This window comes from Pinus tabuliformis, chromosome X (assembly GCF_031772625.1).
Source record: "Pinus tabuliformis cultivar Carrire ecotype Pingquan chromosome X, CPIR1, whole genome shotgun sequence".
Classification (NCBI taxonomy): Eukaryota; Viridiplantae; Streptophyta; class Pinopsida; order Pinales; family Pinaceae; genus Pinus; species Pinus tabuliformis.
The window spans coordinates 1,080,934,595-1,081,006,683 of NC_142308.1; the positions used below are offsets into that span (position 1 = coordinate 1,080,934,595).

The 72,089-nt window shown below is 36.4% G+C and overlaps 1 pseudogene; it reads left to right on the forward strand.

Annotated features, from left to right (window-relative positions):
* Positions 1-25,979: 25,979 nt before the first annotated feature.
* On the forward strand, positions 25,980-28,242 carry LOC149143574 (trans-cinnamate:CoA ligase, peroxisomal pseudogene; annotated as a pseudogene).
* Positions 28,243-72,089: the final 43,847 nt, after the last annotated feature.

Consider the following 72,089-nt stretch of genomic DNA (forward strand, 5'->3'; position numbering starts at 1 on the left):
AATGCAAAGTAGAGGGCAGCTACTCTAGCTCAGTTTCTGGGCATGTTTATGATTTGAAGAGCTGATCCACAAGGACTCTGAACAGCTCTTAGTGATATCTTTTCATCCTCCTTTGAGCTTTGAAACATCCTTTAGTGTGTACTTGATTGGTAGCTTTGATTTGGCCAAAAACTGTTGATTTTTTAGCAATCTGTAACCCGGAAACCAAGAGAAACGAGAGTTTCTCTCTTCATTGCAGGCACTGTGAAGGCAATCTGCATTTCATCGCAGGTCCCGAAGGGGCTACCTGCGCTGAATGTCAAACTAACAGTGTTCTACCTGCGCTGAACCAGTTTTGCCTTGTGCAGCTGGGGTTCTCTGCTTTCTGTTGCCCTGTTTTCATCCTTGTTTTTGCTGCCTGTTATCAGTCAATGTACCTATCTGAAACCACCTTTCTTTGACACTATTCCGCCTCGGTTGTATGAAGAAACTGTATTTGTTCTTGTGTGTTTCTTACATCATTTGCAGTTTCCCATAACGAAAGTGAACTAGTCTTGCTGTGGCCTCTTAGATCTAGACCTGTGATAAGTGTCGTTCTGATCTTAAGAGTTAGTTTGTTTGCTGTTCATAGCTAATTGAGCTTTTGCTTTCGTTATATGGTTTGAATTTGTGTATTTCTAGTGTTAAAACAAGTAAATCTTAAGGTGTCTTTTGATTTTGGACAAAAAGCTTGTTTTCACTTGAAATTGAATTCAAAGTTATACAACAGCTTTCTTTTTGTAGTACACCAACATTAAGAAAGAGAAAAGAAATACCTGCATTGTGCATGTGCATTTTGACAGCTTGCATGTTGATTTAGGAAAAAGTGCATTAGTGTGTGCTCTATGATCTGTGTGAAAAGATGATGTCTTTCTTTTCCCTTAGTAGTTAAGATTTTCATAAGTTGAAAAGATTGAAAAAGCTTGCGTCTCATCTTTAGACTGCATTTAGGAGTTGTACCATACATCTCGTGGTGATCCATAAAGGCAAACTGCTAAACAAGATCAACCTAAAATAAATTGAATTTACATAACAACGCTTTGAAACATAACGCAAACACATAGAGGTCTAAGCTAGAGACGTGTTCCGGCGTCGTTAAACGTGATATCTTACCGTTGAGTGGTTGGGTGATTCCTCCACGGTGAAGCGATAAGTATCAATACGAACTTGTGCTCCCACGTACCGTCGCGTATATATTGGGATACCCCTATAGGAATAAAGCCTTTATCCATAGGAAGCCGTGTCGGCCGCCCTACTGATCGCAATGCAGTGAACACAGCATTCACGAAGATCGACCACCCGTACCGTAAAACGTATTTTGTGGTTTTGCGAAAAGTTTGGCACACCCTCTGCCTAGAACTCCAGAGCAGTTTCTTTTGCCCTTTTTCAGACTCTATAACAGAAAAAGTCCATCCGAGCATTTGTCACTTCGGGCTCGTTAAAACATCGAAGGAGACTAGAGTCATCTTTAGCTTTTTCTCGACTCTTTAAAAGTGAAAAAGCAAGTTGTGTCTAAGTGTCGTTAAAATTTATTTTAAACGGGATAATCATCACCATTCCCTCGTTGATCTTCGAAGTTAGTCTTTTGGCATCGTAAGTTCTTGTAGAATCGCTAAGAAATCTTTTGGATAGACTAGATATGTCTGAACAACCGTCGACATCTAGGACTGTGTCGTCCGACACAGCAGCAGCAGAGCCTCCTGCTACTACTCCAACGATGTTCGCTGGTATACCATCTGTCCCGACAAATTGTCAACAACAAGCCGGAGTCCAATCAGGGACGACGACATGGTTAGTTCCTATTTCTTCATCCGGATTATCATCTGGTATTTCTTATGTTGAAACTCAACAAATTGATCCAATGTGTCTTCAAAGGCCAATTTACCCTTTAAGTACTGGATTTCCACCATATGGAGGGCAGTATGCTCTTTCATTGTTCCCTCCCAGAGAACAACCATATGGGAGTTTACAACAAAGTTCAGGTCAAACTGGAATTACATCCAACGGTTGGGAACCAATACTGCCTCAACAACCAGGGGTTGTATATTCAATGCAACCAGTACACCCTGTGTCGAATATTCCCACCATACCTGCTATAGTGAATGTGTCGCAAGTACAAGCTCCACCTGTTGTATGTCAACCCCAAGTTTCTCAGGTTGCAATACAACAACATCTTGTCTCAACGACTCAATCACAATCTCAGGGTAGTGCCTCCTTATCTGGAGCGACTCAGGCTCAAACAAGTACTGTGACTCCTCATCCTGGTCAATCATCCAGTATTGGTCAACAGCAAATGGTCCAACAACCAGAGCTGGTTCAATCTCAACAACCGCCATTCCAGCAATCATATCAAGGACCTGAGCAACAAGTCTTTGTAAGTAATGGGCAACCATACTATAATGGTTATGCCCATCAACCTTGTCAAAGTTGCCAGCATTATGCTGGTTTGCAAAGACCCATTGCTCAGGCGATCCCATCTTATCCTGGGTATGCTTCGCCTAACCTGAATCAACAGTTTCCCTTTGTAGCAACTCTAGAATTACCAGATCTAAACTAGCTGACGAATGATCCAATTGCTTATGCCCCTTGGTGGCCAGCGATTCCACATAAACTTCCGTCAGATATTCCTAAATTTAATGGAAATCCGGGTGAAGACCCGTCGAATCATGTGATGACATTCCATCTATGGTGTTCATCGAACACCCTGAATGATGATTCGATAAGACTTCGCCTCTTTCAGAGGACGTTAACGGGTCCAGCGGAAAAATGGTACATTGAATTGCCTAGAGCTTCGTTCGAAAACTTCAGTACCTTAGCCACAACCTTTTTAACCCATTTTCAATTACCAATAAGGTATGAAACGGGAACAGAACTCCTTACCAACTTCAAACAGACGACTGCCACCCACATATCTGATCATATACATGAGTGGCGACGTCGTCGTAGGATGGTAAAAACGTACGTTCCCGATCAGCTATTAGCTGAATGGTTTATCAAGTCATTACTTCCTGCCATCACGGAAGATGTGGCAAAGGGGGGAGTCGTAACAGAAGAGCAGGTTATCGCTCGTGCGCAATATCTGGACTTGGTCTATACTCAGTCCGGCACGCTCTACGACAAAATACCTGACGCCCCTAGACCGGAATTCTCAATTCCTCCTCCTCCTAAATCAAACAATGACTCTCACGCCGGCGATGGCGTGATTAGAAAACACAAAATTTCTAGTCAAAATGCAAATGAAGAACTTCTTGCCTCAGAAGTAAATGCCATGTCGACCGACAAAGGCAAACAACTGAAGCAACCAGGGGGCAAGAAGAAAAAGAAAGGGAGAAAAAGGAAACCCCCGGCAGGGTGTCATATATGCGATGAGGATCATTGGACGAAAGATTGTCCACATATAGCTGAAGTTAAGAAACTCTTTAAGAGTTCAAAAACCCCAGCAGTATTGACTGATCCGTTTCCCAACCCAGGTCAAAATTTGGTTGCTAATCAAAATGCTTCCCGATCCCAAGTGCTTATGTTGTCTGTCTCGAAGCAGCAAAATGATGCTTTCACAAGCAATAAAGATTACGGGAATCCACGGCTGTCGAATAACAAGGCTAATGAACAACCTAGTAGTTCGACGACAACTTTAACCAAAGTTGTGCCACCCAACATTCCTGAACCAATGATAAAGTCGCCAAAGGGAGTAGTACACAAATCGACATTTAATCCTCGTGCCAAAATAGCACAGAATTATAATATAATAGAGGACCTGGCTCAATCGTCGTCCGCTATGTCGACACTTGAGGTACCACAAAATTGCCCCTCCCAAGAGCAAGCTTTATTATCAGCAATAGGTGGGATTGGCCCAATGGATTCCAATCTTGTGGCCTTTGATCATAAAGGATATGACCCTCAGTTACCGGCTCAACTAGCTTTCCTTATTCAAGTGAAAGCCCTCAACAAAACTGTTCATCGAACAATTATTGATGAGGGGGCATCTACATGTCTTATGTCGATGAGTTGCTGGAAAAATTTAGGCTCACCACCCTTGTCGAAATCATCAACTACGTTAAAAGCATTTGATGGACGATCATACACTCCATACGGGATTTTAAGTAACTTGCAAGTTGAACTGGGGGGTAAAACAGTAGGAATTGATGTTGAAGTAATTGATGGAAACCTCGATTACAACATCCTACTGGGAAGGCCCTGGATATATGCCATGGCCGCAGTTGTGTCGACCTACTTCAGGAAGATTGCATTTCCATTTCAAGGAAGAATTACAGTCGTCGACCAACAAACTTTCCTCCCCGACAGTTCACAAGTTACGGGAAACATTCCAATGATCCATGGAAGCGATCATTCGCTTCAAAATATTGGGGTAGGCCTCCTAAAAGACCCTGCCTTAATGGGTACTTTCGCCCTACCGCCTCCAAGTAATCTGGTGGGAGTGGCCACGGTGGAAACCTACAAAATGAAATCTTCTGTATCTAATGGATTCGGAAGATTCCTAAATATTTTGTCGGCATGGATCATCGCCCTAATAGAAATACTGTAAATACAGTGGGCTCCGAGGACGGTTCTTATCTCGTGTCAACCTCATTAAAAAATGAAACAAGGAGTCATGAGGATAGTTCTTTTACTGTGTCAACCTCATTAAAAAATGAAACAAACCCCCTTTCCAAATCTCAAAGGTAAACCTTCATTCCAACCACCGAGTTGAATGCAATGAAGCTTGGGGGGCATGCACCTCGATTTGCGTTATTATGCTGGGGGCATGCAAACTTATCAACGAGCAGTTTTAGCAAAGTTCATGCTCGTTAAAAAATAAACGCACAATTGAGCAGTTTTAGCAAGAGTTCATGCTCGTTAAAAAATAAATGCACCTGTGAGCAAGCTTCCCCCAGAGTTCAAGCTCATCCAGAAAAAAATGAACCGGTAAATAACCATTTGAGACCGTAAATTCATCAGCCATAAAAGCCTTGGTCGTGTTTGCACCGTCACCTCCACTTTTCATTTGGCCGATCATTCACCTCCACTTGATTGTTTACCTATTTTGAGGAACAACTGCGAAGAGTGATTTCACCTAGCCATCCTTGTGACACTGCCGTGATTGGAAAATTCCAACCTGTACCTGGAATCTGCTGCTATCCCTGTTTATCACTCGTTCCTCAAAAGACGAGTCTTCTTTGAGCTCTTTTCAACTGACTCGTAAAATATGAAAAGATTGCCGAGTTTTGGCCTTCCAGCTCGTTAAAGGACCTGAAGAGCTATCCCTCCTCTAGATTTTAATCTTTTTGGACCTGGGGGATTATTGCACAAAAAGATCGAGCGCTTGTTTTGTTCGGCTCGTTAAAGATATCGAAGACTCATCCCTTCTGTATTGTTTTATACTTTTTCAGACTTAAGGGATTAGATGACGAAAAAGGAATTGTGGAGTTAACTTTATGTACCTTTTCAGACTCTCTAAAAATGAAAAGGACCGAGTTTTCTTTGTCGTTAGACTCGTTAAAATGATTAAATAGCGACAAACTTGTCTTTAGACGAGAACGAGTTTCCCTATCGCTAGGCTCGTTAAAACATAGCGATGGGCTTGCCCGAAGGGCAGGTTATAGAACAAGCATATGTTATCCTCCTCAAGCTTGATAAAAATAAAGAGGTACTGGTCAGAAATGACTGGGGAAAAATTGGGAGAACCTCAAAGCTTTAATGGTAGCAAGTCGCTCTTGAACATGACACTTTTCCTCCGTACCACATCGGGTTGGGTGTTTCATTCACCGGTCTCATCACCATGGTCTCGCCAAACCATCCACATTTGGGGTAATGCTACCGATCCATCGCATCAGTGTCGTTATATGTTCAAGAGATGTTGTTCAGAAAGAGTCAACCGTGTCCCATCCACTACCATACATCATCTTTCATCCTTTCATGACCGCCACCCTGAATCATATTTCACAGATCGTTTTCACCTCTATCACAATCATTAGCTCCGTTCTGTGTCACTGATGTGGGATTCATTAAGGCCCTCCTTTGACGGATCGCTCCTTGTCGACATCAGCTCATTATCCAAGGAGTTGATCTAGGAACAACCCCTTCAGTACTTTGAAGCTTGCATGCCTCAATGGCAAGTTTCTCACTTCTGGCGACAGGTATACATCAATGACCTTCGACCAGAAGATTTTGCGTGGTGTTCGACGCCAAGTCCTTTATTCACACCACGTGAATTGTACTGCAGTACCTTGAGGGTCATTATCATTATCGGTGATTCCTCTCGCGCTTGTTAACGGTTTACATCATTGGCCGGTATTCAAGCGATGTCTTTCCATGTTCGACTTCAGCGCAATTCTCACATGGATCGACTTGTACTTAGAGTGAAGATCGAACGAGTTTGAAGACCTCGGATCTAGTTTCATCCATCCGGGCTGCGATATATATTCAGGAAATATAAAGACATTTGACATGTACATCATTGCAGCAGATGATCATCCTACCCAAAGGATGATAATTTTCACCAAAATTATTAGTCTACCATCAGACGATCGTCTGTTCTATGTACCAAAATGAATTTATAAAGCTGAGCATGGGAATGCCCGCCTCAGCTAGATCATGAAAGCAGTATGAAAAATAATGTATTGTATTGTATCTTATTACAGGTCACCTCTCAGCGATTGAATGAACTTCGGATCCTCCTGATAAAGCATTTCACCCGATAAACGACCTCATACTTTAGGGGGCAACTGTTATAGACATTTTTGTGCCTTACAGCATGAAGCATGAAATGTCCATAATCTAAGGGATCCAAAGTCCCTAAACATGTTGTTCCTACCCCTAGAGGAACAAGGTCAGCAAACCACAGCACTAAATAAAAGTTCTCCACCTGAAAACACTCAAAAACAAGGCAATTCTGGATCATGTCAACTGCTCCACTGAGCATCTGCGCTGAATGTCAACTGCTCCACTGTCTACCTGCGTTGAATGTCAATTGCAAAGAAGGCTACCTGCGCTGGGCGAGTTTGGACATGTGGCACAGTCATTCCTCAAGGTGTCAATGCCCAGGAAGCTTCCAAAATGACACTTGGATCAAGGAATTCGACTGGTGATGAGTAAGAGGTTCTAGATCTCCAAGTGGAAGCAAGAACCTCCAAGTGGACTCAAGAACTGAAGAATAACTGAAGTGAGAGAGGACACTAGTCAGCTTCATGCCAGCCTCAAGCTGACTCATCCTTTCTCCAAAACTCTTATATATAGATCTCTCTCATGAGGTCTAGGCAGGCTGGAATCTTGTGAATGTAAGGAAGTGCTGTTGGTTTGAGTTTAGAACTATTGGGTGATTTGCTTTGAAGGAGGTGAAGAGGAGATTTCTTTCTGCTGGGAAGGTGATGCTGGATTGGGCCTTTTATGGTTGTATCACTTCCTGAACCTTACTTCTTCCATTAATAAAGCATTTGAGGTTCTTCTATATACATATGTCTCAATGATGTGTTGTTATACTTGTGTATTTGATTTATTCTAATCCTTGAATCAATTATGAATGTATGCTTCTTGTAGTTTCCCTCTCTTGCCATTTTGCAGGATCTTGGTGTAGCTGGGTCAGTGAAAGAGCAAGGAACTGAGGGCAAGCAGCAAAGAGAGAAGATTGGATCAATCATTAGCGGAAGACATCGGTTAGTGGATCTCTTTCTCCCCTCTCTTACATCTCATAAAGAAGTAATCTCAGATAGCTTTGCTTTGATTGTTGCTAAGGAACTATCACCCTTAGAGTGGGATAGGGTCATTCCGTATTGGATACTTTTCCCAACAACAGAAGTGTCTCACTTTGAAAAAACTACTCTCATATGTTTGTGTCTTGAAAAAACTAGTGTCCTATGCATTGACGATGGTGTTATCCTTCTCTTTAACGCTCGGGCGCCCCTCGGGGTCTCGCGAGTAGGGCATGCCAGGATGTTCACCCAGTAGGGGTGCTCGTGCGATGAGTTAGTGGGTTGACCCGACTTGGAAAGGGGTGCCTACATAAAAGAAGTAAGTTCAACCCATGACTGTCCATGAATAGAGTTCCCACCAAGGGGTCTCATAATGATTTTTAGAAAATTGACAAAGTAATGTTTTGGTGTTCAAAGTCGGTTTATAATTGATTGATTATGCAACACGGTACTAACAAATTTTAATATTGTGTTGGCATTGATGAGCAAATTAAATAGGGGTGCCTAGACACCCATGGGGGCATCACGTGCTGGGCACGATAGGGCGCTCGCCCGGCAGGGGCACCCATGTGATGAGTTGGTCGATCGGACCGACTTAGCAAGGGGCACCTACACAAGAGAAGTAATGTCGGACCATGACTGCCCATGAACAGAGTTCCCACAAGGGGATCTCATAATGATTTTTAGAAAATTAAGTAAATTAATGTTTATCTGTTAAATTCCAGTTTATAATTGAATATTGATTATGCAGCATGGAAATAACAAATGATAATATTTTGTTTTCATTTATGAGCTAATGATTTGTTTTCACTGATTTGCAAAGTAGGGCGGATGCTTGTACCATGGGCATGCTCACATGAAGACGGGCACCCGGGTGCCCATGGGGATGTCGCATGTTGGGCACTCCAGGTTGTCTATGCGATGATTTGGTGGGTCGACCCGAATTGGCATGAAATTCCCACACAAAAGAAGTAATATCGACTCATGATTGCCCATTACTTGAGAATGGGGCCAACGTTGAAATTTTATCAGTTTGTGCTTTTATGCATTGAAATTTGACATGGTTATGGTAAATTCATGCATTTACAATATGGGAGGGTTTTGAGACTCAAATATGACTCACAGAAAGAATTCAACAAACAAATGACAAAGTTATAACATATATAAATATCAAAGAGATGAAATTATTTATTACTATTTACCAGTTGTGGGATTCTTAGCACTAATTATCCTTTCTTCTCATATGGCAAGTCATGAAGCTAGTCCATCCTGATCCAATGGAAGTCTTGGTTTGATAGGAAATGCTTTAAGGAAAGGCTTCGAGCTATGACTGACAAGCTTTTTCAGTCTCCTCAAGTCCAATCACAATATCCAGTAGCAAGGCTCCTCAAGCTAGGACAGCTAGATTGGGATTAATATATCATTATAGAACATTCCTATAATGTCTTTTTTTTCAATTCGGCATAGATTCTCTCCTAGGAATCTTCTTATAACTGACACATAGAACTATATCTATGCATTTGTCCCTTCAATATATCCATAAGATGTATTTCAAACATGCCTTACGATGGAATGCTATTTCCCTTCTAATAATAATGATATCTTCTTTCACAAGCTTGATACTTCCTATAATAATGTTTGCAGTAAAAGCTTCCAAGGTGCTAAGTCAAGAAGTTCTACTCAAGGTGATAGACTGAGCCTCTTCTTGAGTTTAGGTCACAATTCTCTAGTTTCTCAACAATTACATATAATTTCTCCTTTTGCTACCTTTAACAATAGGTCTAGTCCCTTTAGATATCCGTAACATTCTGTTGTAATTTTGTCCCTTTAGGGATTTCAATAGTCCCAAAAGGATGTGAAATTGATCTTCCTTCAAAGTGTCACAACTCAATGGAGTGAGAGGTTTCTATTTGTCAAGACTTGTATAAATCTCAGAATTTTTGAAGATACTTGTGGTCCTTTAGGGTGACTGAGATTTGGGTCGGACCTTCCAAATGAGCCTACAATGCCTCTATATCATTCGGTCTTGGTCCTTCTTAAAAGTAGTTTCCTTGCTACCTATTAGGACTACCTGTAGTCCACAAAAGATGAGTTTAACTAGTAACTTGATCACCTTCATAGAACCGCACAAAAACTTATGATTTTCGAATATTTGAAAAGTGTTACAAGAATTTTGAATTTGAGCATAGGTCTTCGATATTTCCCCTAGTATTCTCAGCCTCGCGATGATTCAAACTCTTCAAGTTTGTATTTCTTATAAGTTTTATTGAGTGCCTTATCAAATTTGAAGATGACAGATCTCTTGTGTGTTTGTTGTAGTCATCAAGCCATCTAGTCTACTCAATGAATATTATTATTGAGAAATTGTAATCTTTGTAAATTACAATAGATTTTGCATATAATTATTTCATATACATCATAGATAATAGAGTGTATCTTTGACATTCACAATCAACCAAAAAGAAATGTCATAAGAAAGTGCTTGAAGCTTCATATATTGTCCACTAACCAACCTTGTTTTTCTTTTATTTGTCAAGTGGTTTAAGTTCTCCAAAGGTTACATCAGGCTTGACCTATGGCTTGAGAAACATCAACCTAGGGGCATCTAGGCCATCAAAATCATGTGGGGATCGCACTCGGCCTATGCCACACCAACCCTTAACATGATTGGATTTTTTCCCAGAGAGTTTTGAACCGGTGACCCTCACATCACAGAGTGACTTAAAAATACAAAACATCACCATCTATTATATGCCCCATGGGCAACCAACCTTGTGATTGAATGGGAAGTGCTCATCCAGGGGAATTTCAAGGAGCTTTAGGGTGATTGGAAAATGCATTGTAGGGCTCAACTACAAGATATGTTTGATTTCTACTATATTGATCTTTGCAAGCCAATGTAGAGGTTGCTAGATCAAATCGCAAGACAATACATGAAGATTACCATATTATGAGTCATGGATGCTTATGGTTAACTAACGCCTTCTATTAAGTATTGTTAGCCATGAATTGAAATTATTTGTTTCAAGATGCTCATATACTCACCAAAAGAATGAATGTGTATTAATGATAGTGATTTAAGACATCCTATAACAATTGATAAAATCATCAACTAAAGTCTACCTCTATTAATTCAAAGTGCATGGTTTTTTTTAAATGTAACCGTTAGTGTAAATTGACTGTTAATTAATAAAATTAATCATTATTTTCTATCGCATAGTCGTTGATTTTATTTTTTAAATTAACAATTACATTATAAATTATATTATTAAATCAAAAACATATTATATTATTAAATCAAAACCATATTATATTAATTATTATATTATTAAATCAAAACAATATCATATTAGTCCTCTCATGGAAATGGGGTCTAAATTTTCACTCTTTTTCATACTTCTCAAAATCCAAAACAGATGACACCACTGCATTCATATCGTGAAGATGATTTCGATGATATAAAATTTTACCTCAATCAAGTTCTATAATCAAAATTTATGGCTTCACAAAGTTTTAATTAATAAATATTGAAGCCTCATCTTCACCTACCACGTGGCACCCATGTGGCCCCCATGTGGTGCCCATGTGGCATGCCTCCCATGTCCACTGCCATCGTAGTGGAACTTACAGCCTAGTTGCATGCCACAATGCCACCTCACCACCATGGACAAAACCACAACATGATATATATATATATATATATATATACAAATAGGGTCCACCATACCCACATAATGCCAACAGACCCCTAATCAACATTCCTGACTTGCTTTTCCATCTAACGGGTCTTGGCCAACAAAGAGATCAATGGAAGACATTAAATGAGGAACCCCCCCGCCCGCTCTACCACATCATAAGGGGGGTCTATGTTCCTTGTCTCATAGCGTGATCCTAGCATTTTCATCCAACGACCTTCATCATTGTGACATAACCCCAACTGATCCATCAACAAAGGTTTAGTGTGGACCCCCCTCCTCCCTGCTGACATCACGGCGGGGCTTGTGTTTCATTATATCCATCTACATTAGAGAAATTTTGAGGTATAAAATGAGCCTCCTAAGGAATATTTTAAAATAATGGTGGAAATCATAAAATAAAATTAGATTACATCATGAAATTTTAGAGGGAAAAAAGAAAAAACTATTTTTGCAACTCGTTTTTTCAACTTGTCCCCCTACGTTGTTACTCAAATTTCAATCAGAAGCACTAATTGGATGCAAAATTTATTTCCTCTTCCAAGGAGTACCCATGTTTCATACTTTTCATGGACCTTATTACACGAAAAACGAGAATTACATGAAAAATATGACTATAATCACATTTTTCATGTATTTCTCATTTTTCATGTAGTAGGGTCCATCAAAAGTATGCAACATGGGTAATCCTTAGATGAGGAATTAAATTTTGCATCCAACGAGTGCCCTCACTCGAAATTTGAGTAAGACCATAGAGAGATAAGCTGAAAAAGTAGTTTTTTATTTATTTTTGTTTTTGTTTTTTGATCTTTTTACTTTTTTACTCCAAAAATGGTAAATCATCCCCCATGGTTGACATCGTCATCATATTGGTTCTCATAAAATTGGTTTTGGTTGTATATTTTTGTTTTAACACCCATTTTAGACCTCACAATTTCTCTAATGATTATCGACTCATTGCATTTGTTGATTCTACCATACTCAGGTTTCCAGCTACCTTCACTCTCATGGAAGCACCAACCCTCTGGGTGCCCACCTCGACATGATGCCACCATGGCACTGTTATCACCCCAAGAAACTCTCCTAGGTTGTATCTCAGAGATGCTCATGAACATTACAAACTCAACAAAATGTTGGAAATGGATGAATGGAAGGAATGATGCATATCCAAGCCAAATAACTACTTCTACTATGCTTAACTCCAGACATGGGTGAACACCCCTAGACTACAAGGCTTTAGACCACCAATTACTCACAGTTTGAGGATTAGGTGAACATGGAGAATACTGACCACACCAACAGATGCACAAGACCATGTGATGGCCGACTGCAACCAGTAAAGAGGTGTGCAAATCTATTTCCTAATGCACAGACAGGATGACAACTCTTTGGCACTAAGTAAACAGAAACCTGCATAACACATTCAATGATACATACTAGACTTCAACACAGAGGTGGGATGACAGCCCCTCTAATGCTAATTATCAAGAGAACATGAATAAATGCATAACAGGCATAGCCTAGAACAGAGTAGAAATGGAAAGTGAGCAATTAACAACAAAAGAAGCTTGTATTAGCTGAAAATGAAGACCAGACACTGCAAGTATCAAAGTAGTTACAGTCTCCAGAAGTTGAACCTTACATCAAAACAACAACCATCAACCCTCATTACATCTGTGTTCTGGGTATATATAGAGTTTGATTACAAAGGTATTTTGCTATTCTAGGCATGGAGGGGTCATAATTGACCACCAACCGCTTTAACTGTCTAATGGAGTCTTTAGTAAAATTTGCCTGCTACAATGAATGAATTTGATCTTTTCGGATGCTCTGTTGTCCTTCTCGAGCAGGTGGAGTGCCATATGGAAGAAGTTCCATAGCTGGTAAATGTGTTTATCTGCTCGAGGCTGTCCTTTTCTTCTCGTCATTCTATCTCTTGAATGCAGTGGTTGAAGATGGAATGCTCCGGGTACTGGTAGGTGATCGTCTTCGTCCTTTGGGAGCACAAAACAATCAAAGGTGGCATACTGCATGGCGGATGGAAGATCTGGTTAGCGGAGCAAGATCGGCCGTCGGATCGCGCAAATCGACGGTGGAGATGATTTTGCAGGAGGAATCGGGCGGAAGCGGGAGCGGGCGGTCGTGAGTCGTTGGATCTGGACGCGACGGATTCGACGGTCATCGGGCGGGAAAGGTGCGTGGGGGTTAACGCGCGGGGAAGGCAGTTTCGGTGGCTGGCAGTATTCCCCGCACAACGTTTGGAAGATGGTAGTAAACGTACAACGGGCGCGCGATCACAATCATCGCACAACACGTGGCGGATGTGACGAGGCCAAAATCGCTTTCCCCGTGGGTTAATGCATGGTTAAGTTATGACAGCGGGGGAAGCAGACGTCGTTGGATCATGTGGCAGATGATTGAACGACGAGAACAAGCGAGCGGGTTATTCGGTGAGAAACTGTTGGAGAAGGCGCGCGGTCATGTTATCGTGGTTACATGACGTTTAAACTCGACGCCCGGGGCTAAGGAAATACAAGTTTATGGTGAAATATAGGTTCATGCTGATTTTTGGAGGAAAATAGGGATAGCGGGGGGGGGGGGGTTATGGGAGTGTGAATGGAGTGAAGGAGCAGGAAAAGAATGACAAATGCGAGTCCTCTTTGAACAAAAACAACACGGCTAGGCTTGATTATGACCTTCAAATGTTGAAGAATGTAGTAGATCTAACAGGAACATCCACATCACCAAACCTAAGGCTCCACCAATGAGGAAGTTGAGTTCAACCTCCATGGAAGGAACCCATCGTGCATACTATTGAGTTTCCAACCTCCGACCCCCCAAACTTACGTGGGCCTGATTTCATTACTTGAATGATGTCATGCCCATGCCATACTGATGTCACACCCTCCATGTGGCCTCCTATGGGAATGACACATGTCACTCATATTTGGCCCATTTGGACCTACCAAAAGGTATATTTTTATTGCCATGTGTCACGCCACCATGGCACCATGTCACCCTTCTAACCACATCATCTGCCATGTTGGACATGGGTACCAACCAACTCTTATCCTAACCTAGATGACTGGCATGACCCTTGACCTAGAGGTCCTACCCAACTATACCAATAGGGCCAACTGCCCATTAGGCCCCAACTAGATTAACTCCCGACTGGCGGGCCCTACTTGACTACTCAACTTGTGCTCCTTTTAGTTGGGCACGAACATGCCCTGAGTTAGGTCTTTTGACTAACTAGCCCGACCCCCGACCTAATGGGTCCCATAGGCGAACTCGACCTATCTTGCAAGCCTTTTATACTTAGAAACTTTTTCAAATTTCCCTTTGATTTCTCATAGGCCCGACTACACCTGATATGATTACCTATGAGGAACAAACTTGTCTTCACTGAGATTAAGAATTAAAATCCAGAGATCTCACAAACTCTTATCAGCGCATCCTAGCCCTGGAAACCATAATTCTATTGCACTCACATTATCAAGTAAAACATGTTAAATCACACAAGTAAATCACTCCTAGAGTTCTCTAGGACAACAATAAAGTTTGGGCCATTTACGCACCCAAAAAACACAAAGACATGCATCTGAATGCACTTCTCCAAACCACAAGTAACTTAGCCAATTTCCCTAACAACATATATTTATATGCATTCGTTTCTTTTTATTTATAACAACTCATATACATAGAGCATATAATGAAATCAATAGACACTAGACCAACATTCCATGGTCATTAATTAAATGAAAGAAACATAAAGATGCTTGCCCACACAACACACATAGGACTTCATCCATTCCTCGGAAACTAATACAAGAAGTCAACATTCCACATTTATATAGGAAATCACATTCCTCATTAACAACATAAGCATACATCCAATACATTGAACTTGTACATATCATTCAAATATAATAAACACAAGTAAATACTTAGCTTATACATCCAAATAAAGTGGCAACTAAGATCGGTTCTTCGACTCTCCACCCTACCTTATACCAGCTACAACCACACTTATAGTTGTCACCCCCGAGCCAAATTCTAGTGCTTGAGGTGGAGATCTTTAAGCGAAAATGTAGCAAATAGTAACAGTTGAAATATTATGCCACAAGGCCACACTATCTTCACCCACTAGCTACAGAAGCCTTCACTTAGCTTTTATAGCCATTACAGACGTGATTAACAGTCATGCTAGGATGCCATAGTTTAGAGAATTATAGCTCACTTTCAGGAGAAGAAAGTCCACTTACAATGGAAGTTTTATCAACTGGATAAGTTATTGTTTGGGTAAATAGATCACCTATCTAGTTACTTCATCAGTAAGTCAAACACAGAGCTTTTAGCCCCAAGGCAACTTCTGGTGGTTCAACATCCCTCACAAATACCTAAGTGTCTCTTCCTTAACTAATAGTCTCAACAATCCACAAGCTACTCAGTGGGTTCTTTAGCCTTTAGGCAAGCCACTGCTTTTTATAATGCTCACCCAACAAGCCCCCTTGGGGTTCCTTAGCTTGTTAAATTTCTCACACTTTTTCATTGTGTGTTCACATCCGCACCTCCGCCCCCGGAGGAAAATTTTCTCTATATTTTTTTGCTATCCCCCCTTTCATTTATGTATTGGAGTATTCACCAAAAATCCCCTTTTCCCTTTCTTTCTTGTGCACTTCAACAGACTAACCATTTTTCTCCCGAGGATCCCTGCATCCACCTCTCTCTTGGAAAACACATCCCATCATTTCCTTTAGTTTCTTTTCATTTATTGCTTGTGAATATTCCCAAAAGACACATGGGCCTATCCTTTATCTTTCAGTTAATTTATTACACAGTCAACTCATTTAATACCACTCATCCAACCCATGATTGATATTTAAAGTGACCAATTCCTTAAGCAATCTCCCTCCCTAAACAATTGGAATTTGAGTCCCTTTCTCTCAATCATTACATTAAATATTTACAATTATTTGTAATGAGAAATATTAACTATGGTTTGTCACATAGGGATTCAGGTGCAACATCCTCGAAAAAAATGGGTTGTTTTTTGTTTCCATTTTGGTGGTTTCTAGTATATGGTTTTCACCTTTAACGATTTTGTGGCACTTGGTGGTTTTTCCTGTGGTTTTATAGTTTCAATTAAGGAACTATGATTATATTCTAATCTAGGGAAGATGGATTGGCAGTTTATAGATGTCGCAATATATATATATATATATATATATATATATATATATATATATATATATATGTATGTATATATATGTATATGTATGTATATGTATGTATATATGTATGTATGTATGTATATATATACATATATATATTGCCTTATGATACCATACAAATGAATATATTGAAAAATATTGTTAGTTTTCCTAGTTTGGGTTTCTAGGATAAAATCTTTTTGTTAATGTTTGTGCTTGTCATTGCATATTTTATGTTTTATTAAGAATTTGTTTGTAGAAATTAATTGTAGAGGGTTAAAATCTACAAAAAAAGGCCCATATTAGATCAATATATAGACAAATAGGCATCATATTCACATTTAACTTGTTGAAATTCTTACCGATGGTGAAAATTTGTTACCCCTCAAAACTTCTGGCATAGATTACAAAAGATTTTATAAGCACAATTCCATTTGTCAAGACCAAAAAAGAAAAGGATTCTCTTTTTCTTATATTTTTTTGGACATGATGTATGATCTATTTATTTTATATACATATGGTTCACTTCATACTTACGACTTCAAATTATGTGATTGCAAATCCATTTTTAATGTATATGCATGCTTGTGTTAATGCCTAATTTAATGTGATATATGCCAACATATTTATCTATGAAATCAACCAACATATGTAACTGCCTAGTCTTGCCATGGGTGTTACTATGATGAGGGTAGAGGGAACATGACTAACATCTTCAAATCATGTACCAAGCATGATAATCATTTTTTTGTGAAGTTAATTTTCTATTCCTATAAGCAATATTTACATCAAATTTTCATAGTTCTATGTTGGTATACCACTAGGAAACTAGACCAAACACATAATTGTAGTTTCCAAAAAAATCAAATAAAGAGTTTAGTGAGTTTGTACCAAAATAGAACAAAGACATTTGCAAAGATAGGACCACAAGGCCCCCTTTTCGATACTTGAACTAAAACAAAAACTATGATAGAAGAAGCTAGCTAACCAATGGTGCACTAGAATTTGTTGGAGTTAGAGACCTCAACTAGGATATGGCCCTTGGTGCCATCTGGTGAGTAGCTTGGTGCAAGAGATAATAATAGATGAACCTTAACTTTTCAGATTTTGTAGTCCATGTATCGCAAGAGCACTTAGAGTTCATCCAACTATATGATAATTTCCTCTCGAGCTTGATTTTGATCTATTAGCACCCTAACCATCAAGGTTTGAGATACTAATAAAGGTCCACAATATTCATATAATAATTGAAACAACCATGTGAGTGAGTTGTGTCTAGAACCTAATCTACCATTTCTACAATAACCTAATCTACCATTTCTACAATCACTTTCGATTATTTTTGGCATCAACGCTTATCCACTATCTCTCGTTCTACAATTGTAATCACTTCCTAAATCTGGGGAGGTGTATGGGCCCAAGACTGTGCAGTGAAATTTTCCACTCTCTACTAGGCTCTAAAATTTCCCATTCCCTGTAATTGATGGCACCCCTCCTGACATGAGCCCATTGACAGGGAATTGTTTGGAACAACTAGGGGAGAGAAGAGAGTTAAAAGGGGGAGCGGGTGTAAGCATAGTAGATACTAGGGATGACATATGATCAACGAGTGGCGAGGAGGCTAAATATTTGAGAGGGGAGACAAAGTGAGGGAGGGTAACAAAGAGATGCTAAGAAAGAGACACCGAGAAGAATAAGACTAAACAAGGAAAATTAGGAAGATGAAAGTTGAGACCCAAGGAAGGGACCAAGAGGTCTAGAAGCATTAGAGGATGACAAACATAAAAAGAAGGGGAGAACCAGCAACTGCAGAGGGAAACAACTGTGGTTTCCTGAAAAGACTTCTAGATGGCTAGGAAAGGAGAACGACCAAAATAAGCAACAACGAATAACTAAAGTTCATAATGAATATATACTTGAAGCTAGAACTGCATTTGAGGTCCCAAATTATAGTATGAGCCCAAATCCATTGGATGGAGCTCACAAACCAACAAGGAGCCATCCTATGTGTGTGATTGAATGTGGTTCTGTCCATTACCATAATTCCCTACCACCACAAAGGAAAAAAATGCTTCATGAACTACTCATTACATGTTACAAGCGACCTATGAGGACGAGAGGAGTAACAATGCTTTGAATGTTGAGTGCACTGAGAGGAATGAAGCAATGAATGAAATTTGTGCATACTCAGCGGGAATGAATTATAGTTATGGAGTAGTTGCTTCAAGGCTAAGGTGATGTGTTGAAAGTTAAGTGAGGGGGGAGGTGTTTCCATGTCTTCCTCTTATATCAATGGGTGGGATAGCCAGAACGCCTCCCCCCATGTGGCTAGTGCATGTCATCCCATCCGAGGACCAAGCATGATAATCATTGAACCAAATTAACTACATGAAAAAGTAAAAAGCACTCAAAGTAGACTATTAAAAATGCATCATGTATAAAGCACTATATAGCTTGATGGTTTACATAGAGTAGAGGCCCTTGGAAGGCTTAGTCCAAGCATTACTATCATCATCAATGAAATCATGGGCCATTGTCTACATCATAAGGCACACCTCCTTGAAGCCACACCACTTAAAATCAAATTTCTACATTACTAAATCATCGTAATTCTAATTATGAACAAAAACTAGGTCATTGCTCAGAACTACACGAGGACAAACATGGTTAGTATTCTCATGACCTATCATAGATCCTTAATGATGCCCATCAATACTAGAGAGAGGGAGACTCATCTTTAATATGGTTAAGAGTGGAGAAGAATGTGGTGGAAAGTTTTGAGAAAGAAACGTGAGACTCAAACTAGTTAAGACACATTACACTAGATAACCCAACAAATGTCCCCTATCCTAAATCAAGACTTTTCATGTCAACCTCCAACTTTTCGAAATCAAGAAGACAGTATGATTAATGCTATATATATTTCCATAGCTTATCAAGTAAAGTTATAACTTCCATGATGGCTTCATTTGAAGGCAACTCAATATTTAGAATTTCATACAAATTGTGACGAGCAACAACCTAAATGGATGAAGCATGTTAATCATACTACAAAGATTTTGACTAGCCTTAATAAATTCCAACTCGATCTCTCAATAAAAAATCTAGACTACACTTAGTGGAATGCTAGCCCCAAATGATTCTACTTCTAAATTATTAGGTGCTACCCAAGGATCTTGATGAATACCCTATGACTCAATAGGCATGAAGATATCATACAAATAGGAGCCATTTTGGGTGATGTGAATGGTGGAGGTAGGGTAAATGTACCCATTAATAATGAATCCTTGAACATGAACATGCCCATACTGACACTATGCACATGTGGAACCAATAATGTCAATTCTTTAGTGAAGTTGAGAAGTAAAGTTCAAATCAATTGAGAAAATATATAAATATTGAAAAATATATATATATAAAAAGAAAGAGAGATTATCATTTTATTTCTTTCTTAAAAGTAGTAAAACTTTATAATTTAATTATTAATCAATAAAATAAAGATCTCCATCACTTAATTAATATCCATAGATATGAAATGATTCATCACCATTATTAAAAAAAAACTATACTACTTAAAATAAATTATCAATAACTCACAAAGAAACTTAATTAGTATCCATAAATATGAAATAACCCATCACCATTGTTAAAAGAAAACTAGGCTACTTAAAATGAATTCTCAATAATGGATAAAGAGACTCGCACTCAAGGAAAATCACCTTATCTAGAATGACCACTAATGATTTGGTAAAGAATTAGATATTGACTCTTGACAAATGCCTTTAATATTGAGTCCTCATCTTATTTTTAACCTAAAAGGCAATATCCCTTCTGGTCATAGCTAAATCTACCTCCACTGAGATATAAATCTTTTAAACCTCCACTGAGATATAAATCTTTTAATAATATATCTTACTTATGAGTCATGTTGATATTAAAAAATAAGAAACAATTCCATACCTACATTTCCATGGGTTCCACAGTGAAATTAAGTTGATGCATCTCTGCAAAATTTTAATCATATTAAAAGAGTTTAACGCAATAAAATCTACCGTTGACATACTACATCGATAAAGTACAAGCATAAGTGTCCATGGGGTGCAGATTTGCCTTGTTACAATAAGGGATACTAAACACTTTAAATAATCATTTTAAATTTATAATAAGGTTGGTCAACCTTGATCTAAACCCATCTTAAATATTATTGTTCATGCCGTTATAACGTGGATGTTTCGACCAGAGGACTTTGCTTATATAATAAGCGTTAATAAAGTCTACTCTTTAAAAATACATATTATTAAGATAACCCTAAAGTCTACTCTTTAAAAATACATATTATTAAGATATCCCTAAGTAAACGAGGGATCCATAAGTTGACTTGAACACATATTATATCATTTCATGCAAATCTGTAACACAGTTCAACAGGGATATTATTTATCTTTTGCATTTTTATTTATATATGAGCGCATCAGACCTACTTAAATAATGAGGAATTTGTTTGGGTCATTTTCAAATAGATATACGAATATGATGATATGATTTTCTTCTAGATTGTAATATTTCATGCAAATTCTGTAATAGTCCATTGAACAGAAATATTATTTATCTAATAAAGGATTTTTTTTTTTTCAAATAAATATATAAATACTTCGATATGATTGATATGATTTTATTTTGGATTGTAATATTTTTTATTTCAATTGTAATTTTAAATAGAACAATTTAATCATTTAATAATTTTTTTTTTAAAGAATGAATATATATATATATATATATATATATATCATTTATTCATTTCAAATAATCAGACTGGTTATAATTATAAGAAATGTTTGGTCGCTTCAACTTGCCCAGCGGGAACCTAGGTATGTTGGCCACCGAATTGCATTATATGCTATCCAAAATTTAAATAGTCTGAGTTTGTCTACCAAAGCCTTATAGGACTTATAGTCTGGAAACCATCTACTAACCATATAACTATAAACAAAAACATAAATGCTACCCGACATATACATCAAAACAAAATAAAAAATGATAACAGACAAGAACCTTCCACCATCTATTCATCTAATGATTCCACCAGAGCGGAGTCTTTTGCACTCGAGCCTAGTAGTTCCAATTGGGGCAAACAAGGAATGTGGCTCTCAATGTGGCTTATGCGAGCGTTCTGCTACTGGAGCTTGAGTTGAATCAACTCTAGTTCTTTCTGAATCTCGTTGAGACCAGGATCCATATTTGTAGAAATTGTAAGAGAGATGTCATAGCTTTTGAGAAAATGCTTTTCATTAGCTAGAAAAGGTGTACAAATTATTTGTACAGAGTGAGGCGTCCATGGGTATGACCAGGGTCGGGGATTAGACCACTCCAGTCCTCCTTCGGGGGCTCTATCTCAACCTTCTAATTTAATTCTGCCTCCCAAGTCGAAATCAATTTCTTCACCCAGGCTGGAGTCCCCTCGTAATAAGCCTAGACAATGTTTTGCAAGGTATGGGCATCTAATTTTCTACCACGTTGTTGTGAAGGCCTACCAGAAGTCGAACCTCTTTCTTTATCTTTACCAACTTGATTTTTACAGCCACGACCTCCGTGCCCAGAGGCACCAACACCAGGAGGGGACTCCACCATGATGGACGATAGCAGACTGCCCTTCGACAACTTACTCGGACCTACCCTCGCTTGAGACCCAAGACACTGTATAGAGGTCAGAGGGAGAAGCGGCTTATGCAGACCTAGATTAACAACATGACATAAAAGCAACAGACAATCAAAGTTATACTTGGGCCTAAGAGAAGGACCAAAGAACATGGGCATCGCCTTTCTGTACTACACCACACCATGAATCGACAACCCAAACCAATACTTAGAAGAAAATATGAACCAACCCAAAGTGTGAGGCGCCTTCAGAGTTTTAACCACGACCCCCTGCACTCCTTAGCCCAGAGTCCACAGACCCAACTTGACCAAAATGCCTTTACCCTTTCTTTCCACAGAATTATCCAATTGAACATAAACTCAAAATTATGTAGCTCACATGTAGCATGCAGAGTAAACATAGTAATTAAGACCCAGAACCCATGAAACATTCCCATACGAGATAACAGAGTGCCGTAAAAGACGGAGATCGACATAACATGGTCGAGAAAGCCAGTACATGCTATCACATAAACTTTCCAATTCACCATTGTTCCTTTTCCCCTCCACACGCAAGGTGCATAACTAATGTCAACCCCCAACCTAGGGAAAAGGATAAGTATAAGAACATACCAAACCAATTGCGCCATCCCCTTGCAAAGACCAATCGAAATAGAGTTTCCTCCCCATTCTCTAGGCTCCTCGAACTAGAACATTGTTGTCGTAGACCTCCAAAGATACTTGTAGCACCAGATTGAATGTCAGACAGATGGATGCATGTATTCCTCCACTCCCACCACCTAGAGATTTAAGATGCCACCGAACCTCACATTGGGGATCTGCTGGGGGTTGCTACTGTTCATTGCATTAAGGTGATAATTCGTGTGAGGGAGTGGGTGAGGCCACTCATGGGCCCTTTCATTAATTCGATTGAACATGTCTACAATCCCTATGCAGATCTCCAACTGGCTCGCACCGTGGGGGTTATTAGAACATATTTTTAAATATAAAATTTATTTTATTTTTTTAGAAAATCTTTCAATATTTAGTAGTGTAATTATTTAAATTGAATAACTAATAAATACAAATAAGCATCAAAACAATTACCTCATAATATATCTCACAAAAAAAATAAAAATAAATAAATTTGTTTTTAATTATATTATTAGTTATAGAAATAATTGATTATCCCAATAAATATGTCTATTTCAAAATAGGCCTTCAAGAATTTTAATCTAATTGTGCCTATTAGGTATGTAGTATTGATAAGTTATGGTATTGGCCCATGGTATTGTATCAAGTTAAAAATTTATGTAGTAAAGTGAGAGTATTCAATCTCCATGGTTAAGAATATTGCTTAACTTATATGTTGACTATTTTTATAATTTTTATTAATAATAATTTGAAATAAAGTTATAATCTAGTTAATTTTAAGATTTTTTTCTCATTTTGGGCAATGTGAAATGTATTCTGGGATAAGTGTTTCGATGCTTCTTGGTATTTCTAGCCATTTAATTTATATGGATGCACTAGTATATGAGTCAAACATATATAGATTTTAAAAAAAACATGGAACAAGATTATTAACCATGGAGATGCAACCTCACTTTATTCTTAACCGCGTAGTCTAATGAGGCGGAGGAGTTGTCCAAAAAGTTATATAAATTTTGGTTATATTTAGAGAAAATCCTGCAAGTATTTTTGTAAATCCAAGTTATAGTTGTTAAACTTCAAAACTTTAAGTGTTCTAGACGTTTTTGATGGTGCTGAATCCATTTCCACCACTAAAAACACCATTCAAACACTTTGGCTGAATCCATTTCCACCACTAAAAACACCATTCAAACACTTTCTCTACAAGATTTTTTGAATTCTTTTTGCTCGGATTCCAACCACTTTTAGCCGTCCAGGCAATTCCTCTGCCTCGTTAGACGACTCCATTCTTAACTTATGAATAGGGTTTGTTACAATAATATGGGCCAATATCATGGCTTACTATACCACATGCCCAAAAAACCATAACTCGTGGTCTTATATATATGTATTTTGGAAGTTCGCTATTGGTGAGGCTACATCATGGTTATGATCAAAATAACACCTGAATAGGAAAGGGAATTGAATTAGTGACTTAACATTTAGGAGTGCTTTAACATCACACCCTATCTTGACCTATTTTTTTAATTCTAACACTATACATCTTAAAAACTTTCGTCTTTATAAGAACAATACTTTTCACTCACTCTTTTCTAAATTTATTTTGAATTAAAAACCACACTTATCACTTGCCTGCAAAACTTCTATTCCTTTCAAAACTTAAATCTAAAATACTTTTTTAATTCAAAAATTTATTTATCTAAAATCCTTCGCTATAAATACAATAATATTTAAAAAATATGTAAAATCTCATAAAATCAATCGATCCTTTTTAAAACTAACACTATATTACAAATTAACACATTTACATATTCTTTCTTGTTTTCTAGATTTTAAACTTTTAAAAGCAAAAATGAAAATGGAAAATGGTAAACTTTTTTATTCCACTATAATTTCTATTTTCTTTCCTTTTGCCTAGACTCCATCCCCTACTATCCATTCTCTGTTATTGAATGAAAAATCTATGTGTGTAAGCTAGCAAGATAATTTTAAGTAATAAATTAACTATTTATCCAAAATAAACTGGGTAACTATGTCGAGGATTTCATAAACCATGTTAATATAGCATTTATTTTAATTAATTAATTAATTTAATTAAAAGAATAAAAATGATATAACTATTTAAAAGATAATTTCTAACTTTTGATTTATGGATAATACTAAAATATTTAATTGAGATCAAATTCTACTCTTAATAATTAAATTAAAATTTAAAAATTATATTCAAAATAAATATAACTATATAACATGATTATACAAACTCTATGAATTTTATCAAATTTCCTATCAAATTTGAAATAAAATCGATTTAAAAAAATAAAAAACATTTTCTTCACCTTCATACTCACGTGTGAATCCAAAAGGTTCGTGTGCATTTGACTTGGAAATCCGAATAATTTTTGTAAAAAGGTTAGTGCATTTGACTTATGAATCCGAATAATTTGTGCAGAAATTGGACTTAGTGTCGCACATGGCCGATTCCTTCGGCCAATAATTCTTTCTTCAAAATACCGTTCGGTCAGCAGCCACCAGCTCCTTTTCTAGAATGGTCGCTGGTCATTTTCCATACAGGTCATTGGTCAAGCTCTCCATTTTTGGAAACATTTCCTGGTCAATCTTCCCATTTCCGATTATTTTCCATAAAGGTCCCTGGTCAATCTCTCCACTTCTGTAAATTTTCCTTCACTTTGCCATTCTTTTTAGCTTTCCCAAAATTTTACAACGCCAAAGGTGGCCCCATGTATCCGCTGGAGCAGTTGGAAGTTGTAAAAGTGGTTAATTACTCCACAACAATATCCCACATGGAAGGACATTTGGAGATAAGTGCTGTCTCATTTCTATATTACAGAAAAAAAGTCGGAGCTGGCAGCTTCATAATGCCCGCGCAGGTTAACGCAAGGCAGCTTCCACTGTACACCGTTTATTGCCTTATTTTATATCGGTCTTCCGTGAAGTCACTGGCAGGGCTCTTGCAGCGTTTTTTTCGCTCGCACTTGCCAAGCGTTGCGTGCTTGAAAATTGCCCCCCATTCTTCTATATAAGTCAAGTTTTCCATGCACTCGTATAACCAAAACAAGAGCGTCTCTTTCATTCTTCACGCGTTCATCTCATACTCTCTCCTCTCTCTGTGTTTTCTTTACGCTTTGCTTCGAGCACCCACAGGGCTGTCCCTGTTCTATTCCTGACAAAGCTTGGGTTCAAGTTTCTTTAGGCTTTTACTTCGAGCACCTAGAGGGCTGTCCCTGTTCTATTCCTTACAAAGCTCGGGCCCAAGTGGAGTAGTAGTTAGTGTTAGCTATGGAGAATCTGGCAAAGTGCGGGGCGAATTACGCGCCTCTCTCACCTTTGACCTTTCTCCACAGAGCAGCAGTGGTGTATGCAGACCGGCCGTCCATGATCTATGATCAAGGAGGTGTTCGCTTCACATGGGCCGAGACCTCCGAGCGTTGCACACGAGTGGCGTCGTCTCTCGTTAATCGTTTCCAGATACAGAAAGGGGACGTGGTCTCAGTTTTTGCGCCCAATGTTCCTGCTCTTTATGAGGCGCATTTCGCCGTTCCAATGGCCGGTGCTGTTCTCAACACCATCAATACTCGCCTCGACGCCCGCAACGTGGCCACCATTCTTTCCCACTCCCGCGCTAAGCTTTTGCTGGTCGACTACCAATTGCTGCCCCTCGCTAAGGACGCCCTCGCCCTTCTCGAATCGTCTCTCGTCATTCCTCGTTTGATTCTCATACATGATCTCGATGATGGCCTTGCAGCTGCACACATTGCTCAACTGGTTAGTCAAGTTGGGGTTGTAATCAGCAGCACCTACGAAGAACTGGTTCGAGGCGGGGATCCACGTTTCGACTCTGTAAAGCCGGCGGACGAATGGGAGGCGATCGCCCTGAACTACACGTCTGGAACGACATCGGCACCGAAAGGAGTTGTATACAGCCATAGAGGAGCATACCTGAGCTGCATGTCTATGCTCCTTCTGTGGGAAATGGGAAGAGAGCCGGTTTACCTGTGGACGCTTCCCATGTTCCACTGCAATGGCTGGACATTCACTTGGGCCCTCGCAGCCAGAGGCGGAACCAACGTCTGTATTCGCAACACGACTGCGGAAGAGATATACGGAGCCATAAAAAAGCATCATGTCACTCATTTCTGCTGCGCGCCTATTATCTTCAACATCCTCCTCGAACATCCGCAACAGCAGCCCTTGCCCGGAAGAGTTGAAGTTCTCACCGGAGGGGCACCTCCAGCCCCCGCAATTCTGTCTAAGGTTGAAGACATGGGCTTCATCGTAACACATGCTTACGGCCTCACGGAAGCCACCGGTCCCGCTCTCGCCTGCGAGTGGAAGAGCGAATGGGACAATGCTCAACTCTCCCCAGCCCAACGAGGTGCCCTCAAAGGACGTCAAGGAGTTGGCGTGTTGAGCCTCGACCAGATGGACGTAAAGGATCCGGTTACCATGTCGAGCGTGCCAAGGGATGGGCAAACCATGGGCGAAATCATGTTGAGAGGCAGCAGCATAATGAAGGGGTATCTCTACGACGCCCGGGCCACCGCCGAAGCCTTTGCGGGTGGGTGGTTCCACACTGGCGATGTTGGCGTGGTACATCCAGACGGGTACGTGGAGATAAAGGATCGTTCCAAGGACGTGATAATCTCAGGAGGAGAAAACATCAGCAGTGTGGAGGTCGAGTCTGTTCTGTACACTCACCCTCTCGTTTCCGAGGCCGCCGTGGTTGCCAGGCCGCATCCCCGGTGGGGCGAGACGCCCTGCGCCTTTATCAAGACGAAGGATAACGGTGACACTATCATAAAAGAAGAGGAGTTTGTCTCGTTCTGCAGAGGTAAGCTGCCGCACTACATGGTTCCCAAGACTGTGGTATTCATGTCAGATCTTCCCAAGACATCCACAGGCAAAATACAGAAAAACCTGCTGAGAGAAAGGGCCAAAAGTCTCTCCCCGACTTCGACAGCGGGAGCGCCTGCCCGAGCTGTTGGCCGGAGCAAGCCGGCGACATCGAAACAGCAGAATCGGCCACGGGTTGACGACCATGGCGAGCACTACATTGTTGCCCAAGCCCGGCTTTAATTACAGGTCGCTCGCTGGCCACATAGATACATAATTTCGTATGGGCAGTCAATCCCAAGAATAATACAGGCCGCCACTGCGATCAGCCTGAATATTATGCAAGTTTGGCCATGTGAAAGATTTTTTTATAATTAGAATATATGATTATTCCAATGGGCATTCAATACCAAGAATAATACAGTCAGCCACCGCGATCAGCCTGAATATTATTCAATTTGTTATGTGAATATTACTCAGTTGGTCAATGTGAAAGGGTTTTTACATTAGAATATAACAAAAATCATATATAAAATTATGTGGAGTTGGCATTTCATCAAAGCTACCATATGCCTTACATCACATCGTCGTGTGGTCCTGAGATTCGAACACATTGTATTCGGCGATATTAGAAAGACCAGATACTATTTTGACAGGGATTTTATTTTATTTTTTTGTTTGTTTTCAATTCAATATAACTGTGTGTTTAATGTTATTAATTAAATAAATAAACAAAAATTATATATGTTTTTTTCGAAACGATAAGATCTCTAACATTTAAGGTTATTAACCTCTTCTCTATTTTCAAACCCTCCACATTCAATAATAGTATTGTCCTGAATAATGTTGATACAATTTTAAAATTTACATAGAATCTTGACGATCTCTCTTTGTACAATTTAAAGATATTAAAGTTAGTATCTTTAGATTTGGAGTCATCATTTTCCATTTTCTTTTTTCTTTTTTAATTTAAAGAAACAAAAATTATAATAATATTTAATTAATTTTTAAGTGTAAAATAAAAAGTGATATGAGAAAAAAGAAATTATAACATATTTAAAATATTTATCAAATCTAATTTTTTTAGATTTTAGACATCAACTTATTTTTTTATATTCACTCAAAAAATATTCACTCAAAAATAATATTTAATTATACTTTAAAACCATAAAGTAAACCTAACGTATTGAAAATATTGATTAAAAAATCAAATATTATTATTAACACATCCTTAAGCTACCTAAAATAAATAAATAAATCATAGAATACCCTAAAATCAAACCATACACATTTTACACAAAGCAAAATACCAAAACCAAATTATAATTTTGCTTAACAAAAATAGTCATAAATCTTTTTAACTTTTATTATTAAAATAAATTTGTACAAAAATACATCTTTTAATTTTTGTTACTATAATAAATTTTATTCCATTTTATAAATTTTGATTTTTTTTATTTAAATATAATATCATATACATGTTTATCACTCTTGAATACCTCCAGTAAAGATTATTTGGTTTTTTTATTTAAATATAATATCATATACATGTTTATTACTCTTAAATACCTTTGGTAAAGATTACTACAATTGATTTTTTTGTTTTACATATGGTTTAGATCATGTGTTTATTCTTAAAAGGTTACAATTTTAAAGTTAAAAGAGGTAGAGTATGTATGCTTTTCTAGATTTTAGTAGTCAAACCATTGCACTGAGGTGGGTCTCTTGTCCCATAAACAAAAAAATCATACACCAATTTGGTGTCTAGCTTAACTATAGATACTTGTTTCATAAACAAAAAAATCTTATACACTAAAAATTAATTTATTATTATTAACTAATACAAATTTATTTAAAAAATTTCTCAGTACAATAAAACTAAAACTAAACTATTAGATTGAAATCATATACAGAGGATGTCATTTGAAATTGGTTGTTTCGCTGAAACTCATATGTATTCATGTGTATACTTCGCAGGCCAATTTCTTGAATAAAACTGCTTGTTTGTTTGTTCTTCTTTTATTATTATTTTAGTTTAGAGTAAAATTTAATTATTAAATAAATTTTTTGGTAATATAATTTTAATAAAAATATAAATTTTAATTATTTAAAATTTATTTTTTTGAATAAATAAATAAATAAATATAGTATTATTGAAAATTTATAAATCAAAATTTATGATTTTAAAAAAATTTATTAAATTTTAAACCAATTTTAATAAAAAAAATTCAAACCAAACCCATCTAATATTTAAATTTTATAAATTAACTAAATTTTTCAAATACAAAAATTAATTACAAAAGATAAATTTAAATTAAATAAAAAACAAAAATCGTAATTAAATCGTTGGTTGTGAGATGGTAGATAGGATGGTCTTTTCAACCACTCAATTTAATGCTTATAAATCATAAATACTAACCAGTGAGAGTCTATCTTTATATCGCGCGTTCCAAACCTCAACATTATTGATGCAGACAAGTAATATGCACAGGGCACGTGATGCACTGCTGCAAGCTCTGACATGATATTGCCTGATAGGTACCACACATGGACATCTATCACTGCATCATGCTAAGATGTATCCTATGTGTCTATTATCTATCGACCATTTCGTGTCTTTTAATCAGTGCATTGAGGAGTTGTTTATTGAGGTGGAGGAATTGTTTTGATGATAAAAAATGGTTGGAATTTGGGTAAAAAAAAATTCAAAAAATATTGCAGAGACAGTGTTTGAATCGTGTTTTTAATGGTGGAAATGGATTCAGCACCATCAAAAACGTCTAGAACACTTAAATTTTTGAAGTTTAACAATTATAATTTGGATTTACAAAAATCTTGACCTGATTACCTGAATTTCCATAACTTTCTAGACTATGGGATTTATTTAGGTCATTTAGTCGCAGTATGATTGTGCTATGTGCTAAGTTTATGATATTTTTGGTTTTTTTGAATTTAGTAAAAAATGATGAGGTTATGGGAATTTTGTATAATTTAAATGTCTAGATATTAAATTTATTTATATATTTTAAAATAAATTTTAAATAGCAAAAAAAATATAATTGGATAAAAATGGTTATACCAAATTTCAAAATTTAAAATGGTTAACAAATTTCAATTAAAAATTTTAAAATGTAAAATGGTTAATCTTCATTATAGATTTATTTAACAGCTATAAGCTAAAGAGTTTTACATTAAAAGGGATAAGATGGAAGAATGATTTATTTGCAAAGTTGAGTTTATTATGAAAAATAATTTATTCATCTATAAAATGTTTTCATTATGATTGTCTAAAGATCTATTAGGTACGTTCAGTGGGATAGATTGTATCTTTGTAAACAGTGATATGAAATTGGAATTATAATCTTAAATGGTTTATATATATATATATATATTACAAATTTCAAAGTATATATGTTATAGGTTAATTTTCAAGCTTTAGTTTAACAAGATCACAATTTTATTTGGAAAATTATAGAAATTCTAGGATTTTGAGAAAATCTAGCACATTTTTTTGGAAATCTGGGTTACAACTATCAAACTTCAAAATTTTAGGTGTCAAGGAGTTGTTGATGGTACTGAATGCTTACTGAACTGAACGCATTTCCCCATCAAGAAAACAATTCAAACACTCAAATGATTAGATTTCCTGAAATTCTTTTTACCAGATTCCAACAAAAATTTCACCATCCAAGCAAAATTGTGGCCTTTGTAAGCAACACCATTTTTCAATAACAAGAAAAAACAGTGTGCATGACATCAAAACCTCTTTATGTGGACAATTCAATTTGCATGATATCAAAAACTCAAATTGCATCATTAAATACCACATTGCATTATTAAATACCACTTTGTCTACAGAGACCACAATTTTGTCACGGAAAAATATTTTTAGTTAGAATCCAACCATTTTTTTCAAAAAATCTGATCATAAAAATGTTTAAATAATTTTTTGGTTGTGGAAATAGATTCAACACAATCAAAAACCTTGAACACCCAAAACACTAAAATTTAGCTATAACTCACCTTTCCCAAAATTTTCATTTAATTTTAACATCATCTTTATCAAAATTTTTACCATTTTCCAAACAAAAATGTGTGACCTCATTGGATTGCTCCATTAAATACCATGACAGCAAAAATATGACCTCATTAGATTGTTCCATTAAATACCATGAACAGCGCACTCCAATCCCCTGCTTTTTTCATTATTCAAATTCAAAACTGTCACTTCTCGACTCACTCAGGTCTGCAACCACGCTGGTACTGACTGTCATGTGTGCCCCGGCAAAAATGAATATGGACCAAACCAGTCCCCAGAAGAACAGGTTTGCCGATCTTGAGTACTGTAATAAAAACGTACCTCGGGTTGAAAATCTCGCAATGTATGGGTTTAAGGCTGCAAGGTCGTACAACGAACGACACGTAGTGATCAGGACTGGGATTTCTAATATTTCTGATCTGGTGATTGAAATTTGGCATACCTATGTTTTAGGTGGATTTTTACGTGTCATTTTATTTATCTATTTACTTTACGTTGAATAGACAACATTCAAAGAAAGGACAGCATTCCTGAACCGCAAGAGCAATTAACACATTCCATTTTCTTTTTCAAAGAAAGGGCAGCATTCCTCAACCGAAAGAGCAATTAACACATTCCATTTTTTTTGTGTGGTGGTTAGATAAAACTCAATGATAAACAACAATACTGATAATAAATGGTTGAGTTTGGTGAATACATTAAAACTATTTTTTCCTGGGTTAAGAATTGGTTTTACTCTAAGAAAATCGGTTAATTATATTTTGTAAGAATGAAAGCTTTTTCTCATATGAATTATGGGTAATTTGTATGGTTTTCTTTACATAGTAACGAGAAGTCAATTTGCATTTATTAATACTAGTCAAGGATAGCTCTCTTACTGTTAATTTGGTAACTAAGTTATGATAAATTTTCTCACTACATAAATTTTCCCACCCTATAAAAAAAGATATATAATTATTTAATATACCATCTTTCCATAAACCTGCCAAAGTAAAGCAACAACTATAAAATGTATCCTGTGTTCTTAAACTTACAGAGAACTAGAAACTCCTTTTGTCTCATTACTATTTGGTCCTCCCATGGAAATAGGAAAAAGTTTTCAACTGCAATAATGGATTAGTAACTTGGTCATGCTAAGTGCAAAGAAGCTGATTTCATTTAACACAGTTTTCCCTATCTGGAAAATAGGTGACTTTCAAGAATGAAGACCAGTTTAAACCACCAGAGGCATTAGAGGCTTTAGTCATGGAAGAGATCTTCGGGTCTGAGCCTTGAGCACTTCACCCTTAGAATGGATCCAAATGGAGCAGCCAATCTGCCAGTTCATGTTGATGTGAAATACTTCCACTCTGGAGAGCGAAGTGGTGTTTGGTATTGCAAACTTTTTAACAATTTTCCAGTGTTGTGGTACAATTACTAGCAGCCACCCTAATTTAGAAGTTTACATGCTTCAACGTCAAATTTAAAGTGTTCAATGAAACCTCAAATTCCAGGCTGGTACTGATGAATCCATTTCTCTGTGCGTAGGCTATCATTTATGGCAAACAACAAACACGACACGTAAAGCATTTATTATAATATATCTCTGGAATATAATCTGATGTATATCTGCAGGGATCGAATGAATTTGAGTGACAGACTGGAACGTACGTATATATAAATTGCCATATATGCTTTGCAGCGCAATTCCACCCTATGACTAGGTTTTTTCAAAACTTTTTGCCTTTTACGTAGGATTTGGGTTCCTGTAACAAAACTACCACCGTTTTGCTTTCTAAATTTATGTTTTCATGTTCTATTTTTTCATATTAGCTTTATGAACCCACCAACCTGTATCATATTTAATTTTGGTTAGTGTGTTCTGTCATTATTGCACAGCAGCTTTGATGTTTTGTACCGTTTTGCTTTCTAAATTTATGTTTTCATGTTCTATTTTTTCATATTAGCTTTATGAACCCACCAACCTGTATCATATTTAATTTTGGTTAGTGTGTTCTGTCATTATTGCACAGCAGCTTTGATGTTTTGTATTTGAACAGTTGGGGAGTGACAGAAGGGGCATTCAATCCGTTTCTCTTTTCAAGATACTTTGATAGGAAGTTTTATTGAATTCGTTTGAATCTGCGATCCATTTTGCATTTTAAATTTATGTTTTTGGAGTCATCTAATTAGGCGTGGAGTCATCTAATTAGGCGTGCCCAAATGGTCAAAAGTGGCCGGAATCCCGGAATTTTTTTTTCAAAAATTCTTGCAAAGGTATTGTTTGAATTGTGATTTTGATGGTGGAAATGCATTCAGCCCCATCAAAAACGTCTATGACACCTAACATTTTAAAATTTTGAAGTTTAACAACTATAACTTGATTTACAAAAATCCCTGCTGGATTTTCTCTAAATATAACCAGAATTTCTATAACTTTCCGGGCAACTCCTCCGCCTTGTTAGACTAAGCGTATGTTTTTACAATTTTTATTGTTATGTTTATAACTAACATGTTTGTATCATGTGATATATTCACTATAGCTTTTTTTTTTGTCGTTCAATATTTGACATGATTTATACTGCACATTGTGAGATTGAGATGGCACATGTTATTGGTTAAATTTTTGGAAATTTGTTTTGTTTTGTTTTTTTTTTAATTTACTTAAAATTTGGTAAAGATCTGTTAAAATTACAAATTTGAGTAGTAAACTCTCCATAATTTCATAATAATATTTTATAAATATTTTAATATGATAAATTTATAAATAGTTAAAAATTTAATTTAAATAATAAAAATTAAAATTAAAAATTAAAAAACAAAACAAAACAACACACAAACAAACAATTCTAATTAAAACCTCAAAAAAATTCTAAAAATTAAAACCTTAAAAAATTCTAAAAGAAAAATTGTATTCAGATTGAAGATTGACTGGTTAGGATAAATTGGGTGTTATCCTTTCTGTACAGTTTCAATTACACAGTTTCAACTACACACTTCATCCACATTAGGGGAGGGATTCCTATTCTTGTGCAGGGACCAGTAGTTGATATAATACTGGTCCCACCAAACCACCAGTGATTAAGACTTGTGAAACCAAATTTTAAACAGAAATAAATAACATTATGTATAAATAAGTTTTAAATTATGTCCAAAAATCACCCATACATTGACTGGGCCCACAACTGTCCATAAATAGTATTTTACTACTTAATATTGCAAAACATATTGACCCAAGTAGAAAACAGCTAGAGCCATAAAGGCTTCCAAACTGGTCTATTCCAGAAGTACAAAAGAGCAGTCACTTCAACCCCCACTCATGAGAACTCCAACTTTGCATCCCAAATAAATATGCCTACCTGCACATAACAAAAGGAATGTATGTCAGCCATAACTGCTGTGTTGTTCAACAACTAAGCACCCTATGTTCAATAAATGACACCCAACCCAATAACAATTAAATCCAATTTGTTCAATAAATGACACCCAACCCAATAACAATTAAATCCACTTTGTTCAATAAATGACACCCAGACCCAATAACTGCAATAAATGACACCCAACTCATTGTATTTCTCATTAAAACAAATCAAAGCACATGGATCAACAAATAAACAATTCCCAACCATTAGATCACAGCAAATTAAATCCATACCACACATTCAAAATGAAGCCATTGCAATCCATGTGCATCCATGTCCACCAATTAAAATCAAGTCCCCAAAACTATAAAACAAATCCACCCACTGTTGAAGTTGCATCTTATGCTTTCAAACTATTCAGCAAACTTGAAGACAACATCACAAAACAGTGGCCAATATATTCAAGTTAGTTATATCTTCTTACAGTTCTGTTTTCATTTATCAGATTTTTCTTACATTACAGTTCTGTTACAGTTCTGTTTTCATTGTTTTCATTTATCAGATTTCTTACATTACAGTTCTGTCCATTCATTTATCAGATTTCTTACATTACAGTTCTGTCCATAGGGTGGTGACAGTTAACCTATACAGTTACAATTAACCTTTTTTATACAGAGTTTATAGATCATTTTTTCTAGGATTACAAACAAATTAGTGCAGTAAGCTATCAAACATATTGCTCAGAAAGACAGCAAATCAAATAAGAGGACAAGATGCTATTAGATTTTAAGTCTGCTTAATAAAACAGGTGTTTTTAAGTTTAAAAATACTTGGGCTAGGGGAGGGACGCCATTACCTGTGCGCCCTCCCCTCCACCTGGCGGACAAGCACGTTGCAGGCACGTGGCCTCGTACGACACCACGCCAACTCAATCCGCCACCTGTTAAGGAACGTGTCAAGGGTTTAGTGTTTATTTAACGACCATGGAGGGGCTCATTTCCGCCTTTACCGCGCGATGTATGCTCCGACTGTGGGTTATTTTTAAGTCTGCTTAATAAAACAGGTGTTTTTAAGTTTAAAAATACTTGGGCTACATTAGTAATCCAGCTCGCTATTAAGCCATAGCTGCAAAACTCAAAACTTTAAAGGTGCCAATTTCAGAAATACTAGTTTAAGTTCAGTTACATTTTACAATGGTCGCGCTTAAGTGGTATACCAGGAAAAACAGATACTGAAGAAACCCGTGAACTTACATGATTACGAGAGAAAATTTCACAAATATATCAAAATATAATGAAAAGTGAGACCTCTCAGCCGAATTTTAAGTTCAGTCACATTTTACAAAGGTCGCGCTTATTTTTGCTCATGCAACAAGCACATGGAACAAACTAAATAGGATTTTAGTGAACTATCGGTGAAGTAATATGAGGAGATGCAAGCCATTTGTTTCAAAAAGCCTAAGGACAAATTAATTGAAAGAAGAGACAGAGTAACTGTAAAGGAAACAATCAAAACAGGGCACTGAATCCAAATTTCCAGTAAGCATGGTAAACACCAATAAAATACTAAGCACTGAAGCAATAATTTCAACGATTCAAATTTCCAGTAAGCATGGTAAACACCAATAAAATACTAAGCACTGAAGCAATAATTTCAACTCTTTTGAAATTATGTAAAGATAGAGAAAAAGACTCATTTAGACATTACATGAAAAACTAAAATCAAACTCACAAATTCCATATCAGTCAAGTGGGAAGCATTTCTAAGTTTTTGTAACCAGATATGCGAAGCAGAGGAAGACATGTCCCAATAATGTAAATAAAAGCACAAGTTTACCTCCATCGTAAAAATCTTGTTTTGACCTTATTTGTTGACCTTATTTGTTGCTTACCTTACAGGAAGCACTGAAGCAATAATTTCAACTCTTTTGAAATTATGTAAAGATAGAGAAAAAGACTCATTTAGACATTACATGAAAAACTAAAATCAAACTCACAAATTCCATATCAGTCAAGTGGGAAGCATTTCTAAGTTTTTGTAACCAGATATGCGAAGCAGAGGAAGACATGTCCCAATAATGTAAATAAAAGCACAAGTTTACCTCCATCGTAAAAATCTTGTTTTGACCTTATTTGTTGACCTTATTTGTTGCTTACCTTACAGGAATTGAAGGTTAGCTTACAGGAATTATTCGATCATCAGCTTCATAGGGATAATTTTTGCAGAAGTAATAAAGCATAATTTAACATATATTCTAATGTCTAAATGCATGCAATAATTTTATAGGTTGTTGCATCTATGGCAAAAGGAAGTTACTCTGCTCGTACAAGGAGAAGTGGCAGGAGAGTGACAAGGGGTGCGCAGCTGCGATGCACATCGTCCGATGATGACAGGCCAGCTGATGTCGATGCCAGCAATGCACCAGGGAACATTGTTGAAGATGACCATGTGACAGCTGCTGATGTTAACACACCATCAGCCACAGAACCACCATCAACAACAGTCCAAGGGGCAAGCTCAACTAAAAAAATCAGTGCTATAAGAGGATGGACAAAAGAACAAATGTTAGTTGCAATTGACGACATAGAGTTTAATGGATACTCAGTTCGGGCATCTGCAAAAAAACATGGTATTCCTCCCTCATCAATACATTATTGGATAAATGGACTGACTCATACAAAACGTAGAGGGCCTCTTACAGTTATGACTGAGGATGAGGAGGCCGAGGTGGTTGAGTGGTGTAAAGAGATGGCCCAACTGGGACATGGGCTAGAGTTGATACAACTCAAATCAACAGTTGCTCAAATCTGTCAAGGGAGGCCAAACCCATTCAAAGATGGGTTTCCTGGTAAATCATGGTGGTTTGGGTTTAAAAAAAGGCATCCAGAACTTGTATTGCGTACTGCTGAGGGCCTTGACAGAGACAGAGCATTAAATTTGCGCCCTGCAGTTGTGCAAAAATTCTATGACACACTTTCTAGTGCTTATGATAAACATTCTTATGGAGCAGACCATATATGGAACTGTGATGAAACAGGTTTACAGGCAGGGAGGAATTGTGGCATGCGGGTAATTGCCAAGAGAGGGAGCCGAAATGTGCCAAAGATTTTGCCCAAGAGCAGGGAGTGGATAACTATTTTATGTTGTGTTAATGCAATTGGTACTTCAATCCCAGGATTTTATCTATTCAAAGGTAAAAATCAACTGAAAAACTATATACAGAACTGCGAACCAGGTGCATGCATGGCTGCACATCCCCATGCATGGATGACTAAAGAACTGTTTCTAAGTTGGCTTTTTCACTTTGCTGCATCGGTACCAGGTGGCGTCTCGCCTAATAACAGACACCTTTTGATATTAGATGGCCATGGGAGCCACATGGCTGTACAAACAATTGAGGAAGCAAACAATTTAGGCATCGACCTATTGACATTGCCAGCTCATACCACTCATAGACTGCAACCCCTTGATGTTAGTGTGTTTGGCCCTTTCAAGAACTATTTCAGGTCGGAGCGTGCTGCATGGATGGCAAAGAATCCAGGGGTTGAGGTGAAAAGGTTTGAGCTAGCAGAGCTTGCAAGTAAAGCTTTTAAAAGGGCTTTGACACCATCAAATATCAAGGCTGGCTTTAGGAGGACAGGAATCTGGCCACTGAACTATGATGCTCTCATGCATGATACTGGTTGTAGCCAAGCGTTTCATGTGGATGGTCAGGAAGAAGGGAATGCCCAAACAGGTGTTGAAGTGCAAGAAGTAGATGACCAAGATGATGTTGTTGCAGCTGGTAATATGATTTCCTTGTCTCAAGGACACTTATATGCTGAAGATGATGAAACTGTATGTGAAACACAATATAACAATGAACAAATTCGCAGTAACATGGAGATTGTTCCACCAACTCAAGAACATGAAATTCCTGTTGTTGATATTGTTAATGTTATTGCTGAACATGCAGTTGACAATGACCAATTGACATTGCCAAGCCAAGTAACCCCACCTTCATGGCTAGCAGAAGCAATGATCAATATGAATGCACATAGTGTCTCAGCAACCAATGAAGAAAGCATGAACATGCCCTCACAACCAGCAGAATTGAACAGTGAAATTGTTCATTTTTTTGTGGACAATATATCAATGGAAGAAGATGAAGGACATAATGAGGCATCAAATGAAGATAATGATATAGTTCAATCAGTTCCAACAGAAACTGGAAGGGAAGTACCAAGCAATGACATGCAGGTGGGAGGGGTGGAGAAGACACTTGGACAATTCCTAAAGCTACCAGTACAGAGAGTATCAATGAAAAAAAAGCAAGGTGCACCAGGTAGTCTTCGTCTGGGCCGAAGCTCACAGTTACTCACCTCAGAGGACTATATAACCCTGTTAGTTGAGTCTGAAAAAAAGAAATTTGAAATGCAAGAATTAAAACAGAAAAAGAAGGATCTAGTCAAGGAGAAGAAGGCAGCAAGGATTGTTGCCGCACAACATCGAGCAGATGAAAAGATTGAAAGAGATAAAGCAAGGCAAATTAAGGACCAACAAAAGCAAATGGCAAGACAGGAAAAGGAAAAACGAAAGGCACAACAAATGCTTGAAAAGGAACAAGGGATGATCAATATGGTTGACAATGATACAAGAATAGCTAATGAAACCAGAATTATTTCAAACTCATTGGACTCCATTGCAGATAATACACCATTATTCCAAGATCTCATAAACATTCAAGTGCCTCACTATACTACTGAGGGTTTACCCACTTGCCTTATTCCTACCAGAGTTGGTGCCAATTCTATGTATGCTCATTACACACCTCCACTTAATGCAGGGACCAGTAGTGCAAATGTGAGGTATGGGTACTCAATACCTCCATGGTTGGAAGCTGCAAATTGGAGTCAATCATATGGCAGCAATCAACCATTTCCTAATCAACCCTTGACAGGTAGGCCAACCTACTTGGCTCAAGAAGGTAACTCGGGGAGTTTTGGCACTCAAGATTCTCAGGGCCATAAAGAATAGGGGTGTCATATGTTTTTGTTTGTAACCACATTATGATGTGGATTTTGGATGGATTGTGTCTTTTTCTTGTCACAAAAACATTCTGGCTTACAACCTAGGTTGTTTTATTGCTTTGAAACACTAACAACATTATGGTGCTATGCATTCACTACATTGAAAAGCCAACAGCAGCTTGGTTGGTTGTAAAGTAGTTTTATTTGCGAGTTAAGCACAAATGATATCAGTCCACAAAAGACACTACAATGATAACTTAGATACTTATTTCCCTTTTGAAATTGTTATGTCAATTCATATTATGTCTTGGGGCATCTTTTTCCACTGCAAAGATGAACTATATTTCACAAAATAAATCACTTAATACTTCACCATTAGCTTCAAAATGATGCTCCCAACACTGATAAGTGATTTCTTATGGATATTAAACCTTAGCAAATTGATTTCTTCTTACTAAAACAAGTACACCAGATCTCGAAAAGCATATTTCAGATATCAGAAAACATATACCAGACCTTAGATAAACACTTGGAAAGTCACCAACAGAAAAACATATGACTTTATTAGTCTCTTATGGTCAATGTGCAGTGGTCTTGGGCTTATTATTATTGTCTTATGGTATTTATGCAGTCACCGTAGCAATATGCTTTAGATCTAATTATTCATTGCAGTCAACAAGTATCATAGAAAGCAGGCCACTGTAAGCAGTTTTTCAACTTTGAAAGAATAACCTAGATCTAAGTAAGCTTACCTACAAGCACATACTTCTGTAAAATATCCCAACTCTCAAACACATCCATCTTCTATTGAATACAGAAAGAAGTCAATACACAACAATAGCTCAAAACCAAAATTGAACTAAACTTAAAGCCTACACAACATATTTACTCCACAAAGATCATAAAGAGTTACAATTGGAACTACTGGACTCTTTGAAGTCATTTTCTTCATTTTTGAAGTAATTATTATTTAAATTTGTTGAAGAAAACCTGAAACACTGAGATAATAAGACACAGAGCTGCAAATAAATTCTCAACCATAAATAAGTAAATAAATCCAACAAATCTGATTTTAATATAATCAAATATGTAGTCATATATAGTTCTAAAATAATTGAGCTAAGTATTTTTCCAAGGAAACGAACAAAATGCATGTGATAGACAAAATTGAATGGCATAGGCAAACATGGGAGATAGTCTTTAGGAACCTAACCCAAACTACTGCAAGCACTATATCGGTATTCATCAGATTAGTCCCATGGAAGTGAGAAGCTAACACAATGCTTGAATAAGAGTACTCATTGTAATCAATTCAATGGGAATCAGAGCCATATGTGTGAAATAGTTATAGGTATAAATGTATTACAGCTTCTACTAATATGGAGTTTAAGCTTAGTCAATTATATATGGTACATCAATTGATCCCGTGTAAGTGATTAGACTATACGCTTCATATTCCATATCCTTACATTGAGCTTATATCAGTAATATGTAAGAGTTATGATATCACTGTAATCAAGCTATACTAATACAGGAACAAGAGCTTATCGTAATTAAGGCATGTAGATTATGTGAACACTGTCCATAAGGTTATGCATTGTGATTACTAGTAACCAATACAGAGAAACAAGCTATCATAATATATGAATAATACGTAAGCTGCTTACACCATAGGCTCTAGTATCCTTCAAGAAGCAAACCAACATTCCGAAGAAGGACAGAGACAATCTGAAGATGGTCTGAGACATTAGCTTAGAAGGACTGAGGAAGCTAGATCTTTGGAATGAAACACTAGACCTTGAATCCTTACAATACCTGCTTAGGAAGGAATCCGCATACCTTCTTATCTGTATAACTCCCTTCAAACCCTCAGAACAAGACTAGACGCAGTAGAACCCTAGAAACAGCTTAGCCACCTTAAGACAGTCTGACAAACTTCCTACAAGCAAACAACCTTACATCTCATAGAAAACATAAGGTGGAAACACAAAAAGAAAACATCCTAGAGCATGCGTTAAGGTCCCAAAATATTGTGAAAAAAGAATATAAGAAAGTGAAACAATCTAGTAGTCATAAGTTAGACTACTCGTAAGCTCAACCACGCTTCAAGAAGATCCATGTAATGATAGTGTAACTTTACCCACTATTTATTACTTTATGGTTCCATATAAACATCAATTCAATTCTTGTATTGCGTTATGGCCTTGGGCAACTCCTCCAAAGTCTTTGATATTTCTGTAGACTTTATCCCTATTCAACTCCTAGTAGAGTAAATGTAAGAGAAACAATGTTAGAGCTACTTGTTGTTGGAGATACTTTCCATCTAGCGATACAAACAAAATACCACAACAATCTTTATTGGACAGAACTAGCGATAAGAATAAAATACAACAACAATCATTATTGGACAGAACTAGTGGGGTACTCAATTAACACTGTTCAAAGCTTAGGTATGATAGTGTTAACACATATAAGATGTATTCAAATTAGTAGCAGTAACCTTGTTCAAATCATGATATCAAAGAACTAGTGGTTCAATTCCAATACCTGCTTAGGAAGGAATCCGCATACCATCTTATCTGTATAACTCCCTTCAAACCCTCAGAACAAGACTAGACGCAGTAGAACCCTAGAAACAGCTTAGCCACCTTAAGACAGTCTGACAAACTTCCTACAAGCAAACAACTTAGAACACCACCGGCTTAGGAGTCTTACAATTCATGAAGTATGCCTAAATTATATGGAATGGTACAGAAGCTCGAAAGGCAGTTGAAACATTCTCTGTTCATGCTCCAATATTGAAAGGCAGCCTATAATATGGCAGGGACCTGAAGCCTCACAATCTCCTGGTGGATACGCGAAGAGGTGTAGTAAAAATAGCATATCTTGGCCTCGGAAGAGCATTTACAATTCCTATTAAGAAATATACACATGAGAATCCAAAACCCTAAACCCTTCAACAAAGCAGCTAATAAATTATACCTTCAACAAAACCAGAGGGCTACCATTATATCAGAAAACCATTATATCAGAAAAAAGCACAAGACCTTAACACCGAAAAGCTACAACATCATTTCCGTATGTTCCGAGTCTCACACTAGCTGCAAGCTTTGGAGATGGCAACCAAAACCAAGCTGCCATTAGAATCCAAAACCCTAAACCCTTCAACAAAGCAGCTAATAAATTATACATTCAACAAAACCAGAGGGCTACCATTATATCAGAAAAACCAAGCTGCCATTAGAATCCAAAACCCTAAACCCTTCAACAAAGCAGCTAATAAATTATACATTCACCAAAACCAGAGGGCTACCATTATATCAGAAAAAGCACAAGACCTTAACACCGAAAAAAGCACAAGACCTTAACACCGAAAAGCTACAACAAAACTTCCAATAAGTGAGGTGAGGTGTTGAGAAACACACGGTGAGAGGTGTTGAAAAACACTTCAGAAAATGGCTGGTAGGATAAAAATCCTACCGGATAGAAGCCATCAGTCCAGAGCTCGCCACACATTCGGCGGACCTTCTCCAGTGCTCGCCGGACCTGCCACACCTGCAACAATTGGAAAAAATTAACAAATGAGCAAATGCAGAAGAAAAAAACCCAAAAAACCAGTCAAATACCACCGAAATTTGCAGTTACCTGTAAATTGGTACTGGCTCCTCCCCAAACAGCAAATAGCACGAATTAAACCACCGACGGTCCTGGCTGAACAGCAATTGGCGGACATGAGCTCAACAATGGCGGACCACCCTAAACCACCGACGGTCCTGGCTGAACAGCGATTGGCGGACATGAGCTCAACAATGGCGGACCACCCTAAACCACCGGCGGTCCTGGCTGAACAGCAATGGGCGGACAGGAGCTCAACAATGGCGGACCTCATGCACAGGTAATGGAGCCCTCCCGCGCCATCATCGGCGGAGGGCTTCGAACAACCACCAGACCCGAACAGAAAACCCACAGTCGGAGCATACATCGCGCGGTAAAGGCGGAAATGAGCCCCTCCATGCTCGTTTAATAAACCCTAAACCCTTGACACGTTCGGCAACAGGTGGCGGATTGAGTTGGCGTGGTGTCGTACGAGGCCACGTGCCTGCAACGTGCCCGTCCGCCAGGTGGAGGGGAGGGCGCACAGGTAATGGCGTCCCTCCCCTATTCGATGACTTATTTAACCAAAAAACACTAGGATCTTTATGGCGTTGACCAGTAATAATGGTTGATTTTTATAATTTGAATGTTGTGATGTTTTGTTTGGATGTGCATTAATATTAATATAAATAATTAAATAAAAAAAAAACATAAGTATGAATGATCAAGTTATATCATAAAGATAGGATTATGTCCCGATTTTAAACATTCAAATTATAATATATAGACATATTGCATATAAATTACCATTTAATTTATATGATTTAAAATTAAAAAGACATATTAGATGGAGAAATGGTATACATAACCTATGTGGGAATTGTTACTTGCGAATTATAAGGTATTATAATGTTATAAGGTATTATTTTTATACGAGAGTATTATAATGTTTTGGTGTAGAGAGTAAAGTATAATGTTAATATTTTGCGGTAAGAAATCAAATATATAATGAGAGTTGTTTATAAGTGAAATTTTTTGGATTTTTTTTTTTTTTTTTTTTTTTTTTTTTGTTAATTTATGATTAAAATTAAGCCAAAAAATTTGTGTTTAAATTTTGATTTGTGTTTTTAAATTAGTTTTTTGATTACATATATAGATTGAGCACTTCGAAAACAAAGAATCCCTGTGGGATTCTAGACAAATTAGGTCAAAAAATAAACTAGAAATTTTTTCAAAAAGTCTCACTTATAGACAATCCTTAATATATTATTATAATTTTTTAATATATAGTTTTTTGGGGAAAATAAATAAATAAATAAATATATATATATATATTATGAGATTGAAGGTCCAAATCTCAGACATCAACTCATATTTACTATAGAGGGTGCTAAGTAGGCACCTAGAGATTATAGTGGTAGGGATAAAAATGGACCCTCAACCCATTAGAACATAAAAGAAATTTGATTTTTTTTCAAAAAGTCTCACTTATAAAAAATCCTTAATATTATTATAATTTTTTATATATAGTTTTTTGGGAAGTTTAATATATATATATATAAATTATGAGATTGAAGGTCCAAATCTTGGACATTAACTCATATGTACTACAAAAGGTGCTAAGTAGGCACCTAGAGATTATAGTGGTAGAGATAGGAATGGACCCTCAACCCTTTGTCACATGAGTATGAAAATGACTTAGTTGAAGACTCTTCTAATAATAATAATAATTTTTTAACATATGAAGGGAATTATATTATTATATATTTAAAATTGTAAATATTTTAATCTAAATAGATTTTGAATTAAATTGTATGATTTATTACAATTAAAAATAATTAAAATTTTGCCTAGATGGTGAGAAGGTGCTCTATTAAGGTACTCCATGGTGTAAAGGTCACCAGTTCGAAATTCTTATGACAAAAAATCCAACCATGCTAAGGGCTGGTATGGCCCAAGTTGGGTTTGATCCTCGAGTGGTTTTGATAACTTCCATGTCTAGTCACGACTACTCTTTGATGTCCAGTCACCACTACTCAAGCCACACGTTAGTCGTTCCATTCCTCTTAGGATTAACATAAGCCAACAAAGATCCATCTTAACGCTGGATCTACCAAGGACCTAGAGAGATCAAATCTCTTTTCACTATAAAATATGTTTGCATATCAAGAGATTTGATCCCTCTTAGGTAGATTTGGAGTTAAAATGGATCTAGGTTTGTTTAATTTCTTCCTTTAAATAGGTTATATTCCACATGAATACCATGGGTCAATACCATAAGTTCTTAATACCATGGAATAATACCATGGACTATTTTTGTTTTTATTATTATTTTATTTTTATAGGGTTATTTTTGTTTTGTTATTTTTCTTTTTATTTACATTACATTGCATTAATTAATTAATTTTTATTTATTTTTTTAATGTAATTTGACTTATTCAAAATGTTAAATATTACATTACAACACCTCTACCATACTAGGTTGGAGAGCGCCTCTCAAAGCAACTAGCTAAAAACATAGTAATTTTTTGGAAAAAATAATAAATTTTGTATTTAAATAAAATGATATTTTTTTTCCTGGATAATGATGACTAGATCACCATTCCACGAATGCCAACTCCTTTACATCATATATGAGCCCACCAGTTGAAACAATTACACATCATGGTGTTATCATGGAACAACAATTCATGGTGATAATAGTGGATGGGTGATTTTAGAGGAATGTTTCAACTTCTCTCAAATGACATTTGTAGTTTTTAAGGTATGCCGAGCTTTATAGTCTGTTATCCCATCATTTTAGGCTTAGTATTGTAGAAAATCCATGAAATTATGATATATTAATATGAGCAATATGAAATAAAATTTCTTTTGACATAAACACAAAAATTCTCTACCAGATGTAGCGAAATATGAATAGAAATAAAAGCACAATTACCAAATTCAAAAACAATTTTTTTTTTTAGAGAATCCAATTGGGACAACCCTCTATTTATGAGAATTTTATTGATAGCAAAAATTGAGTTATTGATCTCTTACAAAATACAACTGTTTCAATTTGAAAGACACACCTGTCTTTCTTGGTTAATCTAAGCTTGAAACCTTTGCAAGAGTATTGATCTCTGTTGCTCTCTTCCAACCTATGCACAAGCTTCTCTTACACATTCTTCCTTTCACAAGCTGGACACACAAACTCGTGTTTCCTATTGCTTGGTCTCACCAACTCGTGCTCACAAAAACAATGACTAAACTTGTGCGTTCGTTCCTCCTTTTAAAGGAAAATTCAAATGGTTAAAATTAGGAAGTTTTCTAATTAAGGAATGATTTTGTGATTGATTGAGTTAGCATGAGTTAACCACTCGTGCAACTCGTCCTATTTTAAGTCAACCACTTGAAACTCAATCACTTTTGTTTTTCCTCAATCAACTTGTTAGTATCCTATGTTATAGTAATCAAAGCCCAACTTAGTCTTTTCATCATTTTGGTCAGTTTGTAAAGTTTTGCTATGACCTCTTAGAGATTAAGTTATTAGTCTTTTGAGTGAAGATAATAACGGATTTGGGTTTTTCATCATTGAGTCGAATCAAGTGGTGTCTTTTCAAGTTAATTGCAAGGTCAAATCGAATATTTCATCAAATCATCATCATCACAAGTTACTGTTGCACTTTCCCTTTGCGTTGTGCTTCTGCAAATTGGAGGCTTTCTTGTGCCACGATCACTCTCAGGTTCCAAATTTATCTTCTCTAAGATAATTCACGTTGTATGTTATCCGTTTCATCTTTAATAATTGAGAAGAACAGCCAGAAAATCTCACAACCCTCATAAACTTGAATGCGATGCGCTTTCTTGCTGCGCTACTGTTAAAGGCATGAAGTTTTGATAGAAGATCAGGGTTTTGGTATTATTTCTTATGTATGGAAGTTCAAGTAGATATTTGTGAATGTAAATATCATCAATCAACCATTTTTCTCCATGAAAAAATTTAACAGCCAGTCAAATTCACTACAATGAAATTCGTTGCGCTTCTGCTGTAAATAATGATTTTCAAAGAAGACGGGTTTGTAGTTTGGTCAGGTGTTTCTTAAAAGGTATTTGATGATTTAAGAGCTACTTTACACCTGTTTGGCACATACAAAGATACACGAGATGCTTAGAAGCATGCAAATCATGAATTCACTATGCTTCTGAAGTAGCATAGTGAATGCCCTGCACTTCCACATAGTCAACAGTTTGACCATGAAATTAGTATATAAACCTCATGTAATTGACTCTCATGATTATGAAAAGTGTCCTTAAGTGTATTTCAGGTTCAACATTCAATCATTGATAATATAATATGAAAAGAAGCTCATTGTGCTTTTGCCGCAAGGGATTTGCTGTGTTTTTTACTATTTTAGTAGTTAACTTCAAAATCGGTTTCTGACCAAATGGAGATGAATTTTGAAAACGTTAAAGAGGTTTTTGTAAACGAGATAAATTATAATAACCTACTTCATGTTTGGAACAAGTGTCATATATTGGAAGATTCAAATGAATCTTTACAACCCTTTTTCAGATTTCGTCATTTCTTGTTTTAGTCATGATCTTTGGGTGCAGATTACGAGGAGTTGGAGAATAATTTTCCAAAACCTAGAGAGGTTTCTCTCAAGTGCACCTCATAAACAAAAATAGCCTTTTGTTTTGTAACATATGTCATGATTCAAGATATATGATCTAATATTTGACCCCTATTTTCAAGAAATTCGAACCCTATTTCCTAGCAGGAATTTTCTAAATCTAATTTAATTGACTCTATCTTTGGGGAAATAGTTGAGCTCGACCCCCTAAGTCCAAGGATGAGCTAATTGTATATATTTCATGAATTTCAGTGTGCAAGGGGTTGGGTGGTTAGGTTTAGAGAAAGAAAAACATTTTGCATTGTACTTTTCCATTTTAAAGTTTTCAATGAATGATCAAGGCCGAGGTCTGTTTTCTCAGGGATTCATGTGTCAGTTTATGATGGTGATGTGTTCTCATGTGTTGTGAGTTTCTATTTTGTTACAATCATGCTTTAAAGTTAGGTATTCATGTTTAATTAAGCAGAATTTGTTTCAAAATTCACTTTTAAAGTGCTCTATTATGGCTTAATGAACATTTTAATGTTTTCCTCTATTGAGATATCTAGAATTCATCCTCAACTAGATGCTTTAGATATTTTCAATTCCACAATTCCTCTTCTCACCCCTCTACAATGAAATTCCATTAAAAAAATTGGAATGATTGCCTACCTTTCCCTTGTTAAAATATTCCTCATCCCACTCATTGAAAACCATTAGCTCCATATGACTCCATGCCCAATGGATTTTCCCTCTTCCCTGTCATCAAACTGTTAAACCTATTACCCTCTTATCTCAATACCTAGCCTAAAATCTAAGAGAACCAATCATCTAAGTGACTAGATATTCATGTAGAGAGAGCCCTCTCTAAAGCTAGAAGGTTTAGATTCCAGTTTTAAAGTGGTTTGTGGTTATCTTTGGGTTCCTCTCCTCAGTCTGGAGGAATTACAAAGTGCTAACACAACTCACTCTAGAAAATCAAGAACTTGACTTTCAATTTCAACACATCAGCTAACTGCATCCTAACTCATCGTAATTTTTAGAGACTAATTCCAAAATTATAGGAACTCATCCTAATTTATAGGTAATCTCCTAATTTTTAGGAACTCGAGTTATGCACAAGAAGGAACTCATTTTCCTCCTATGATTAAGGCACAAATCAAGGAACCATTTTCTTGCTAATATTTTCAACAAGTGTAGTTTATGTCAACCATTTCAACCAAATTTTCCCCTCAATTGTTCCACTTTTGTTGTATTTTTTCTTTATATTTGAAGTTCAAAAGTAAACAAACTCAACTATAAAATTAGCAAGGGTGAGGGGAAATATTGAGTAAAATGTAATATTTTGTTTGGGGGGTGATGAGAAATATTAGGTAAACTATAATAATTTTAATTAGTAATTCCCCCTCATCACTTTTTACTGGGTGAGAGTAGTAATAAATATTGGGTAAAAGATAATACTCTAATATTATATTTTATCCAAGATTTCCTCTCCCCCGGTCCACTTTTTATCACCTTTTTATTTAAAAAAATCTTTATATTTGAGGTTCATAAGTAAACTTAACTCCTATGTAAACATTTGATCCTAGTATAGTAGAGATGTTGTAATGTTAACATTTTGACTCGGTCAAAACAAAATAAAAAACCTAAAATTAATAACTATATTTATAATTATAATTATAATTATAATTAATAATTAAACCAACCTAGTTCCATCTTATCTTCGGATCTACCAAGTTCTGAGAAAGATCAAATTTCTTGAGATGCAAACCTCTTATAAACTGAAAAGAGGTTTGATCCCTCTCGGCGCTTGGTAGATCCAGAGTTAATGTGGATCTAAGCTGACTTTTATGTAATTTGACTTAGTCAAAATGTTAAACATTACATTACAAAATCTCTACCATATTGGTTTGGAGAGCAGCTCTCTGTGCAACTAGCAAAACAAAAAACAAAAAATTATTATTATTTTTTTTTTAAATAAGAAATTTTATATTTAAACAAAATGATAAATTTTTTCCCAAATAAGGTGATTATGACTAGATCACCATTCCATGAATGCCAAATCCTTTGCATCATATATGAGTGCACCATGGTGCTATCATGCCAAAACAACAATTCATGATGATCATGGTGGATGGGTGATTTTAGAGGAATGTTTCAACTTCTGTGAAATGGTGTTTATAGTTTTTAAGGTATGCCAAGCTTTATAGTTCGCTATCCCATTATTTTAGGCTTAGTGTATTTTATGTCAACCATTTCATCAATGATAATGTTTATGGTATTCTCGTCGATGAGTATGTAGAGTTCTTTTTTGGGGTTAAAGAACTTGATCCTTGCAAGACCCATTCCTTTTTCTATGAGCCATGGGACTCTGTTTGGATCAAATTGTTTTCATTCCTTATCCTAGTGTCACCATTTTTGTTTCACAACCCCTTTTCTTGTGTCAGGATTTCCCCTCCATTATCAATGAAATCTTTGTCCCTCCCCTATCTATTAGTGAGTTGTTGTCCATATTGCAATTTAGTTTATATACTAAGAAGTTGGTCTTAAATCTATGCCCAAGTACCATGTGATGGAAACATGAACACCACAGTGGTCTTGATGGTTGAGGCAGAGGTGGTAAGGGCTGTAGGGGGCCATATGGCTCACGGGTCTAGTAATTTGTGTAGGAGGAAACCAACATATATTGGGAACAAACGCCTCCCAATATATGTGAACATATCCTTATTGTTGAAGAAGAATTCCAACTTGAATGTAGAGCCATGCATGACTAGGATATTAATGGTGAGATAGGAAACTAGGTGCTAGATGTTGGTAACTCAAGGGAAAGAGACACAAAATACTAGAAAATAGTAGAGTTTTAAGACACATTAAGACAATAAAAAGTAGTAGAGTTTTACTAACACATCAAGACAATGATAAGTAAGATCTTATAAGACAATAATGAGGCAAGAGCAGAGATTCTTTTGAAACTTCAGTAGGTCATGCTTCAACTAAATCCATCAAGGCTACACTACCAACCTATTCTTCTTAAGATCGAGGATAAACCTTCAGATAAAAACTAATGCCCATATCAATGTCATAAATTAGTATGTAATGTCCCTAATTAGGAAATTCAGTGATATACAAAGCAAATAAACAAACCAACATCTAGCAATGAGACACAATCAATAAACACCCATAAAAGCACTGCAAATAAATATCATTTGAGCCATTTTATTAATTCTTTTTGGAGCAAGTACAATAGTTATGGAATGGTGCACCTAGGCTTGTCTCAAGGGACAAGCATGGAAAACCCAAGTGAGCAAATGATGGCCCTAATGTTGCGCAATTGTTGCTTCAAAGATCATTTGCACTGCCTGCTAGAAAGGATGTGCTAGAAACTCCTCTTCTCGTGCTAAACAAATGCTGCAACTTCAACTCCCAGCTCCTCAACAAAAACCCACCAAAACCCAGAAAGGGTTTGGCCTAGTTCAGACCCCCGAAAATCGACCCCCATGTACCACATCCTCCTCATGCTGGGAATCACATCGTGTCTAGAAATGGCTGTAAAGGCTTTCCAAATCACACCCAAATTTTGAGATGTTATCCCCTATGGCTTTCCTCTCTTCTCCCGGTTGACTTCAGCTCTGTAGCACCTTCCCCCAACTCCCACGTGAGCCCAGGAATGGCCCTCTGCTCAGTCCCCAATGATAGTAATTCAAGTTACCCAAAAGTAGTAATTTATCGATTTGAAACTCTCTCCAAGGACTAATCTTCTGATGTAACTCTAACTCCCAAAATTTCCCAACAAACACTGCCCAGTATCACCCCAAAATCACAACTACGTATTCCCCTCCCACGTGCCCAGAAATATGCACTACTGAATTGAAGGCTAATTGATGTGGCTGTAAAACTCCTCCGGTTCTCCTCCAAGGTAGTATGAAGAAAGGTTGAGTCTCCCGCTTGGAAAAATTGATGCTAAACAACTTGGTAACTTGGCTAAGCAGCGCGAGAAACACAAATGAGTTTGATTGTCAAATGATGCCTTGGGTTGGGGAGTTCGTTCTCCTTATAACTTCATGGGCCTTCCTTCCCCATGTGCGCCCCTCTCCCAAGTCATTTGATTTTCTCTCCAAGATAATTTTAATTTCCCAAGTGTCCAAGTGCGTTTCCCCAACGTGGGTGGCCCGCACATCCACTATTGATGTTATTCAGCCCCCTTATTTCTCCTAAGTTCCTAAGTCAAAATGTATGGCTCCACCTTTACAAAAAATTAATCAAAATTATTGGAGACTAAACCGGTGACAAATATTTTTAGGAAGTGACATTACAATCCTCCCCTCCCAAATATTGCTTGCCCTCAAGCAACCTCAATTATAGATGCTCCAAGATGCTCCAAAATGTGTTCACCCTCCCATGTGGCATCCTCATTTGGTAGGTTCTTTCATCACACCAAAAAATCCCTGATGGTCCCGCTCCTTAGCTTCCTTTCTATAGTCTCCAGGATGGCATTTGGTTCTAAGACCAAGTGTCCCTCATCATCCAGTGGGGGTAGCTCAACAGTTGTTTTCACCTGTTGTTCAACACCTTTTTGAGGCATGATACATGGAAAATGTTGTGAATCCTACTCCCCTGGGGAAGCTCCAGCTCGTAGGCCACCTCTCCAATTCACCTAACCACCCAGTACGACCCATAAAAATGTGGTTGTAGCTTTTCGGCCCATTTTTGCTTAAAGATAGATTGTCTATATGGTTGCAGCCAGAGATACACCAAGTCCCCTTCCTCAAAATGTCTCTCAGTTCGGTGCATGTCCACGTACATATTTTGTTGATTATGTGTTGTCACTAAGTTGTCCTTGTGAGCCTTGAGAATGTCTTGGCTCTCTAGGATCTAATCTTTGGCCTTTGGGGCCCGGCTATCTCCAAAAGCAATGTTAGAAAAAGATAATGCATCATAACTATAAAATGCACGGAAAGGGGTCATATCAGTAGACAAGTGATGGGTGGTGTTGTAATAATACGCGGCCAAGTACAACTAATGAATCCAAGCCCTCTGCTGCCCAGTCACGTAGTTCCTAAGGTACCCCTTCAGCAACTGATTAAATTGCTCAGTCTGGCCATCCATCTGTGGGTGGTAGGTCGTGCTAGGGGTGAGCTTAGTAACGACCAATCTAAAGAGCTCTTTCCAGAATCCCCCCATGAATATGCTATCCCAGTCACTCACTATGTTCTTAGGAAGTCTGTGCAAACAGAAAACTTCTCTGAAGAACAACTCTGCAACCTATGAAGCTGAATACTGGGTTGAGATGGCAAATAAATGGGCATAATTTTTCAAACGATCAACTACCACGTAGATGCAATCCTTGCCTTGAACTGTGGGGAGCCCAACGATGAATTCCATGGAGATACTCTCCCACTTCCCCTCATAAATGGGGAGCAGTTACAATAACCCGACAGAGTGGATCAACTCCCCCTTATTCCTATGGCATGCCTCACACTCCTATACATGTCTCAACACGTCCCCCTTGAGGCCCTTCCTGTAAAACGTTCCCTAAATTCCATGTATGTTTTTTTGAACCCCTGATATCCTAACAATTGCGAGTTATGTGCTGCCTGGAGCACTCTCTCCCTCAATTGTGAGTTATGTGCTGCCTGGAGCACTCTCTCCCTCAATTGCGAGCTGGGTACTAGGAATATGCACCTTTGTAATAGATGACCTCGTCCATCACTCAATAGTGCTCATCTGCATGGGTGCCCTCCAGAATCTCACATGCCCTCCTATCTTTGGAATACTCTACCAACAACTGGGCCTTCCAATCATGGCAAATGCTCATGAGTGAGAGGCCCGCAGGTCTCCTGGATAGGGCACTGTCCACTACATTGTGTTTCCCCCACACATACTCTATGACAAAATCATATGCCTGCACTTTGCTGACCCATCTCTGATGTCTGTCATTGAGGCCCTGTTTCCCAATGAAGTGGCGAAGACTATTGTGATCAGTGTTCACTCTGAATCAGTTACCCACCAAATACTACCAAAATTTGGCGAAGGCATGCATAATGGCTAGCATGTCCTTTTCATATATAGAATGTGACCTCTCATGGGCTAAGAGCTTCCAGCTCTCAAAATAAATTAGGAGCCCAATTGAGATAATACTGCCCTGATTCCCTGTCCTCATGCATCACACTCCATGATGAAGAGTTGGGAGAAGTTTAGAAGTGCCAACACTGGACAACTGCTCATCACCTCCTTGAGGCGATCAAAAGCTAACTATGCCCCATCTATCCATGCGAAAGCCCCTTTCTTAGTCAAATTCGTGAAGGGAGCTGCTAACTACGAAAACCCCTTGACAAAATTCTGGTAAAATGTGCAGATGCCCAAGAAGCCTCTCAGCATTGTCACATCTCTGGGTACCGACCAGTCTCGAATAGCCTGTATTTTCTCCTCATGTACCTTCATTTCGTTTGCGCCAATAATGCGCCCCAAGTAAAGCATCTCAGTTAGGCCAAACTCACACTTTCATAGTTTGGCATAAAACTGTTTTCCCTCCAAAATACACAGAACCTCCTCCAGGTGTTGGAGATGCTCCTCACAAGTCTTGTTGTATATTAGTATGTCATCAAAAAACACCAATAGAAACCTCCTCAACTGCCTCTGGAACACATGGTTCATACATGATTAGAAGGTTCCCGGGGCATTGGTCAAGCCAAAGGGCATGACCAAAAACTCAAAGTGTCCATAATGGCATCGAAAGGCTATCTTGGGGATGTCCTGATCCCTCACCCTAATCTGATGGTACCCCGAATGTAGATCTATCTTAGAGAAGACTTGGATCCTCTAAGCTCAAGCATCAACTCATTGATGTAGGGTACGGGGTACTGGTTCTTCAATGTCTTCCTACTAAGTGCCTGGTAATCGATGCACATGTGCAAGGTCCCATCCTTCTTCTTCACTAGCACTACTGAAGAAGTAAAGGAACTGGAGCTCGGCTTGATGTAGCCCAACGCCAAAAACTCTTTGATGGCCCTCTCAATATCATCCTTATAGGCCTTCGGGTGCCTACAAGCTGTGGTAATCACTGCTTGCACACTCGACTCCAACTCAATGGTGTGCTCAAATCCCCTGTTTGGTGGTTGCCCTAGTGGGATGTCCCCAAATACCACTGAGTATCTGTCTAATAGTTCTTGTATATTCGGGGGTGGTGACTGGGCCTATCTCCCAGCCTATAAGATCTTTAACTCTACTGCCCACGCTATGTCTCCATGCCAAAAATATGCCTCCATCCTATGTGTTGACACTGTCTGGGGTGGGTATGAATGCATGCCTCTAAAGACCACCAGTTTTCCATCCGGTCCAGTGAACTCCATCTCCAACTTCTTCCATTTTGGGCTAACTCATCCAAGGGAGTATACCCACTGGAAACCCATCACTATGTTCGTGTCTGACACATCTACCACATAGAAGTGGTCTGTCATGGAGTAGTTCCCTATGGTCACAGTCAAGGCGGGAACATATCGAGCACACTACATAGTCCAATCACCTAGCACCAGAACTGAAAAGCCCTCAAACTATGTCGTAGTGATGCCCCTCCTCTGAACCAACTAGACATAAATGAAGTTGTGGATAGCCCCACTGTCAACTAATACTATGACATGCTTCCCTTAGATTGTACCTTGAATCCTCAATGTACAAAATTTGGGGATTGTGCATAAAGAAGCAAGGACTCCCCCTAATGGAGAAAAATATGTCCCCCCTGTGGAGGTGGTGGTGGTGGTCCCCTCTTTGTCGGACTCTCACCATCTCCCACACCACACTCCAGCTCCACATCATCCTCCTGATCAATATTTGAGAAGACCTCGATATAGTGGGCTTTTCCAATTATGTACGATGACCTGGTGTCAAGGGATCCTGACAGGTAAAACAAAATTTCCTCCTCCCAAATTCCCTCCTGGTCTTGTCATCCAACTGCCCACGTCCCTGGACTTCTCTCTGTGGTGGCGGCCTAGAATCACTCCACTTCTGGGGGTAGGGAGTGCATGCAGGGAAGGTTGCTCGTGTCTTGGGGATGCCCCCCTGCAAATCTCTAGCACATGTCACTGCTTCCTGCAGTGTGGAGGGTCTGCGTGACTTCACCAGTCCACATAGGGGCTTGAGTAGGCCCTCTATGAAGGTGTACATCCTATGAGAATTTGATAGGTCTGACACCATCATTGAGACTCTCAAGAACTCTGATATCTACTACTCTGGGTTACCCATTTGTCTGAGTTGGGTTAGCTCCCTGAAGTGAGCCTCCAGATCCCTCTAATAAAATCGCTCTACCAAGCTCCTGGTAAAATCCTCATATGAAGTCACATTGGCATGTCCCAAGGTAATCAAGCCATGAAACCACCAGTTGTGGGCTTCCCCTTCCAAGTGTAGTGTGGCCATCTAGATGGCTTCCAGCTCCATCATCTGGTTGAGCTGGAAATAAGTGTCCATCTTCTCTACCCAGGCCTGGGTTGTGCACTTGGCAGTACCATCATATGTGGGAAAGTACATTCTCCCAATAGTATGTTGCAACTCATAACTCTGCATGCCCTATCCTCCATAGTTATTTACCTTCTCATTCTGCTTGAGCTTGCAGAAATCTCTAAAAGAGAGTGACTCCCTGAAGTCTGTTCCCATGGACTACCACTCCCTGAAATGCTCTGCCATCAGTGAAGGCTCTTCGACCCATGCTGGTTCATTTTGTGCCAAAGGCACAAAACAGGGCAGTGTAGCTCGAGTTGGCCCACTCGCTGATTGAGGCTGTGCAATGGGTGAAGGATGGTCAAATTGTTGAGAGGCCCCCGAAGTCTCTCCAAACAAAAACTCCCTATGAGTGCTTCTCTCACGATTATGCATTTTGATCTCTTCTAGCATTTCCTTCTGCCCCTTCGCTAAATCATTCAGAGCCTTCAAAAGGTTGTCAAAAGCCATCTCGTCCCTACTCTTGGGCTCTCCCATGCCCTCTGCTACTAGTGCCTTCCCCTCGTCCTCCGTGTCTAGAGTGATCTCCAACTCCCTTTCTCTACTCCGGTACCTCTGCTTTCTGTACGTAATATTCTACTTGTCCTCCTCACTCATAGGAAAAAATACCACATGGTTGAGCCAAGATCTGGGCTCTGATACCACTGTAATGTTCCTAACTAGGAAATTCAGTGATATACAAAGCAAATAAACAAACAAACATCCAACAATAAGACACAATTAGTAAACACCAATAAAAGCACTGCAAATAAAGATCATCTGAGACATTTTATTAATTCTTTCTTGAGCAAGTACAATAGTGACGGAATGGTGCACCTGGGCTTGTCTCAAGGAACAAGCGTAGAAAAACCAAGGTGAGAAAATGATGGCCCTAATGTTGCACAACTGCTGCTCCAAGGATGATCTGCACTGCCGAGAAGCCGCGTTGCCTGTTGGAAAGGATGTGTTGGAAACTCCACTTCCCGTGCTTAGAAAATGCCGCAACTTCAGCTCTCGGCTCCTCAACAAAAACCCACCAAAACCCATAAAGGGTTTGGCCTCGTTTAGACCCCCAAAAATCAACCTCCAAGTACCATGTCCTCCTCCTCACACTGGGAATCACAACCTGTTTGGAAATGGCTCCAAATGCTGAGATGTTATTCCCTATGGCTTTCCTCTCTTCTCTCGGCTGACTGAAGCTCTGTGGCTCCTTCCCCCAACTCCCACGTGAGCATAGGAATGGCCCTCTACGCAGTCCTCAATGACAGTAAGTTGAGTTGCCGAAAAGCAACAATATCCCAATCCAAAACTCTCCCCAAAGGCTGATCTTCTGATGAAACTCCAACTCCCAAACTTTCCCAGCAAATGCTGCCCAAGAGCACCCCCAAATCACTACTGCGTGTTCCCCTCCTGCATGCCCAGAAATACACATTGCTGAATCGAAGGCTGAGTGATGTGGTTGTAAAACTCCTCTGGTTCTCCTCCAAGGTAGTACGAATTGCCTTCCTAGGGTGGCACTCGAAGTCCCCCGAAGAAAGGTTGAGTCTCCCGCCTGGAAAACTCAATGCTAAACAACTTGGTAACTCAGCTAAGCAGCTCGAGCAACACAAATGAGTTCAATGGTCAAATGATGCCTTGGGTTGGGGAGTTCCTTCTCCTTATAACTTCGTGGGCCTTCCTTCCCCATGTGGGCCCCTCTCCCAAGCCATTCGATTTTCTCTCCAAGGTAATTCGAATTGCCCAAGTGTCCAAGTGTGTTTCCCCCACGTGGGTGGCCCCCACATCCCACTAGTGATGTAATTCAACCCCCTTATTTCTCCTAAGTTCCTAAGTCAAAAATGTATGGCTCCACCTTTACCAAAAATTAATCAAAATTGTTGGAGACTAAACCTGTGACAAATATTTTTAGGAAGGGACATTACATAGTTTGATATGATTAAATGTATTATTTTTGCAAAAACTATCATAAAAAGAGACAACATAGATACACTAAATAATTTTATCATACTTTTGTTAATATTTTATTTAAAACTTAGCTTTCACTATATAACTCAAATTTTATATATATATAAATGAAAAAAAATTATAATTTTTAAATTACATATATATACCAAATAATATTATTCATTATTTAACTTAATAATATTAAATAAAAATATACATCTAAATTATTTAATTGATTATAATTACAAATTATAATAATTATTAATTAGAATTTTATGTAATTACAAACTATATTTATTTATGTTGGTTTTCTATTTGAGATATCTAAATTAGTTAGGTTTATATTTCTATACAAAAATATTTATTATTTTTAAATTTTTAAATTTGATAATTAAGGAGATTTATTTCAAAGTTGTTTAATTGTTATTATAATTTTAAACAAAGATATATATTTTTTAAAGTTGATACAATATCTACACATGATTACATTTTTCACTTAGTGAGGACTTGAATCTAGGGACTAAAGGCCTTGCTACCCAGTCCATTGCCAATTGGGATGTCTCAACTTAAGGATCTTATATCTTAATAAAATTTGAAATATCTAAAAATACATTTGAAAAAAAAAACATATTTTTCAATTTTACCAAAACCAGTTATATAATAATAATATATAAATTATGAAAAAATTATATATAATAACATAGTATGAAAAAATAAACAATAATATATAAATTTTCATCAATATTAATATATATTTATAGTTTTAAAGTTATAAATTAAATAGTCTATAAAGTGTTTTGGTATGACACTCCGTGGTGTAAAGGGTGTTGGTTCAAAACTTTGTGGGCAAAAATCTAGCCACGCTAAAGACTTGTGTGACCTAGACCATATTTAATTATAAAATAAATTAAGAATATCTTCATGCTAGTTCTCATCATTTTCCGGCTCAAAAACTCGGTGTTGTGAACACCCTTGCCACTCGTGCTCTAAGAATTTTGCTGGGAATCACTTAGAGGAAGACAAATCTCATCTTCTAAAGGTTTTTGAAAATAATGGCTATAGCTGTCAGCAAGGTCTAAAAGCTTTTCAAAGGGCGAGTAAAGAATCTAGGGTTAAACCTACTCGTGATGATCAAATCTCCAATGTCCATCTTCTGTTTATCCAAGGCCACTGATAAGATTTTTCATATTCTCAAAAAGAATAAAGTTTGTGCTACCTTCAAACCCCTTAATACCATTAGAAATTCTCTTAGATTTGTTAAAGACCTTGTAAACCCTAAAGACATGAAAGGGCTCTACTCAATCCCTTGTTCCTATGAGATTCCTTATAATGGGGAAATTGGTCGCTCCATTAACCAAAGAATCCAAGAACATGCAACATATATTAAGCACAATGATTCCTGTTCCTCAGCTTTATCTAAACATGTGAAATCCAAACATCATATTTGCATTGAGGATTCTCGAGTCATCCCAAAGGTTGATCACGGTTGATCACTTCCATCATATGAAGCTAAGAAAAACTATTGAAATTGAAAATAATGCAATAATTTTAACATGAACTAGGGTTGGAAATTAAGTAGAAACTGGATCCCTGTCCTCTCTTCTTAATTTTTTTTCTTACTATTATAATAATAATTATTAATTTTTTATTTTATTTATTTTTACTTTTATTAATATATATCTTCCTAATTTTTTTCCATTATTATTATTATTATTATTTTATTTTATTTACTTTTACTTTTATTAATATATATTTATCTATTTGACTTTCCCATTAAAATATTCTCTTTTTTTATATAATAAAAAAATATAAATTTTATAACTAGTTAAGAATATTTATTTTAATAACTATATAATAATATATACATATATAACATAGTTTTAATTATTAATATACATTTCTTATTTTATTATCAATAATTTAATTTAATTTAGTATTATTTTGATTAAAAAAATCCAAACAAAATAATAATAATAAATAAATAAATAAATTTTTTAATTCAAAAACTAATTCTTAATGGCTAATTCCTAACAGCTATTCCTGAACCAGATGTATCTCTGCGATTTAAACATTTGGATTGATTAATTTTTGCACCTTCGTCCTACCGCATTAGATGGTTCTAAAGACCAAATGTTAATGATGTGATTAATTGGAAAGACAATAATTATCATTATGGATCACAAAAGCCTAAGATCTAGCATGAATTAAGAAATTAATAATTTTTTTGAAAATCAACTTAGCTTAAATTTTATTATTTTACATAACAACTCTGTTTAGGAATATTTAAAATTAACATTGCTACCATGTCACCTTGAAGAATTGTGATTATCAAAATTATTTTGAATGTAAATTTAAAAAGATAAAGCTCAATGTATCATAGGCGCTCTCCAACCAGTATGGTATATTTGTGGTAATGTTTAACATTTTTTACTAACTCAAAATAAAACAAAAAATAAATAAATTTAAAAATTTTCATGGTATTCTTAATCAATGATTTTTTCCCATAGTATATTAAATCAATCTAGATCATTTAACTCCAAATCCACCAAGTGCCCTTAAACCAATCTAGATTCATCTTAACTCCCAATCTACATAGTGCCCATAAAAATCAAATCTCTTTATTGAAATACAAACCTCTCCAAACCTACCAAACACCTATAACAATCCAATCTCTATTTTGAAATGCAAACCTCTTTCTAATCTTGGTAAATTTAAAATTAACATAAATATAAAATAATATATTATACACCTAAATACCTAAATTCCTCTGTACCTTCTCTTTCCATCTTCATTTTATCCCATTTATTTCATTTTAAGTCTGTACAAGTGGAAAACTGACACCCCAGCCAAGCATCTTTAAACAGTCATACCTATCCTGAACGACCGAATTTTCATTAAATGGACTAGTTAATGCACATTCTCATAATATATTAAAAGAGATTTCAGACCTGACAAGGTAGTGGCAGGGAAGCCTGCTATTCACTTTTCTTACTCTTTCAAGCCTACTTAATTGGTCATTTTTCTAAAATTTACTGGATTTTTTATTTTTATTTTTAATTCAAAGTTGGTATGAATTATTGTGTTTATTTATTTATTTTTATTTCAAAATTAATATGAATTATTATATGTTTTTTATATATCAGATAAAGAGAAAGTTTTTCGCTTCAAATTTATAATTTCAACAAAATTCATATTCAAACTATACTCATATTTAACCATATTTATATTTAAATATAATCAATGTCGTACTAAGATTAGATATTTATCGTTGATCCGTTCAAAAGATCTTTGACTTAATAGGCAAAGTTCTTTAGTAAGTCTGGAATGGTGAAGAGTGGTTAATATTTACACTGTTATGATCTTGTAGTAGTATATAAAATCTCAAATTCTAATATTTTAAAATCTGATACCATTCGTTGTATATAAAATCTCAAATTCTAATATTTTAAAATCTGATATCATTGGTTGTAGTATTAATTGTTGTTATGTAGTGTTATGACATAACATATTTTAGTCTAAATTGTAAACACTTGTTATTTGAAAAGACAAAAATTTTGTTGACTATAATGTATAGTAGTGTTATGGTATCTAATTAGTTGGAATTAAAGTAGATGATCAATATATTTGTATAATTGTAAAAATATTGAGGGATATATCTATATATATATAAAATTGTTTTTTGTAGATAAATATTACGGAGGAGAACAAGGAATCACATAGAGATATTGAGTTCAATATTTGACATTTGTATTAATTGTGTTTTTCTAAAATGTCTTTGTCTCTTTATGTTTCTTTTTCTATATTCTGGTATTGGAGCCATGTTCTATTAGCGGACATCATCTAATTGCTTGTGAAACTTGTTTGATAGGAGTACTAGAGCATTTAAACAAATGGGCAATAACAACAATGATCTTAATATTCATCAGCCTTAAATACCAATCATTAAAGGCGAGAATTATGATCTTTGGAGTGTTATAACGAAGATATTGTTTCTTTCACAAGATTTGAGTGATTTGGTGGAAAATGTTTATACAAAACCAGTGGATGCTCAAGATCTTGTAGGTTAGACCCAATTCCAAAGAGAAAAGATGAGAGACAATTGGAAAAAAGACTCAAAAGATCTTTTTCCATCCAACGAGTAGTGCATGATTCTTGTTTTCCAAGACTTATTGTAACAACAAAATCAAAGGAGGCATGTGATGTGCTACAACAAGCATATCAAGGAATATATAAGGTAAAAGTTGTTAAACCGAAATCTCTCAAAAGAGAATTTGAAACTATTTGCATGCAATTTTGAGTTTATGCAAGATTTTTTCACTAGAGTTACAGGAATAGTGAATCAAATTAGATTTTATAGAGAAGATTTAAGAGATCAAAAAATTGTTGAATTTTTTTCAAGAAGTCTTCCTACAAAATTTGATGGCTATTGAAGAATCGAAAATTTAACTCTATAGTTTGTGAATGAGTTTATGGAATCTCTTCAATCTCATGAGAAAAGGATGAATAGATCTGCTAAAAAATATTTTGAGTAATATTTTTAAGCAAACACCAATATTTCTAATCACTAAAGGTCAGGAAGTTGAGAATTTTTCCCACAAGGATATTATGAACACTCACGGAAGAGGAAGACGACAAGCATATAGAGCCAAAGGTCAAGGAAGAAGTTTTCCTACAAGTAACAAAGGGGGAGATAATTATAGTAATGATGAAGGTAAACGATATGGAAAATCCCAAGTTCAATGATTTTATTGTAAAAGTTTTGGCCATTATGAATATAATTGCTAGAAAAAACAAAAACAGCAAACTCACTTCTCTCATGAAAAAGAAGATGTAGGGAATGTTAGCTTGTGATTCAGCTAATAAGGTTTTAAGGAGGTATGGCTTTTGGATAGATGCATCTGCTAAATGTGAAGTTCTTTTAGGAGATGACAAGCTAAAGGTAAAGGAACAATTGCAATAAACACAAAACATGGTAATATAAAACATATTAATGATCATTTATATGTTCTTGGTTTAGCACATAATTTGTTGAGTGTGGGGAAACTTATTGAAAAGGGATATCTTGTCATTTTTAAAAACAATGAATGCATCATGTATGATAAGGAAAATCATAATCAGATTATAGCCAAGATTAATACATTGAAAAATATATTTTTTACTCTCAATATTTTCTATGAAGAAGAAAATAGAGCACTAAAAGTGTTATATTTCCTTGAGCCTAGCACTCAACATTTAATTCTTAGCAAAAAATTATTGAGAACACACAACTAGGTTCCTAATAAAATATTTTGTGGAAACAAATAACGATCTCAATTACAATAATACAAACAGATTTCTACCCAACAAGATTTTCATTAAAAAGTCCAAATTTACGTGGGCTACCGTCTTGCGATAATGTCTCATCTAAGAAAATAAAGATACACTAACCTAGATCTAATCCAATAGTTATGCCTTAGATTATTGATCATCTCTCTTACAAATCTAGATATCCAGCTACTCTACGTTCCCTCAGACCCGACACAACTCACTGAGATGTTGCTATCAATCTTGTGTTGTTGTTGTGTCTATCTCCTCTCCTCATCCTTGCTTTTATAACCTTACATTGAGAAAACACCCTAATGCTAGCCCTAATCTCAAAGTGATTAGTGACAAAGATTATATCTATCCTCACTTGAGATCAATGGTTAAGATTAAAACTTACTCACTAAAGTAAATTACTTTACTTTGCCTAAGTTTCTATTAGCTCAATAAGACAACATATCAATATGTGTTTTTTCTTAAGTTAGGGGTCTATGCATGAAGCTAGGTTACACTTTTTGGCAAGTGAGGGCGCTTTGGGGTGAAGAAAATCAACTCAATTGAGCCATTTTTAAGCACTCGATCGAGTGATCTTTTAGCCCTCAATCAAGCTATTTGAGGGCTTAAAGATTGCTAAATCGAGAAATAAAACACACCCTCGATCGAGCTCATGTGTAACCCAAGGTTATCTAGGAGCTTGATCGAGCTAAGGGCTCGATTGAGCATATTTTTTGAAATTTCTTGCCAATACAACTTGGGCGTGGAATGTAAAAATGTGTCTCAATTGAGCCTTGTAGCTTGATCGAGCTATGGGATCGATCAAACCTCTATTTGTTAATAAAAGAATCGTTTGCGGTCTACGCAAGCCATTTTGCACAAACAGTGAGGAAAATTGCAGCTCGACCGAGAGTTTAGAAGCTCGACCTAGGATGGAGGAGCTCGATCCAACCACCCAGCAACCCCACCAATGTGCCAAAAGCTCGACCCAACCTCCGTCTGGAAGTCAGGTACATTTTCTACCATTTTTTGCTTATTTCAATTAATTTTTCTTTAAATGAAAACCCACCATACAAAAACAACAAAAAACAACCAAGAAAACTACTGAAAACCACAAATAAAACCATTTATAACCATTGAAAACCACCAAGAAAACCATGAATAAGTATAATTTAGGTTTTAAATTTATTTCATTTAAGTTTTCAATAATTGCAATGATATCATGCTTATTATGATTTTTTTTTTTGAATGGTAAAAGTTATTTTCTAATTATTTTAGATTTTGAAGTTTTTTCTTAGGAATTTAGTGAAACAAATTCTCAACCAATTTTGATTTTTTGTTATTTAAAATGCATTTTTAAAGGAGTAGTCTAACTTATCGACGAAATAACCTTCTTCACTACAATTTGACAGTTTAATTTCAAGGAACAATGTGATTTTTTTGTTGTTTAAAATACATTTTTGAATGCATAAATGAATTCTATAGATTAAATAGCTTGAATTGAAGTTTTTGAAAATTTCGGTTGGATTTTGGGTAAGATTAACCAGTAAACAATGTGTGGAAAATGTCATTTCGTCTATAAGTTAGATTATGTGATTTTTAAATGGATAAATGAATTCGACAAAGTTCATAATTCAAACTTATGATTCTAGTCAAATTTCGAACAAATTTGACCAAAAATATGCCCAAAAAAACTCCAAAACATAAAACAGTCAAATTATAGCTAGTAAGTAAATAAATTTATCATTGGATATACCATTATTATATTATCTATTGGATTAGAGATCGTGACAACCATAATCATTAGGAGTTTAGATTGAGATAATGAATATGGTTGTTCATGGTGAACTTCTATTTATCAAATAATTTTATTTTTTTCCAATTTTAATTTAATTTAATTTAATCTAATTTATATTTTAATAATAAATAAAATAATTTGTTTTAAAAACTTAATTACTTCATTTAAATATTAACTTTGAATTTCAAATTTGTTATTTAATTAAATTTTATTAACAATATTTAATTGAATATATATATAAAGAGAGAAAAGGGGATTATATAACCCATAGATATATTTTTATTAACAAATTATGTATTATATTTTGTAATGGTTTTTACTAATAAAATAAAAAACTATGATAATTAGGGAATAACATAATGGTAAAACTTAAATTATGGATTTAGTTTATTTGTATTGTAAATTATATTGCTTACAATCCAATGCAATATGAGATTTGACATATATACTTTAATAAATCAGTAATGATATTTATGTATTATTTTTATGTGTAAAAAAAGAAGAAGTTATGATAATGTCATCTCTCATGCAATGTCAAGTTTCAATAATGCATTGATACATTAAATTTATGATGAAAAGTGCGTTTAAAATGAATAAAAGCATTTTGATTCTTTTCTATGTACCAAATTGTTTCATTATATAGTGTGGTGTACAATAAACATTGTTTTCATGTGCTTGCAACTAGTATATGTCATGTGTCAAAGTCAACATTATAAGAACTTGTCTTATGGAGTATTTGGTTGGCATGAAATTTTATTAGTTTTGCAAATAGATTTATTTCAAATTTTTACATACATTTACATATTTATGCTCTATGAATAAAATGCATTATTTAGAAATGGGAAAAAGTGTCGAGTTAGATTTGATCATTTCTTTTGATTGTGTTTACATGGAACTCAATATTTTGGTTGATAAATTATCAAAAAAGAGACTCTAAAGTTTAGGAAGACTGGAATACTCTACTTGAGTTTAGAAATGGTTTTCTTGTCAACATTATTTATTCAACATTTTTTTCCTTGGATTAGTTTATCTGTATTATATGTAATAATTTTCTTTCAATTCTAAAGGTCTATGATGGAAGCTTATACAACTTAGATGACTCTTATATACTTAGAATAAAACTCTGTTGCTTCTATTCCTCTATATTTTGATTATCTTGTATTCATTAACTCTACAACTCTTACAATCAATCCCCTTCCAACTAAATTTATGCAAAGCCGTCTTCCATAAAGTTCCCAACTGTTGGTTGTTGGAGTGTGGGGGGTCAATTATACATGGTCGGGATCGTGAAAGATCACGTAGCCCAACTAGAGTTTGCATTCCACTGGTAGACCTTGGCTCTAACACCAGTAGGAATTTCAGAGGCGATGTTTTTGTCTCTGTTGATGATGTTACAGAGAGTGGAGCATCTTCACCTGTCACAAGTACACCTCCAACATTTTTAAATCCTCTTTAAACTTTATGTGATTATTTCTTGAAATTGTCTTTAATTTTTAGATTGTCTTCAATTGATGTGTTTAAATTTAATGTATATGTTATTGTGCTTAGTTTGTTATATATGCTAAATTATGTTTATGATTTACAGACCCTTGACAGGGCGAAGCTGAGGATCACAATGTAGTGTCGATCCTTCCAGGGGATGACACCACAACCATTATCACATTGGAGGATGTTAGGTTCCAACATGCATGGATCACACAAGAGTTGGGTACACTCACTGCTTGGTCACCTACTAGACATAGCTTGATTTTTATGTTGGAGAGCATAAATAGGTTGATCCATACCTACTAGAGGGCGAGCTGAAACGATGACCGCCTACATGCCACACATAGGATTAGAAGGCAAGAGGTTAGAGGCCTAGATACTTGGGAGGCAATGAAATCTGCCACCAAGGACATTGATGTGCGCGCAAAGTTGTCTGACATCCCTCTTGACCGTCGTGCTAGACATGTTGGTCTAATTCCACTCAAATATTTTAAGAATGTTGATGCAACCCCTTTTGTTTATGATCAATTCATTGGACCTTGGGGCTAGTTCCCCCACCATGAACATGTGCCCCTTTAATTTTCCCAACATGTATATGCGAAATTCATGCTACATATGAGGCCATATTACACTAGCACCAAATCCAAGTTTTATGGACCCAACGGGGGACGTAGCTATGATCGTGTCGGGGCTCATAGGGACCCTGCGCATGTACCACCACCTCCGAGATTGTTGCCACCACCATCTCGGAGCATGGTATTTCTAACGGAGCTAGAGGAGTCATAACAACTCGATGTTGAGACGAGTTATATTTTTAAAAATTAATTAACGGAGCAATGAGATACATAAAATATTGCAAAAACACAAATACAAAAACACATAAAGAAAGAGAGACACAGATATATGTGGTTCACCCAATTTGGGCTATGTCCACGGAGAAATAGCAAGTCCTTCTTTTTATATTATCCAACAAAATGAAGAGATACAACCTCTAACAGATCCGTTGTAATTTCCTCTTCGCTCTCACACAACCTCCTCTATCTCTCTTGCTGAGAATAATAATACACAATCACAATACAATCCCCTCATATAAACCGAGGGTTTCCTTTTAGGGTAAAAAACCCTACATTAAATTAACTTCTACTGTCAGATCATCCGCTTAATGAACGACCCAGATTGACTATGAAATTACAATATTTTGCAAGGAAATTTTCTTCTATTTTTAACTTCAAGGGTGCTACCCTCAAACTCCCACGAGGGGGGGCGGGGGTCATAAAAGTCACTATCCCCACCCCCTGATGAAAATTAAACGAATGGCAACGGAAGAGGGATCCAACACAGTCGAAACAAAAAACCTCTAAACAATCAAAAAGATAACCAGGCTCCACACCCAACATATACCATTGTGGATAACATGCAGACCACATTGGCCAGTGCATAGGTCACAATGTGTGGAGAGATGAGTAGACCACCATTGTTGACTGATGACCCACTAGATCCATTGTTTGATGATTCAGTGCTTGAGATTCTACCCCCTAACTAGGTTTTGTCATATGCACATATGTGTTGTGATGCCATATGTGAGACTTGGAGGGTGTACGACCTACGTGGCACAAGCCATTACCAACTAAATTGAATTAAGTAACTTGATAATTAAATCTTCCAAAAGAACCATTCAAATATCCGTATGCTTACCTTTTAATATGCCTTTCCTTCTAGCTAACATCTAAAATATGGTTTGATGAATTTTTTTATAACTACCATCCAAGTATTTTTAAAAATCAATTGGCTACTATGGATTGACGTATTTGGTGAGTGGAAAATTATAATATTTCAATAATGGTAATCAACTATCTTGGATAAAAAAAAAAGTGAAAATTTGTCAAACATTATTATGAAAAGCTAAAAATTGTTTTATAAAAGGTTATAGACTAAAATTATATTAAAAGGATTAAAGTCTTATAATTTGAATGAGTAAATTTTCCTCAAAATTTGAAATGTTCTATAACGGTGAAAACATTGTTCAATAGTATTTATTTTTATTTTATGTCATTTGAGTTATCATCATGAAAAGTGTATAATCATTTTAGTTAGGTTATAAAGTTCGTTTGAAAGTTATAAAAGGTTTACTTAATATTTGTTTGTAATCCAACTTTATGTAAAGGATAAGAAATTTGCAAACTAGTTGAAGGTATGCAATTTGTAAAATAGTTGCAAAGTCAATATACCTATTTCCTAAGTAATCTAGTCCCACAAACAATAATCTCTCTTCACTCTTCCCATAATACATGTTTAAGAAATGAAAAAACTTAACCATTTGGGAATAGGATTGAAGGGTGTGCGATGAAGGTGATCTATTGTTCTATAATCCCAAAATTTTACTAATGAATATATTTGAAGCTTTATTTGGTTTCACAACATACAATACATAAATACACACTCCATGCAAGAAGGAACCTATTCAACTAGTTTTTAAGTATGTTAATATTTGAAAATCACTATTCAAGATCAAATTAGTTGGAAAAATTTTTCTTCATTAGAAGCACCATATCATTTAGTGTTTTAAAACGTGTAACTAAAATTACCAAAAACCAATAGTAAGAACTTTCTTAAAGGAAGAAATTATCCTAACTATAGAGAATTTCACAATTCCAAACAAAAAGCGGAAGAAGTGTGAGAAGACCAATGAAATTGTTGATAAGGAAAAAAAAATAAATTGAGAGATAAAGGTTTTAAAGGATTTAGAGAACAAGGAATATGCTTCAAGGTATTATCAAAATAGATGTACATTTTTATCATTTGTGGTGAAGGGGCACAAGTGATTTGAGTGTTTTTTTTGGGAGAATGTACGTGGAAATTTTAGCGCAACAATCAAGTAGGGAACAAGGAGGGGTAAGAGGATTTAAAAGGGGTAAGAGGATTTAAAAAACTATATGTTTCTACAAGGAACCTTTTTTATGCACATAAAGAAGGATATCTAATGTCTTGTATGTTTTAAATTATTTTCATCAAGTATAGACAAGTTTATAACCTGTCTTCTATTTTTGAAGCATAATTTGCAATATATTTCACAGTTATGTGTTGAGAGATTGCCATAGTCTAAGAAGATTAACATTGTAAACATTTAGCATATCATTAATACGTGCATGCTAATTTACTTCTTTTGCATTTATAATGTATGAATTTATTATTGATTAATCATGAGCCTTTCATGGAGCATTGTAGTGATATGTAGTAATAGACTCATTCTTGTGCAAGCAAGAATCTACACTACACTTTATATGTCTTTAAAAAACATTCTCTCTAACAAATTCTCATAACCTTCCCGAGGATTGAAAGAAGAAACTTGTAAGGTTTTCAAATATAGGGATCATCATTTAGGATTCAAGGAACCATTATGTTGTGATGATGGATGTCAAGCATATTTAATGTTGTTATATGTTTATGCCTTCTCAACATGCACATTGGAAGGAGGGATACTCTTTCTCCTTCTAGATCTTGACACATTTTCTCTCTTTTAACTCTAAAAAGGATATCACACTACAAGACAAAAGGTCATTGGTGAGGGTCATGCCTATGACGGACTTTTAAGGTCCGTCACCAATGTCACATATGGTGATGGTCTTTAAAAAAGCGTTGTTGTAAGTGTATACAGTGATGGTCCTTTAAGGTTTGTCACCAAAGCCATTTTAAATGACACTTTTGGTGGGGGTCATTAAAGGCCCATCACTAATTCTCTCTTTGGTGACGCTTTTGGTGAGGGTCATTAAAGGCCCATCACTAATTCTCTTTTTGGTGACACTTCTAGTGATGATCTTTTATTGACCGTCACTAATGATCTTTTTGGTTACTTTTGGTGATGGTCAAGAAATGTCCGTCATCATTGATCATTCCAATGAGTCTTTAAAAATTCATTGTTGTAAGTGTATATAGTGATGGTCCTTTAAGGTTTGTCATCAAAGCCATTTTCAATGACACTTTTGGTGAGGGTCGTTAAAGGCCTGTCACTAATTCTCTCTTTGGTGACACTTCTAGTGATGATATTTTATTGACCCTCACCAATGCTATTTTTGGTTACTTTTGATGACGGTAAAAAAAGGTTTATCATCATTGATCATTCCAATGATTTTTTTTATGATGCTATGTACCTGTTACTGTATTTTTTGTCAAAAGATAACAATTTAAGACCATCGTTGTGGAGTCTTTTTCATTATGTGTCCAATGTCATAGTGGTTATAATAGTCAATCAATTTGTTAAGAAGTAATTAATGTGTACCATTTCCCTCAAGTCATAAGCATATAGTTTTCCTATGAGTCAACACATGATTCATCTCTATTAGGTTTATTATCTTGCAAATTTCCTTTAAATAAAGTTCCACTAATGTGTGTAGGAACTATATTATTTAATACATAATCAAGCTCTGTCAATTCTATTAATGAGAGAGACCTAGCACTCCTCAACACTCATGGCACATCTTAACATGCTTTGGAACAATACACTTGGCACCTCGCATGTCTTGGAACATCTTTGTACCTAGAACATTTTACCATGAGTAGGATTCCCAAGCGCATGTTGGCATGCCCTAGCATAGCATAGCACTCCCCTATCACGTGTTGGCATGCCATGTAGTCCCTAGCATGCCCTGGAACACCTTGGCATAATATTGCATTGACAAACATTAGCACTTGGCACACATTGGCACTTGGCATGCATTGGAACATATTATTAGTGTGCCTAGCATGCCACTTTTGAAAAAGATAAAGTCCCAA